Here is a 70,097-nt window from a genome sequence, read left to right on the forward strand (position 1 = left end):
TAAACTTACCATCGTTAGCATTTTTACTAGAAGGAAAGATTCGCACAGCTGGGATTTTATTGCTGAAGTGTATATCATTCTGCCTGTTTTTCTGTGATAACAGTTAAGTGCCAAACTAGCATATAAGCCATTTGTTCCTCCAATAGAAATACAATGCTTTATTTCAATCCACTGGTTAATATTTTTAATGGATGAATTTAAAAAAAATGTGGGTTTCTATTGGAAAATTTGACAACATGTAAATAGTCTCATGCAAATATTATTCACAATCATTTAATATGTTGAAGTAGGATTACATAATTTTCTTGATTTCTAAGTTAATGATTCTATGAGTTGATTGAGTGTTAAAGATTATGAATCGTAAGTGTGCAGATAACTCCTTGTAACCTTGTATATTGCTTAAAACAAGCATAGACAATTTAGCATTTTGTTACAAAAAAATGTGTACAAGGAGATTTAAAGATGTTTTTATATTTATAAAATTCAAACATTTCAAAATTTTCCAAAGCGTGATAATTTTATTAAAGGAGAAATTTATAAATGTTACAAGAGCAAAAACTTGTTAAATAAATATCACACAGAGAAAGTAAGCAACTCCATACAAAAGTTATAAACAAATATAAATGCATACTTGTAAATAACATAGTAAGGTAATATTTTTTTTATGATAACTTGGTCCACTGAAATCGAAATATGTTAATCAAAGAATTTTATAGCAGTCTTCTCTATAATTTGCAAAAAAAATCTAGTAGTACATGGAATATTTTAAATGCTAAATAAGGCATTAATCTAAAAAACATACAAATAACAATCTACTTTATTTAACTTCTATTCAGTAATCAATATTTGTTTCATTATAGAAACAAGTTTTAAATGCAAAATAAAATGTTACTGATTAATTGTGGGCAATTTAAACATAAAAATGTAACTTTTCAACATAAACGCTTTCAACATGTAAAATTAAATGAAACTTATATATCACCCAAATCAGAATCATACAATAGTAATTTTTTTCTTATCAGATATGAACAATCAAAATTAAAACAGTACACTGGACATCATTTTGGAACTGTGTAAAATGCCCTTATCAAAATGCAAAACATAAATTTACCTACATATTTGATTTAAAGAACTACATTCATTTAAGCATTCATGTCAACAATTTTTTACAGTAGGAGTGAAATTCTTACAATACACAAGAAAATTTCTGATGATAAAAAGATTAGTTTGCTACAGTTCCTCCCCCCCCTCCAATATCTCTCTTCAGTCAACAATGCAATATGGTATTAAGATTAAGTATATCAAATTTTTAAAGATAAAAATATCCAAAAAGTATTAAAATGAAAAATGTTTTCAACATTAACTAGTTAATTATCACATACCATTTTTTAATAAAATGGTTGATATACAATTAAAAAAATAACTGGAATTCAGAATACTCTAACTTATAATTCCTGCATTTTAATATAAATACATAAAAGGTTAAATACAAAAAAAATTACACTACAATTACAATTTAAAAAAAAAATGCACAACCTATTAAAAACTTCAATAGCTCTCATAACATTATCTTAGAAACATCTTTTGGCAATGGTTAATTTGCATCAATATGCTTTATAAACACTTTAGACTGAAATCTGGTACTTGGCAAAAAGCAAAATTTTGATTAAAAGTTCTCGATCACTACAGCTTTATACGGTAATATTTGACTTTTAAAAAATTTGGCATTATGCTAAGTACAAGATTCTGAACTTAATTCCATCATCTCATTTCTTTGAGCGATGTGCAGTTGGATGCATACTTTTTGGAATGCTGATGTTTGACAGTTCTGTGACAGATTTTATTTTTTTTCTCGTCGCAGGAATCGGAGGTTTCCACACCTGAATCTTCTTGCACGTCATTTTGTTTCTGAAACAAAAGCATCTCATTCTGCACATCGTGCAAATGTTTATCTGCTATGCACTGCACTGCTTCAGGGGGATCACTGACATTTAAGGTTTGTTTCACTGGATGGATACTATCTGTGGCATGAGGATCCATAATTTTCGGTTTCACATCCTTCCAGAAATTAAAGACATCTGTGGATTTTTTATTGCTTTCTTCCATTTTGAGCACTGGGGTTGACAAGTGGTCAATTAATTTGGGCTTGTAAGGTTCTTCAACCATACCAGATTCTTTCCAATGTATTTTATTCAACACCAAATTGGTAAGCAAATGGTAGAAATTGTCAGCTTCATAATAACCTACGGAGAAAAAAAAATATAATTATTAAATTACCTCCATCTTAACTAAAAAAAAAAGAAAAATTAACATTTTTAAGCATAGATTTGGAACAATATGATTTATCAGTTTGGTACAACCTGCTGAAAAAAAATTAAAATGTTATTGATTATTCATGAATTAATGATCAGACTTTAAAACAAACAAATATCAGTTGCTATGGAAAAACAATTATTTATTTTTATGAAAAATGCAAATTTTAATATAAGAATGATCTAATTTGGTTTATCAAAAAGAAAAGTTCACTTTTAAATATATATTCAAACCCTCCACTTTATATTAGTTCGAACACATAAAACTGCTTTTCACTAAAAGAAAATGACCTATCAACTATTGGCAGCTGCAATTAGAACTTTTCTTGTTCGCAGCATTACTTTTTTTTAAAATATAGCTTAGAAATTTGCCAACAGAAATATATTCTACAACATATCAATAATTTCGAATGAAAATATTGCTAAAATTGAAGCCAAAAAATGAAGTTTTCTTTAAGATGTTACATTTAATAAATAATTCAATATTAAAATAATATCAATAATAAAGTAAAAGGAATGAAAAATTGATTAAACAAGCAAATTCAATTTAGGTGGAATTATTATATAATAAAGTGAAACATATCAAAACCAATTATAGAATAAATTTATATTTATGCGATACATTGTGATGATTTGAAGATGAAGTGATTGCAATTGATGAGAGATTAAGATACTGGTTGAAACCTTACCTGGGAACACATTCATATCAATGATTGCATAATGTCCTGTTCTGTTATCAATAACAACATCAATCCCAAGTAGATCCAATCCAAGATATTTATGTAAAACTCTCACAATATTATCCATTTTCTTTTGTTCTGGCCAAACAGTTGGTGTATATGATTCATTGTCATCCAACTGAAAGGTTTAATTAAATATGTAATAATAGGCAAATAAATGCTAAATAAAAAAAAAAAAGTAAAACACATCAACACCGTAAGGAGAAAATTTAAAAATAAACTTACTGACGTCAATTCCGACACTGAGTTTGGTTTTGAAATTTCATTACTATCAAAAAATATTGTTTTCTGGTCTGAAAAGGAAACAAATGCAAGAAAAATAAAAATATAAAAATATGCATGGTACAAAATTGATAAAAGACAACCTATCAAAATATTAAGAAACAAATAAAAATACGAGATTAATTATTATTGGCTGACTCAACTCTGCTCAAAAGAAGAATATCATTGTGTACCAAAATATATGTTTTCTCAATCAAAATAATTGGGTGCTAAAGAATTAAATGACATATAAAACATTCATGAAATAAATGGAAAAATTAAAACTAATAATAACTTGGTTCTTGGATTCATTCATGGATTTGATATAATTAAATATCATAAAAAACTTATGAAAAAAAGCGGCCCAAAAAAATTTAAATAAGATTTTATTTAAGAAATATGAAATATTTACCACAAGCACTGAAATTTTTCAAAGATGGTCGTTCAATCACAAAATACTCCTGTCCAATAATGAACAGTTTATACAGCACTGCATTGTGATTAATGAACTTCTGAACAACACAAGGTGGAGTTATATCATTCAGGCCTTCTTCATTGAAAATGATACACATCTGTTAAAAGAAATATAAGATATAAAAGACAGATATAAAAGACAATTTTCAGATATAAAAGACAATTTTAATGTCTCTATCATTTTTTTTTTCTTTTACAGAGTGACAACAGAATTCAAATGTTGACAGACAGAAATGCTAATTTCTAAAAATATTTTTTTCTACCTAGACCCAGATTTTAAAAAACATTCCCAGTTAGATTGTATCACCACTATTATAAAATTCGAAATATTCAATTTTAACTTGACACTCGGCTTTAACTTAGTTTCAGTAGAAATAAGAAAATTCCTGGAAATTTAAATGCATACTAAAAATGAATAATTGAATAGAAAGTGCATGGGGGGAGATACATGGTAAAACTAGAAGTGTTCCTCCCTTAATACTTTTTTTTTAATTCACATTCAAGGAAATCATATATAATCTATGACCAAAAAAGTATTGTGCCTACACATAATACACAACGTATGTTTTGACAATTCACAAAACTATCTAAATTGATCTTTTTAAATTTATCTGCAAGATATGATTAGCATGAGTAAAGTTCAGACTATTAGGTGAACTCAGTTGTCACTCTACATCACAGTAGGTTTGATACTTATAACCATTAGAAGTAAAAATTGAATTAAAAAATATTTTTATTCGGATAAACTATGAAAACTACAGAAAAATTAAATAATTTTCACCTGGTGGGAGCGAGTAGAACCATGAGCCATAGTTGGTTTACAAACTAAAAGGAGAAAAATTATTAAAACTTATCCATTTTATCCCAAATAGTTAATATTAAAAAGACACTCACCAAAATAGAAAACAAACCACCACTTATTTTTATGGTTAAAATACAATTATTAATGATAAGTTCAAAAACTTCATAGTTAATATCTTGGAAATCAAGAATTTGTTATAATTATTTGGGCAAAATTTGTAACGATTATCAAAAAAAGAACCAGAGAAAAAAATCATATTTACAATACATATCAAATATTGTACTATTACAATATTTTACCTCAGATTTAAAAATTAAATTAGTCAATATTTCATATCCTTAAAATCAAACATATTATGAAAGCAATTTCTTTGTATTAAATATGGCAAAACTATATTAAACTAGAAGATATTACCAGCTGATGGGCTCTTATCGTATCAGCTATGCTTGAGATATGATTTAACATGTCTTGATTTTGTTTTGTCTACCGTTGTGCAATTCTCTTTCTTGCTTAAGATTTATTTCTTTGCAGTTGAAATCCTCTCACCATCCCCTCTTCTCACTGTATATCTTTTTTCTATGCAGACAAAATATCAAATGTTTAAGGTGTATCAGGTTATGAGACTTTGGTCCCCGCATGCGAGGGTTGAAGATGACAGCTTAGAGCTTTTAGGAGTGTGTGATGAAACTAATGGCAGAAGACTTGTTATTGAATAAAAGGAAGTTAAAACAAAAAACGTTTAAATAAAATGTGGCTTGAAAGAATTACAAATGAAAAGTATTCATATTGGGACTTAAATTATTCTTAAATAAAAAATGACAAGGAAAAATATGACTTGCCTCTATCTTTGAATCCTAAGTTAATGGCTTTAAGATATAAGAAAAAAATTGCATATAATGGTGATGTTGGCACAATAGGAAATTGCAGAAAGGTATAAACCAATAGGTTTGTTCTCGAATTTTGAAAATATACCTTTTGAACAGAATTTAAGGCCTGAAATAATAATGTCTTCCCAACATAATTTTTTCAAAACACTTTTTATTTAAAAGTTTATTTTTTTATTTTTTTTTCCATTCTACATTTTTTTTATTTCAAATATATTTCTTTTATTGTTATTCTTATCCCATTTGCCATCTTGTAATTTGTAGTTCTATTTTCTTGTTCTCAAACTTCTTGCAATTAGATTTTGTACAACGTTTGATAGAAACCTACAAATCTGATGTGACCACATACCAAATTTCATTTATCTAGACCAATACGTTTTCGAGTTATTATATTTACAGACATAATGACCATAAACATAATTCCAAAAAAGTGTTTTTCAGATTCAGTGAGATCTAAAACATGTAAATTCATCTTGAGGTTGATTTTTTTGCAATTACTATATTTTTTCTTTCTATAATTCATATACAAGAAAATAAAGAGCAAAGCTAATTTCTATTAAACATTTTTATATTCTAGATTAAACAAACTGTTCTTAATTAAAAGAAGTAAACATCAGCTTATAGTGATCTGGAAAAATAATGAGACTACACAATAATATATACACAATTGCAATTTGATAAAACTATTAGAAAATAATTTGAGCCTTTATACTTATGTCTGTTCATAAAGCACCTCTATCCAACCTGGAGGGAACAAATTAGAGCAAAATTTTCTGAAGAAATAGAAGTATACATATCTTTTAAAATATATTTGTGTTTAAAACTGAACAAAACCTTAGATAATGCAGAAAATAGTAACTGACAGATCAGCTGGTAGAGGAGAGAATTTATTGTGACATAATACAGTAAAGTAAAGTCTAAACTTGAGATTGCCATAGATGAAATGTCATGCCTCAGATGGTCACATGGATAATATTTAACATGGTAGAATAGTATGTCCAAATGTGATTGAGCAAAGATGGGAGTATCTTAAGTAGCAGTAATTACACATACATAAGTTACATTTATCATTGTATAAATTGCTTCAAATTTTATATTAATTAAGGTAATACTCCAAAAAACATCTTACCAAGAGGAAAATCAACTCCAGCTGACTTCATCTTAGTCAAATTTTCTTGAACATTCATACTTGTTAATTCAACAAATGCAGGAATAAAAATATCACCTAAACAAATAATTTTTATTAATTGATGAAAAAAATTGAAAGTACAAAATAAAAGTGACAGTAGCACATCCATATTTTTCATTCCTAATTATAACTATGCAAATATAGAAAAGAAACAAAAGTTACAACCTTGCATACAGCAAATTGGCAAATCATGTCAATACAATTAGAATTTTGTTTTCAATTTAACTTCAGGGCTGAAATTAGTTTAGCAGTTAAGTATGTTCCTTCACATTGGCAAGGATGCCAAGTAGGCAAAGTCAAAAATCAAGATTGTTAATATGACAAACTGTAAAGCAACAACAGCAGTAATAACTTACTAATGTTTTTTTATTACAATTATTAACTTTATCAAATTAAGATAAAAATAATATATATATATATATATATATATATATATATATATATATATATATATGATGAAACAAAATTCTGTAAAGTGGAAATATTTTAACTTCTTGGCAATACAACTTCGGAATTGCCGTCTTTTCTAGAAATTTGAGAGTTTTAAGAGACCAAATAAAAATTCTATTGCAATCATTGATAAAGGAATTTCTGTTATGCTTTTATTTAATAAAACTGTGCATGATGGTCTGTATTTCTGACCTTGACGATCAGAAAACAGTGCCAAACACTAACAAGAATTTCAGCTTAAGTGTAAGTTCCTCCTAATATTTTTCAGTACTATAAGAGTGAGAATGGCCGTTGTTAAGAAAAATATTTGAAAAATAGTTAATAAATTTTACTTGAAATCCAATACAGAATCAGACAGAAAGACAAATGCAGCCTACATAAATAAGAACCAAACAGGAATATTTAAAAAAATGTTGCATTTATTCAAGCACAGGATGCTACTACATGAAAAAGTGAGAGAAGCATCACGTTCACATTACAGGAATCACAGTCACATTTTATTCGGCCATTATAACAAATGGGCGAACAAGACCATCCATCTTTTTCACCAATTTAATTAAATAAGATTTATGTTAGAAAATAATTAGCTGCATATTTATGGAGATCAAAATAGATTATATTGAGAACAATGACAATGAATGCTTTGCCAAGAATTAAAAATTGAATGAGTAAACTAATACTTTTTCAAGAGTAAAAATTTTTTCATTCATATTTTTTTGGCACTTTTTAGTAAAGTGCAATGCAGAAAATTGGCTTTAGTACCTCAAATATATAAAAGACATAAAAGCATAATGAAATTGCAGTTTTATGAATATTCTTTAAAATTTGTAATGATTAATACTACCCTCCCTTTTATTTTAGAGCCTCAAGAATATACCTAAATAATAGCCATTCTATATAATATGTAAATACTTTTTTAAAGTTAAACAGCTAACTTATTAAAGTTCTTTAAAAAAAATTCTATTCTAAAAAAGTTCTATTTAAAAAAATTCCACACTATAAAAACAAAATTAAAAATGTTACATTAATTTGAATGAGATAAAACAATTTTTGAATAATTTTTTTGAATTTTAATATTTCCTTTTAAGACCTTATTTACTAGAAAACTGTATGCTCTGACTGATTCTTCAATTTAAATTTCTATGAAATTTAATTGTTAAAAGAATGATTTTTTTCCCTTTTTTGCTAAAACCAATTTATATTAGTGTAAGTATTTTCAGTTATTCAAAACTCATTTAGAATTTTATTTCTAGAACAATGTTTTTGAAATCATAAAAAGAGTAAGCCTTCTCTTAAGAAAAGAAACTAGTCATACCTTCATCACAAATTTCACTTTCATTCACTATCCGGTACTGCTCATAACGACCCAATACCTTTTCAACATTTTCAAGCGGATCAATAACCGCCATTGTAGGGTGAGCATCAATGTAATCCTGAAATTACATACATATATGTAATGAAATCTCTTAACCTATTTACAATCCTAAAAAATTCCTATTTATTAAATCAGTTCATATTGTTTTCCAAAATTTTCTTTTATTTCTTGATTTAAATCCCCCATTTTATTTAGTTATTTCTAACATGTCCACTAAAAAAGTCTCAAGTTACAAGTCAAGAGATAAAAAAAATACCAGAGTATTCCTTCCAATGATACCCTTTCCTAAACAGACAAGTGTAAACGGAATTCTTAAAAGAACCTCTGGTAAAAGTACTAAGGGAAAAAACTTCACTTGCTTTCACTTTTGTCCCCACGTAGAAATTATACTCTCCTGTGGAAAAATAAATTTCCACAGAAGCCTGACTGCCCCAAAATGAATAATATATATACACTGATGTAAGAAATTAAGAGAATTTGCATATTTTATCAAATTGCATGAAAAGAACTGAACTGAAGAAAAAAAACACTGCTTCTAGATAAAAATGCAAATATTGTACAGCAAATACGTAAGCGTACACATGTGTATAGGTGGAATCAGCAGAAAACCAGGCTTTATAAGCATGTGGAGGGAAGACGAATTTTGTTCGCTAGCAAGCATCAGCGAATTTCTTGGTGTTATTTCGCAGCAATCGGTGAAATTCACATTGGAACAGTAAAAATGAGTAACCGCCAACATTTAGATGATGGAATGAGGTAGCGAATTGTGGAGGAAGGCCAATCACAAGTCCAGATATGCAGAGAGTTTCATTTAACGCCCAGCATCATGTGCAACCTATGGAAAAAATCCCATTATTTCCAGTATGACATCACGCTGCAAGGCGTGTATAGCTAGCTGTAAGAGGGGACCATACCTCTTATTAACCCATTTCTTTTGTGTATTCTGCAACCGCTGTTTCAGACCTTCAGACTTCCATGAGTGTTAAGCACAAACATGTGTGTCTATTATATCTGTTTAGTGTTTATTTTGTTTGAATTGTATCAACCTATGTTCACATCAAATTTTATTAAAATCTGTCCAGTAGTTCTGGAGATCGTAGATCAAATATGAAAATTCTCTTAATTTCTTACACCAGTGTATATATACACACACACACACAAAATAAACTTTACAAGAAATAAGCTTTTAATTATATGCTACTCAACATGTTACTTACTAATTTTGTTACATCAGGCAAAAATATAAATTTTCTATTTAATATTATAAAATATAATAATTAGAAAATTAATAACTTGCAAATAAAAAAAATATTTTTAATTTATTTATAATAAACTTAAATTAGCAGGAAGGAAAAAAAAAGTAAACTTATATTTTTACAGATTCTTCAGGTTACATAATACATATTTTAAACAATGCAAATAGTAATGTCAATTTTTAGACACATGACTTAACAAATATATATTAAACATACAATTAAAAATTCAAAAAGACGAAAATTTTTCTCTCGCATTTCATGTAATAATTCATTTATTAAATTTGCTATATAATTTTTCCTCTGAAAATTAAGCATGAAACAAAGAGAACGTTTTTCTTCTAATTTATTTTAAATATATAATCAAACTGTAAAAAAAAGGGACCCTTTCTTTAAAAAGTACTTTAGATTCATATGTAAAGTAAAATTGTATGAAAATTGTGTACCTGAATTGCTTCACACACAGCTTTTGCTTGTGGATCACCCTTTTTAGCTTGCACAAGAATATCTGACATTTTGTGGACAATAGCTGAAAATGGCCCTTGCTCATCAAAACTTCGATTCATATCCAGCTTTAAAATGAATAAAATAAAATTAGAGCACAAAAATATTTATTTTACATTGTTTTATATCATAAAAATAATATGAAACACATAATTTTATAAATATGTATTTGTTGGAATGTATATATATTGACTATTTTAAATTCATGTACAAAATAATGATATTAATATAAAGCCTTCTGCAAGTAAAACTTTGTAGTAAAATTTAGAACACAGGTTTGGTTTTTTTTTTTTTTTTTTTTTTTTTTTTTTGCAAATGAACCATTTTATTTTTATGTATTAACAAAAAAAAAAAAAAAAATTCAGGCGTATCTGGTGAAATTATTGCTGAAGAAAGATATTTCTTCTATTAAATATCATTTAAATAAATATTTGTTGAAAAATTTGTTTATATATGATATTTAATAATATACAATATTTATAGAAATATTTCATAACATGAGTTTCCCTTTTCAAGCATCAAAACTATAAGGAGTAATTTTTCTTGCACCAACTGTATTTTCTGTAAGTTAACAGCATAACCCTATCACGGATCAGTTGAATTATACATAACTTTCTGTTTTATAAATTAAAAAGTGAATACTGGACAGAACTGAAAAATGAATGCAGTATTTAGAAAAATAATTTATTTTAAAACATTCAGTTAAAAACTTTCTGGTAAAAATATTTCAATATATTTATAAAAAATACTTTTTTTAACTCATATATATAGAGATTTTGTATTATATCATATAGAACAATATTAAAAATATTTCTCACCTTAACAAGTTCAAGCCCGGCTGCTCTGTAAAATAAAATGGAAAGGTAGTTAGAATCAAAAACAAATCCACAAAAATTTTAATTAATTAAAGTATTTTTAATTTCTTTTAAGTAGTGTAATCAAAAACAAGTAAAACTTTTTTTTAATAATTATATTGAATATTTGACAGTGTATTTGTATTACTTAAACAAATAAAATAAATTATCATCCACCAAGCAAATTCCTAATTTTAGTAAATAAGTAAAATATTATTTAAGGATAACTTCATTTTATATCACCAATAAAATTACAACATAGTGTATAATGTGAATTCTTTTAAAGATAAAACATCACACTAAAGAGCCAATTGAATAGCTTAAAAAAAATTACTCAATTTTATTCTAATGCAAATCTAAAATTTGTGATATCAATTTTTTCCAATCATAAATCTTAATTATTTTTCAAAGAAAACTTTAGTTCACATTTTGTTGTAAAATTACAATAGTAAGAACAATTTTTCAATTGATTTTTATTCTTGATCTAATTCTTTTCATAAGAAATTTCTGAAATATGCAATTAACTATAATTATGTCTTTCTCTCTCTCTCTCTCACTCTATATATATATATATATATATATATATATATATATATATATATACTCACACACATAGAATTCATCCTTAATTATCATTTTTTTTTAAATTTATGTTTGCTAATATGTACAACCTCAAACAGGGGGCAATAAGAATCAATATTAAAATTATCTTCTGCATAAGCCTGAGCATCAGAATGCACTGGGTTGTCAAAGAGAAACACTTGATAACTGGTTGTGATTCTATAAGGATGCTTTGATATTGTGTTCTCAGAGAGCAAAGTACTAGGGTATGGTTGCTTAGCTAACCTAGTTATTTAAGCTTTTGTGCAAACGAATTTCAATACTCCTTCTATTATTTTTTCTAGTAAATCTTTTCTGCTTTAACTTCAAATATTCACCTACACTCAAGAGACAAAACATTATGACCACCTGTCAATAACGAGTTGGCCCACCTTTGGCGCGCAACACAGCTTTAACCCACCTTGGCATGGATGCCACAAGTCCTTGGTAGATGGCCGGAGACAGATTGTACCAAATGTGTAAGCAACGGTCACGCAAATCCGAGATATTGCGAATTGGTGGTCTTTGAACTCTGAGCTGCCGTCCCATGTCATCCCAAAGGTGTTCTATCGGATTAAGATCCGGTGAGTTAGGCGGCCAGAACATTAACTGGAATTCAGCATCATGTTCCTGGAACCACTCCAGCGCAATTTTAGCCTTGTGACACGGGGCGTCGTCCTGTTGGAACATTTTATTTCCAGCTGGAAAAACAGAGGCCATGTAAGGGTGCACCTGGTCCGCAATGATGTTCAGATACTCTGTAGCATTCATGGTATGCTCTACCACAACCACGGGTCCCAAAGACGCCCAAGACAACGTCCCCCCAAAGCATAATACCGCCACCACTGGCCTGTGTATGACCTACTGTACATTGAGGGAGCAACTGTTCGCCTAGAAGACGGCGTATCCTGACACGGCCATCGGCGTGATGCATGACAAACCGTGATTCATCTGACCAGGCAACTCTCTCCCACTGATCCATGGATCAGTCACGATGTTCCCGGACCCAGCGCAGGAGCAGTTGGCGACGACGCTTGGTCAGCAAAGGCACACGAGTGGGACGTTTGCTGTGTAGCTCCATATCTAGCAGTGTCCGCTGAACAGTGTGCTCCGATACTATTCTACTTGGCTCTGCATTGTATTGGGCTGTCAACTGAGCCATTGTCTGGCTCCGGTTTTGCTTCACCATGCGAGACAGTCTCCGACGACCTTTTTCTTTGATAGCGTGTGGACGTCCAACACCATGTCGTCTACTGCTGCTTTCACCGTCATTCATCCACTTTGTGTAAGTACTAACAATTGTAGATCGCGCACAACCCACGAGTCGTGAAGTTTCGGAAATACTTGTTCCGAGCCTTCGAGCCATTACAATCTGCCCTCTATCAAAGTCGCTTAGATCCGCAGCCTTCCCCATCACGCAGAGAAGTGAAAGAGTGATTCTTCAGATGACAATCATTGATTGATGGAGTACCCGTCCGAAATGTGCTACCTCCAAACCTTGCAAATGAGTAAACTTGGCTTTATATAAACTACCCTGAGCTGTGAACCTCAGCTGGTTACGGTGGAAAAAGAAGAGCTGAACAGAGTCCTCTGGAGAAAAATTCACATGACAGGTGAGGGAGAGAGGGTGTGATATCTTAGCCAATAGGAAAGCAGCTGTGAGGGGAGTAGGAGAGGGTGATGCAGGAAGGTTTTCAGATTTTGGTGAGGGTCAGGTAGTGGGTTTACTATTGTTTCAGTGCAGCGAATCAGAAGCTTGCTAGTTTCAGGTGGGTGGGAGAGCTGCGACTTATTCCAGAAGAGCATTAAGGAGGATGAGTTTTCGTGCTTCTTTTGACTTTGTTCCCTTTAATTTTGCTGCTGCAGTTAGGAGTCCGGAGAATTCTTGTAAAAGTTTTCTAATTTCTTTGCAGGCTTCAATTAATTCTTTCATCTCTAAGATGCTGGTTAGAAGGCTGTGGGCTTCTGAAAGTGGGGTAGATTCAGTTGACTGTTGTTGATGTTGGGCCTCTGACTTGATGTGGGTGGATTCTGGGTTGATTCTGTAACTCTTGTGGGGATAATTTTTCAATTCTTAAGGGTGTCAGCATATGATTTTCTATATCCTGCGGCTGGGGCTGTTGATGGGTAGGCAGGGCATTCTTTCCAGGAGGCCAGATGTCCGGTTTTCGTGCAATTAATGTATTTAGGCTCTGGAGATTTTTCTTTCTGTGGGCACTCTGCAGTTGTGTGGTTGCCATTACATTTAATACAGCGCGGATTGCACCTGCAATTCAGTGATTCTTCATTCTCCAGCAGCAGTTAAATACCACTTCCACCTGATCACGTGCCTTCCACGTCATCCAGGCGAGTTCAATGCAAAATGTAGGGGTGGTCATAATGTTTTGGCTCGAGTGTATATATAATGGCAGTTTTTTTTAAGTCTTCAATAAATGGTTTTTACTTCCTCAATGTATATATTTCACTGAAACCCCAAAATTAATCACTGAACATTTGAAATAAACCCTACACTTATACATGATCACCAATAAGATGAAAAATAAATACAAATAAAAAAAACTGATGCAAATACAAAATTTGGAATCATATAGCTAATTTTGAAATGGATAACCTATAAATAATAAGATTCCAGTCATGCTAATAGAACATTTTATAAATATTGATAAAGACATTAATTTAAAGCTCCTTCTTTTGAGAAACTGAATTCATTAACTTCTAAATTTTCTATATTCCATAGTTTCCTGAAATAAGGTAGAATTATTCATAAGCAATCAAAAGTTATTCTAAGCAATCAAAGCATATAAAATTAAAAAAATAACACCAGTTGATCGACAAAAAAATTCGACATGATAAACTGGATAACAGATGGGAAATTAATCCTTCCAACTTTTTCAAAACCTCTACAGATAAATTAAAAAATATATACAAATTTTTAAAAAAAATCAATAAATTTAAAATTTATAGTCCTTACATTTTATAATCTTTTCAATTTTGATACAATTAAGCCAATTTAATAATTTATCAAAACTGTTAGCTCCTATTAAGTATTTCAACTATTACAATAATTTTGAAATAATATTCTAAATATTGTATCAAGTTGCAGTAACAATTATTCTACAATGTCATAAAATGCATACAGTGTCACCTCACAATACAATTCTTTATTTCTTACATTATATAATATCTGATATGCAGTCATAACTTATGCATATTTTTTTAGATTTATATTCCAACAGATCTGAAGGAAATTCACAATTTAAAATATCTTAATTATATAAAAGACAACTTACAGATAATTAAAAAATAATAAACTATGAAATTGCTCCCATGCGATTAATATTCCTTGTTTATAAAAAAATAAACATGATCAGTGACAAATATGAAAATTTTGAGCTGTAACAAGGGATAGAAAAATAACAGCCATAGATGATGTTTTACTAGGCAAAATGCCAAGGTCCTTCATGCAAAAATGGAGAATGATTTACAACAGATTGTACAAAAAGTAGGTTCAGAAGAAAGTGGGACACATTAAAGTAGAATCTTCAAAATATTATAAATTTATAATTGAATAATTTCCTTTTCTAAGATGGTTACTGATGATAACTTTTAAAACCACTAAATAATACTAAAATTTTTAGATGAGATTTGATAGTCTAATATGCAACTTTTTACAAGCTAAGACTAAAAAAAAGACAGAATAAAAATCTTTTTATTAATGGCAAAAGGAAAACTCATTCATTTGTAATAGTTGTTTCAAGAAAGAAATTTGATAAGAAAAGTTGAATTTCAAATATTTTATAACTTATATAGTAATATATATAGTTTACAAAGTAGTATTTTCACAAGTGAATATTCCACTACCTGCAAATATATTCTAAAGAGATGAAAGAATAATGAGGCATCTGCATCAATAAAAGATCTTATGGCAAAATAATATAATTATTCTGACAAAGAAATAAGTATTTAAGTTTCAGAGACATTAAATATACAACTGTTGGCATCTAGCTTCACAGTACAAAAATCTAAATTTAATTTCTTAATAACCACTTAATATGATTAAACAAATAGGAAGGTATTTAAATTGTTAATAACAATCTTAAAATTTCCAACAAAAAGATATTATATATATATATATATACACAAGAAAAACATGTATCAAAATATAAAAGGTTTAAAATAACATATTTTGAAATGCATTTTCAAAATACTTAAATATTAAATATAATATATATTTAGAATTAGAAGGAACAAAGCACGGTATAAAAATGAAAGAAAAGGAATAAAAAAAATCATCAGGTTTAAAAAACAGTTTTTTTATTTAATACATAGAAAGTTTTCATTGACATAACAATAGATAAGTAATATGGACAGTAAATTCATAGCTTACAACTTTCTTTTATCTTTTATGTAGTTATCATGATATAAGATTATCGATAAAAACAAAAAAAATATTATATCTAAAAGTAAACTGAGAACAGGACGAGATAAATCAATATTTGCTTCTCCTGGAGTGAATGATCTGACAGGAGGAAAGAAAAGTGTTATTAATACACTCTGTATTTCCTCCTGTATATAGATAGAATATCAAGAGGCAGTTAGTGATAAATTTTTATTTTATAGAAATTTTTTAGGATATTTTTAGCTGCTTTTTAATTAACATTTTTTGTTCAGCCCTTAAAATAAATAATATTTTCCAAAATAAACATTACTGTCTTTTGATTGTGTATATATAAATATATATATATATATATATATATTGGTATATATATAAATATATACCAATGTTTTTATATATTGGTATATATATATATATAAATATATTGGTATTTATGTAAATTATACCTTCAATAAATTGGAATTATTTGTTTTAAAACTGTTAGCAAAGATTACACTTATTAAAATTTTTGTATTATATGATTTTAAAGTTCTAATATTCTTTCAATATATAACAAAAAATATTGCATTTAATAAGTCATAATATAATTTATATATGTATAATTATAAATTTCTACCAACTTTAAGTAATAACAATTCTTAAAAACTTATATATAATATACTAAAATATATATTAGAAATTGCTGTGAATAAAATTATTAATAAAAAAAAATTAAATATTCACTTTTCCTGGTAGCCAATATTTTCAATGAACTAATTTATGACAATAATATTTCTGTTTTTCCAACAATACACTATTTAAAATTCTCGAAATATTTTAATAATTAAACTATACTACAAATCTATGGCAATATTATTATGTACAAGCATGCAAACTCCTTAATAACTTGCATTTAATTTTTCTTGCTGCTCTATATTTAGGATTCTAATTATAATTGATGTTTGCTGATGTACATTCAATTTGCTTGATTACTTCATTTTTTTAAGGAACAGCACATGAAAACTTCAAAATAATTAAATATCAAATAAAACTAAACCAAAGAAAATAAAACAACAAAAAATTAAGCTATACGCCATAGGATATTTGTTATTCGACAATAAAAAGATATCCGGAAATTTTAACAATTTCGGGATACACATATTTTATTATACATTATATATTATTACATATATATACATATATATATTATTTATACATATTTTAATTCACCTGATATTAAATAAAAAAACATATATATACATATATATTATTAATATATATTTTAATTCACCTGATATTAAATAAAAAAAATCCAATACACTTGGAGCTTATATTTTTTTTATATAAAATATAAAAAACCTACAAAATTCTCTTTTCTTAATATGAATTGGCATATAAAGATTTTAGCATATGGCAGTTTCTTTATTTGAAGTGCGCGCAATTTTCAGTACACATAGGAGCTATTTTACATAAAATTCGTTCAAATCAAAACAGCCAAATAGATGTTATGTCATTTGATGACGGCATTTAAATTAATTAAATTTATTACTTTACCGGCACACAGCAGTTAATTCTTCCGCATTCAATTTCCGGCTTTTCTTTTCGCTCCACCAATATCCCACACGACGAAGAGGAGAATCACTCATTTTTGAATATTATTGAGACAATATAAAAAATTAATGTTACCGGTTATAAATTTTTTACATCAATAATAAGAATAAATACAAAAGAATCAAAGTGATGTTTTCTAAATTTTAATTTTATACAGATTACTACGTCTTTTCCTGCTGCGGAATGATCTACAAATAAGAATGCATAACATAGATTAAAGACATCCTAATCTATGTATTTAACGAATTGTTTAAAAATAATGAAAAGAAAATTTGAATTCCAAAATAATATATTCGTATTCAATCCATAATTTATCTCGGAGCGAATATAACACAGACTGACATCCACCCTCCTCCAGAAAGAATGAAAACAAAGTGAAACCGTTGCCAAATCCAGTATATTACATCACTGTTATTTTATTTATTCGTTCGTTTCGTCACCTCCAAGCAATTCTTAGTAATTTCTTTCGCAATAAAATAATTCTAAGGGTGAGTCAGACATTCAGGTGAAGGCTTTTGTAAGATGACCTGTCCTACGCAAATACTTAGACATGATTATTTCATTAAATTATCGCTGAAAACCTGTTATTTAAGAATTCAAAAAGATGGAGATAAAGCGAAACGAAACTTGAAACTTGAAAACCAATCTATGAAAAAATATTTTTGACTAAAATAATTGAATCAATCTGATTCAACTTAATTAAATATCTGATTTGAGATATTTAATGAAGTTTCGCATGCTTCATATCAAGTTTCTTAAATTAAAATTATAACGTAGTTTTCATGACTTCAACTTTTGCCAATGAAAATATGGTGCCGTCACCATGGCCACGAAATTCGGATTACAAACCAAAACTAAATCAGATGACTCAATTTCAGATTTAGGTTAGAATTTATTTTAATTTTTATCATTTCGTGAACATTAGTATTTATTTATGAATTTGTATTTCTTCTGCAATTCCTAATACATTTTTTCCTTTTCTTTTGTTTCTAATGAATGTGTAGAAAAGTCAAATGCATAGGAGTATTCCGTAACATATTTTTAATATACGTAATAGTTTTATCTAACAATTCTTATAATCGCTTTCAAAGAGGTTTGCTTTTTTAAAATAAAATAGTGCTCTTTAAGAATTTTTTGAGTATCTGATTATTCAAATGCATTATTTAAGTTAATGTTTCTGATCCACGTACTATTTAAACTAATTTAAGTTTCAACTTTTTTATGTGTGTGTATGTGTTGATATTTTCAGCACATATGTGGTAATATTTCGTTTTCAATAAAAATATGTGAAAGTATTTTTTTGTGATGCTATAAGACTAACTTACTAAAGAATCTCTTATGATTACTCATAGTTTAATCCTAATTTAAGATATAGTATATTTTGTTAAATGACAGACTATAAGACAAGATATGAAGAAGCGAGAGATCATCTTTCAGCAATAATAAGAGCTAACATGTATCAAAGAATGAGGAGAGAGAAGATCATTAGCATGAATCATGAGCTTATATATATATACATATAATAGCAAATAGAACCTGTTGGGATTTAATCAAATGCAAATAAAATATTTGGAAGATAAAGATATTGTCATAAAGGTGCTGGAAAAGATCGTTTCTGATGATATAACTATAAATGCTAGGAGCTAATGGATGCTAATTCAGCAACCATTAGAGTGGTTCATTTTCATACTTCACTTCAATTAACAGTCAATTAGATATTGATTTAAATATTTACATAGAAGAATGATGGGAGCAGCTTGAAAATTTGGTACAATTGCATAACAAATCTAGAAAATTGGATAAACATTTTTATAATTGTAAGAAAGTACTGTTTTAAATTTTGAAGCAATTGAATAAATAGAAATCGACATAAGTAACAGTAAACTAGTCTTAATGACCAATAGTACTTTCTAAATATTGGTAGATGAACCCAGATAGAAGAATGTGTTCCAAAGATAGTTGTTAGGGATCCCACTTCTCTGTTAATGGCTGGCATGTGTAAACTGTTTTGTGTTTGTTCATTTTCCTAACTAGTTGTAAAGATAAAAAGACACTTATACATTGCATTTTCACAACATATATGTCTATCTGGTTCAGAATTAAAAGATATCAGTCTGTGAAATAAGATCCTCTGCATATTTTGTAGTTTATTAAAATAATGAAATGAAATCACATGGCCTTAAAGAAGTCATTAGGCATTTAATTGAATGAACCACATTCTTCTGTCCACCAGAGAATTTGCTGTTGGTAAGGATAATAACACAGGCAGTAAAATTAAGTTTCAGGAAGATACTAATAATAAGAATATGAAATATGTAATATGTACCATTGTTTTAATTCTTTTGATAGATTGGATAATATAAATTATCGCTCTGTCTGTTGATGGGAAGCTTGATAAAAGAGATTGTTTCAACAGTTCTACAAAATGAATTTCAGCTGAGCTTAATTTTTAATATTTTCTGTACCACATCTTAACTATTTAAAGATGTGTCAAAGTAGTTACAGAATCTGCAAAAAAAGTATATAAGAAGGAAACAGAAATTGCTACATTAGATTAACCTTACTCTCAAGATCTAAAATGCCAAAATCTGATAAAAAGACTGCATTTTTGACATAAATTTTATTGAACATATCCTAATTGATTGTATAGGATTTGGAATTTGAATTTGAATTTCTTACTCATAATGAATGAATTCTAGATATCTTCATTAAAAATTGTAAAATTGGCCAGGATTCTTATTGAAATATAATGTAAAAAAATCACTCATATTAATAATTTATATAGAAAGATGGCCTTTTATATGTTTACATGTAAACTGGTAAAAATATCATTTTTTCTCCCAAATTCTAAAACTCTAAGCATTTAATTAGAACTCAAAAATGCAATGCATGATACCACATTCAATCATTTTGCATTAAGATAATTCAAAGGAATTAGAAGATTTTAGAAACTCTAAAATAATCTATATTATTTTAAAGTGAAGATAATTTTTTAAAATTTATTTCTTGCATCTTTTTCTCATTTCTCCCAAAGTTTTAGGCCTTTTACATGAAATGAAGATTCATAGTATAAACGTTTTTCTATCTTTTTCCATTAGTTAGAGTGCAAAAACAGTTTTTCCTATTAGAATTTAATATAATAAATGCGACCTTTTGCAATACTTAATTATATTGCTAAATATCTGTACATAAAGCATCAATTTGAAAAAGGCATTTTTTTTTTCGAAATTATTAACTTAATTCTGAAATTTAGCAAATATATATTTGAGACTTAAAAAAGAATATTTGGTGGTAAGTAAAAAATATAATTAATATATTTATTTTGTCCAATTATTTGTTTATTTTTTATTATCATTAAAAAATATAATAAATATTTTACTTTTTCCAATTATTTTTTTCCATAATATATTTATTAATGAGAGATTTAATTTTCAAATTCCTCTCATCATGATATTTCAACAGAATTTTCTTGCCTGTAATGACCATTAGATATTAATGTACTTTCATTCCTTAACTTTTTTTTTTCTAAAAAACTTAGTATTTTTTTAAAGTTTAAAAATAAAAGCAAATATTTCAATGTAACACTTTGCAAAAAGAAAAAAAGGTCAATTAATATTGTCTGTTTTATTTTTTAGCAAATGTTCATCAAAGGCCTTTCAAGCCTTTGAGCACTGTTATTAGTGATGCAGGAATTTATGCATATTGTGCAATATGTGCAATGTCATTACATGATCTTTATAAAGAAGATTCTAACAGGTAATTGAACTTTTAAGCACTTTTCAATTTCAGATAATAATACTTTAAAGATTTTGCATATGTCAATAATTATTTTAAATTAAAAAATTAATAAATATAATTTAGTGTCAATGATTCAGAATTTCAGAATGAGTATAAAAAAAGTGAAAATTAATTGTTTTATTAAATTAAATTAGTTTTTTTTTAATTATTTAGAAGACATAAAAAATAAATGCACTCGGAAAAGAAATGCAAAACGAGAAATAAATATTTTTATATTAATTTATTTTGTAAGAAAATTTCAGTTTCTTCTATAAAATGATTTTGTTTCATCTAAGTTTATGTAATATTATATTCTGAAAATTTAATGAATTTAGTGAATAATGTGTTTTGAATAGAATTTTTAAAATATTTAATTTTTTTTGTATTTTTATTTATAACTTTTGGATATTTAACAAATTTCCAAACTTTTCAGAGCTTTTAGGGAGCAATGCTTATCAAGATTGATAATTCATGTTGGTCTTCCGGAGCAGGTATGTTTCTTTTTAATTGCTTTTATGTGTTTTAAAAATATATTGCATGAAAGACTGTTGAGGAATATATTCTTATTATGCCACTCCTTATAATTCATACAATAAAGTATTTTTTATTATATAATTTATATTTGTTTATAAATTTATTTCTCAGTCAATGTGAAATCATAATTTGCTTATTTAAAATTATTATTCATCACTCTGCAGGATATTTAATTCAGCAATCTGTTTATATTTAGTATATTTTATTAAAAAAAAATCATATCTGTGTATACTAAATTAAAAATATTATATTTATAAACCTGCTATTTTATTGGAAATGACTGAAATTTATTTAATTACTCTTGACTTTGTTGCCGATATAATAACCAAACAAACTGAAAAAGTAGTTTTTTGGGTGATTTTATTACTTACTGTCCAAATATGTTACCAAATAAATATGGGAAGAGTGTATGTGAAAGTTTTAACACTGGTTTGTGTGTATAAATAAATGTATATATAAATAAATGTGTGTAATAAAATGTGTATAAATAAATGTGTGTATAAATAAATAAAAGGCTGTCAAAGTATGAGGAAAACTTTAAGTTAATCAGTATTAAAAAGGAACTTTAAATTAATTGTCAAATATTATGATTGTTTAACTAGACTTTGAAGTAATTTTTTAAAAGTGGAAATTTTGGAAAAAAGATTCTTTTTTTTTTTTTTTTTTTTTTTTAATTTAAAGAAAAAGGCAAGTTGAATTTTTGAAATTTTAGTGAAGTGTGTCACATAGATGTTAAGCATAAGAATAACCAGAAGGATATGGTGTGTAATTCGTTCAGGTTTAAGAATTATACAAGACAGCTTAAAATTCATGGAATGCAATATAATAAATTATTTTTATAATGTCTTTCAAATTTAAGTAGTAGCTCTTAAAAAGTTGCACAAGACATATAAAAAAACTAATTGTAATTCTTTGCAAATTACAACCCTAATTTTGGACATTGCCCCTTTCTAAGTTATAATAAAAAAAACCAGCTTTTAATTTGGTGTTTACTTTCCATGATTTTGCATTTATTGTTCCATACTTTTCTGTATTATCTTCTGAAAATATTCATCAAATCTCTCATCGTATTTTATCAGTTTAAAAAAATATTTCAAGACTACGATACTGCCCACCTTTTTTATGTTTTCAATTATTGCTTTCTTATTTTATGATATATTTAATTAATTGGTTATTTATTGATAAGGCTTTCTGTTAAGATGTATAATTATTTCTATATTGCAAATATATTTTTTACAGAATTTAAATACATTGCTGATCTTCTATAAAAAAATATGTTTGCTGATTTTGCTTATAGGTAAGAAGTGCTATGTATGCATTCCTTAGTGGAGAAGGGAGTGAGATAGAGCCTTTGATTTGTGCTTTAAAGAAAGAACCTGCTTTGAATGGAAATTGCTTGAGAATTCTAGAAGATCTGATTCTCTTTGCTGTAGAAGGAGGTAAATTTTAATTTTGAATTTATGTTAGCTTACATTCTTTACATTTTTATTTGAAGTATATCATAATAATAAGAATGTATTTGGGAGTTTCAGAATATGCATATAGTTAAATGCTTTTATTAATTTTTCCAATCATGCTCTTAAATATAGGATTGTTGACTGGTAAGTAAATTGTTTTTAATCTTTTTCAGATATACTTATTCTATGATAAAACTTTGCATTCAAACTAAATATCCGTAATTAAATGCATGTTTTCTCTCTATATTCATTGAAAAATATAATCCACGTTTAAAACTCCCACATATTGTAAATTCATAACATACAAATAAAAACTATAAAAAAAAAGATAATTTCAAACATTGCTTGAAAACCATTGTATTATTTGAAATATATATATATATATATATACATAGAATGTTAGAATTTATTTTCCCAGCATGCACTTTCAATCATGCCTTTATTCTTTTTATCATTCTTAAACTTATACATTCTCAATAAGTTTTAACCATTTGTTTAGAATTTTTTTTAAATGTTTAAAAGGGATTTACTTATGAAGTGCATTTATCATTTGATTTAGATAAACTTTTCATAAGTTTGAAGATTTAGTTTGAAAATTTTTATTCAGGTGTCTATGATGCTCGTATGAGGATATTGATTCTACATGTTGCATTGTTATTACGAGTTGCCTTACCATTAGTTGAAATATATGAAGAATCTGTTGTTGACATGCTTTCAAGAGAAGTTCAAGAAATATCAGAGTATGTATTACGAATCAATTACTTAAAAATTTGCTTGAAGAGCCTTTTCTAATGGTTAATTATTTAGTTATATTCATCATTTATTTCTTAATTAAATAGGGAAGAACAGAAAGCAAATCAAAGGAGAAAGCGAAATAAGAAAATTAAGCGGTATTTATTAGTAGGAATGGCAACTATAGGTGGTGGAGCTGTTTTAGGTTTGTGTGACATATATATATTTTCAGTTTTACTTAGAATTTACTTTTAATAAACTATTGTATTTTTTATAGGTTTACTAACTTTATTAGAAAGTGAATCCCAGTTTTATTCTAAGCATACTTTTTCTTTTTATTGTCAAATTTTAATTTATGTCTTAAAAATAATTCTGTTAGTAAAAGGAATGAAATATAGAAGCTGGAATAAGACTTAAATGCAAAATAAACTCTGATAATTAAATTTTAATTTATGTTCAGACAATACAATTTGTTTTCTTCAAAATCAGGATTCCTATATCTTTGTTTCATGCTTTCTTATCATATATATTTTAACTGTTTAATATTTCTTTAAAATTGTTTTTAAAAAATGCAAGATTTCAACAGTCAGAATTTTTGAAAAATAAAATTAGTTTTTGATTGTGATTTGTAGTTTCTGATATATTAATATTTAGTTTGAATGAATTATAAATAAAAAATATTTATTATATTCATATAGATAGAACTGATAGCTATTGTGGAACGTATTTACTGTTTTTGTTTGTTTGTGATTGTGGTTAATAGTATATAGGCATGTTTATTAATTAGAAACCACAAAATTATCTCCTAAAATAAAATTGTTGTAAATTAACTATGTAGCACATTTTAACTCCGATGTATAAATTAACAAAAATCTCATTTTTATATTTTATTCTGTATTTTATATTCACATCTTTTTAATCATTGACACAATCGCATTTAGCCAAATTTTAATTAATTTAGTCTATTCTATCCTATATAAGATTTAAATTTTTTGTGATTCTTTTTTGTTAGCACCACTTTAATTTTAATCAAAGAAATTAATTTTTATTTAATAAAGATGTCTTTAAGTGAAAACCTTATTTCAACATTCCTATAGGTTTAACTGGAGGACTAGCTGCTCCATTCATGGCTGCCGGTGCAGGAGCAATCATAGGTGGAGCAGGTGCTGCTGCATTAGGTTCTGCTGCTGGTGTTGCAGTTATTGGCTCTCTGTTTGGTGTAGCTGGAGCTGGATTGACTGGTAAAATAAAACTATTTGATAACTTTGAATGTAAAATATCATTACCACCATTTTTATATTGTACATTTAAATTTTCTATCTTCTTATCTCTATATCTTGTTTTCTAAATTTACAAAATATAGAGTATCTTATAATATATGTACACATGTTAATACCTGAGAAGTATAAATGTTATAAAATTCTGATTAAGTTGTATAAAAAGACATAAAAATGAATTTTTTTCCCTTGAATTGGGATTGGCTGTTTTAAAATTGAGTGTTTGAGTAAGAAGACTCTGAAGATGGAATTTGGGGCAAATATAACATGATAATTAGATTTTTTTTGGTGATTATCCTTGTGGTTCAGCTTTTTTTCCACTCCAAACTTTTAATAGATTTCCGTGATAAATTTTCTTTATTTTAAGAGTAAACTGTCTATACCATTATTTGAAATCAAGTAAATACAAAGCATTGCTTGTCAATGAATTGTGAAGTAGTTAAAATGTGTATTTACTTTATCAAAAAATACATTCAATGACACTTTAAATAACCTCTCAATTTTTAACATAATGTTCCCCCCTGGGGGCACCTCAGATATGGGAATAGGAAGCTTCCATTATGGTAGTTAGTTCTCCCCATCCAGTGGTGATAAAAATGGTATGGAGTTGGTTACCACCTATTGATGATGGAACATGCCTTTTTATGGGAGGGGTTGTACTGTATCTAGTGATGGCCCTTACGACTGAATCATAGTTCCTGCCTGTGCTGTTGCAATGTTCTGGTCATTCAGATTTTTCCATATGCCACATGACAGGTTGAAATAATTGTTTGTGATTATGGCATATATTTCTAAATTGCAACATGCATGATGAAAGAGTGTTGAAAAATGTTTTCAAGCCAAAATGCTGGATCTGCAATTATTAAATTTGGCATTATTTTCTTTTAAAGTGATAGGTGCTAACTAAGTAAATGTTTTTCAACATTTAAATTTCCATAATTGTTTAATTAAAAAAACATTTTTGAATATATTTTATAATAATTTTTAGTTGTTTTAGTATTAATATTCATATGCACTTCATTTTTGTGTGCACATTATTAATATTACATAATTAAATTAAATTTTAAAAATGAAATAACTATCAAGGAAGAAGCCTAAAATGTTATCATGCCCAAACATATTTTAGAAGCTCAAACATCCTGTTTCTTAATTATTATTTTTGAAGGTATACAGCTGAAAAGAAAGAAGTTTTATGTTATTTTTTTAATTGTGCACCCTGAAAAAGAAAACATTTACTTGTTGATTTTTCATGCTATCTTCAATTTCATCATGCAATGAATTAAGAATTAAAGGATGAGTAAGTTGAAATCAAAAACAATATAAACTATTGGCTCAGTGTTTTTTTTATTTTTTTTTATTTTTTTTTTTTTATTGAGAAAATTTTTTAAAATATCAGTCAGTGTAAGAATTACAACCTCATCATCAAAAGTGTTTTACATTTTATAAAATTTAAAAAGTATCTTTAATTTACTCTCTCCATATATATAGGCTGTAATATTCCAAAGGCATTTATTACTGATATTTTAGGTTACAAAATGCAGAAACGTGTTGGTGACATTGAAGAATTCGCTTTTGACACATTAACTGAAGGCAAACAACTGCATATCACTTTAGCTATATCTGGATGGTTATCTGAAGAAGGAAAAGGTAAACATGCTGAAATTACTATTTTTTTACTACTATGAATATAATTTTCAATATATAGGATATATTGGTATAATTTTGATTAAAAGCATCTCCAAACTGATGAAGACTAATCAATCATCATTATGCTCTGTTAAATATTGCTTAAGAAAATAATATAAAGCTTATGAAAATGCTGTTATTCACTCATAAAATGATAAATGAAAATTTCATTCATAATCAATGAAAAACTAAGTACTAGATTTAAATCAACTTATTCTTTAGAGAAAAAAGGAATATGTTTTAATGTTTTTTGGACTGAGCTGCAATTAATTTTTTTTAAATAAAAAGTTGTGTACCATTATAACTTAAAATGTTAAGTTGATAATATATATAAAAAAAGATGCATATAGCTTTATCCAAAATCAAATTATTTAAGTCAGTTTTAGAAGGAAAAAAAATTGGAAAAATAATATTGTGAATAAAATCTGAGGAACTTCACCACATGAAAATGATTTAATTCTTCATTGGAGTACATAATACTATATTATTCCTAAGTAATTATATATGATATTTTAATATCTAGTTTAATCTAAATTAATTTCTTAAAATTTTTGCCTAATTCGGCCCATGATGGGGACATTCTAAAATGTTCTCTTGTTTCCCGATACAATTCCACATATGAAGCTGTGTAAAAATTACTGCACAATTAATTCTACATATGAAGTGAAAATGATCTCTCCGTTGCCCTTGTCAAAGTTCAACACATATATTCAATCGCCACATTGCCGAAAATCCCATGTTAGATAAGACTAGTGATCATTTATTTCGCCCCATTTCCTTATTTCTGCTTTTGTGCTGGACTGTGGCGGACGTGCATCGTCCGCATCTCTGTTTGTACATAAATTGCCTTCCCGAGATAGATATTAAAGAGAATTAAAAAATCCAAAGCGTCTTCTATGTTTTTGAACCTGCATTCTGCTTCTACCAAATAAGCATATATATATATGTTATGAACCTTTATGTATAATTCAGTGTATGGTTTCCTTTTTTTGTGCCAATATTAAATTTTTTATAATTTTCTGTACTTTATGTTTGTTAAATGTATTCATGAATTAAGATTATTTCTCAGCTTGATGTCTTTTTAATTTCGGAGGTTTATGTAATCATCTGAATTTCCTATTTTTTTAATCAATTTGATTTCCATTTAATGTAGATGAATTGAATTTTAATATATTCTGCACAAATGTGTTTATAATTATAATCAGTAATTTACAATTACAATCAAGTATTTTTGATTATAATTTTAATTTTGTTAATTTTTATCTTAATATCTTCCTTTAACAGAAGCATTTCAAGAGCCATGGTATAGCCTAATGCATTCTAGAGAACAGTACTGTTTAAGATATGAATCTACATACCTCTTACAGTTAGGACGGGCTATGGATTATTTATTTAGCTTTGCATTAACCATGGCTGCACAAGAAGCTTTGAAATATACAATTTTATCAGGTATATGTTCCTTGCTTTTGGTTTATCTTTAATTTTTATTCTATTATCATTTATATTACTACCAAAGAGATTAAATTTAACTGCATCTAAATTTCTAGAAATTATTTAGTTATTCTTTTTTTGTGTGTTTGTAGGTCTTATTGCTGCCATTACTTGGCCGGCAACTCTGATCACTGTTGCTGGTGTTATTGACAATCCTTGGGGAGTCTGTATCAGACGATCTGCCGAAGTTGGACGACATCTAGCTGAAGTTCTTCTTGAAAGGCAACATGTATTTTATGATACATTTAATTTTTTCTCCTTATCTTCATTGTATTTTATTTATTCGTATCATTTTTCTCTCTAATTATCAAATGGAAATGAAATATTGATATTGATCTGAACTTTTTCAAAGTATTATATTTTATATTAATCAGGGATTTCTTAATTAACTTCATCATTATAATTAATTCATCAGGAGAATTAAGGAATGTGGTTTTATCTTTGATTTGGTGAGAAATTTAAAATTTTGAAGAAAAGGTTGGATAGTGTTTGCTTTTGGGACAGACATTTTTCTTTATTTTATTTTTTATTTAAGATATTTTAGACATTTTTTTGGCAGGAAGGTATTACTTTACATTTTAAGGTTCTTCTTTAGGGGTTTTTAAGGTATTTTTTAAAATTAGGCGATAATTAAAAGATAATATAAATATGATATTAATGTATTGTTGTTAATGTTTTTTCGCATTTCATGAATTATTATTAAATCTGAATAATTGACAGTCATACTAATGTAAAAATATTCTTTTCTCTGCTGAATTCAATTTTCTTTCAAACTTTGATTGCTCTTATAAAAATAAGAAATATATCTTAGTCGGTACTTTTGAATTTTTTTTCCCCTTAAATGAACTGTGACAGTTTGAAAAGCTATAGAACTATAAAATAACTATTGAAATTTTAATTTATAATTAGTAGAATATATTTTTATATGAAAGAAGAAAAAAAAATCTAAATTTGTTAATAAAATTAAAACCAAATTGAATATGCTATGAGATGTTACTAATGAATGTTACAATGAAGTGTTATTTATTAATTAATATTTTTACTATGATTCTTGAAAGATTAACTCATTGGTGTGATAAAATAGATATGTGTTATTTGAATCTAAATTAATTTTTTGCTATTTATTATGTTGAATTTACAAATAGTGCTTCAGCTTATTATGTTAATTTTTAAACAATATTCTATTTATTAAATTTTTATATTTAATTTTTTTTAGGGCAAAAGACCAGTGACATTAATTGGATTCAGTTTGGGTGCACGTGTCATATTCCATTGTTTAAAAGAAATGGCAAGAAGAAAAGGTATAGGTGTTTTCAAATATTATTCAGTAGCTGAATTTTGTTAGGATTGTTTCATATAATTTTTGCCATCATTATTGAGTATTGTTTAAAAAATATCAGAACTCCAAAATTTTTCTCAGATGAATTTTATCTCAGTAATTCAGTTAATAAATGAAATTACTTTTATGCATTAATTTGTTTCCCTTTTTCAAATCCTTATCATTGATGCTTCAAATTTTCTATATACATACCTAAAATTTACTTTTTATATAAATATTAGTTTTTTTTAATAACCAATTAATTAGGTCCTTCACTTTTACAAAATTCTTTACTGATATTTTTCATGCCTCCAATATTCTAAGCATGTTTTGCATTATTTGATTGTTGTCTTATTTTGAATCACTAAATTCTAACTTGATGAATTATTGTATATATTTTTATTTCTTCATATAACTTTATCTTACTGCTGTAAAAAAATTATATGATTAAATTTCTGTATAATTGATTTTCCAACTATATCCAATTATATCAGTCAATGACAACATTCGAAATATATATATGTGTGAAATTTTAATTGTTAAGATAGCAAGTGCCATAATTTTTTTTTCCTTCAATATTCTAGGATCTATGTGCTGTAATTTGAAATTTCACAATACAGTTTTGTTGCATAGTTAGTGCTTTATGTATATCAAATTTGTTGAGTTTGAATTAGACCGGAAGCTCCAATTTTTTATTTATTTATTTATTAAAGCATTCAGTAAAATGGCAAATAAGAATCAATTAGACCCCTCCCCCCATTTGTAGATAGATATATTGTCCAATGCAGTATCTTCAGTTTTATTCTGTATTATTCTTCATGAATACTTTTTTTTCATGCATGCTGAAATCTTTTTGCTGTTAATCTGATAGCATAGTTTATATAATCTTTTTTGTATTTATTCAATTCATATTATAAGATAAAAATTATATGCTTAAAAATTTTTCATTTATTATTTTCTAATTTATATTTTTATTTTATAATTTTTTAAGAATGAATTTATTTGAGTTCATTCAAGATAATTTTAAAAAACAAATGGTAAATATTTAAACTACATTTTGTTTTTATTCTTATTTTCAATTCAAATTTAAACAATATTAGTAAAAGGCCATTTCTCATTCAGATTGTGAAGGCATAATTGAAGATGCCATAATGTTAGGTGCCCCAGTAACTGCTCATCCTCAAAGCTGGCAAGAATTGGCCAAGGTTGTGAATGGTCGCATTGTAAATGGATATTGCAGGTTTGTAATTTTTTTTTTTTTTTGTTATTTAAAGATTAAGGGAGGGAGGGAACAGATACAAGGTATCTACTTTAATGATGATCAAAAATGCTGATCTACTTTTATCTACTTTAATGCTGATTTTGAAAAGAAAATTACAATCTTATATCGACCCTAATCCTTTTAGTTATATTTGTAACCTATCCTGAGCACTTTTACATTTAAAGAAAATCTTGCCTCTAAAATTGAGTGATTCTTGTTGTATTGAATATCACTATTTTAGACTATTTAATGGTCATTTTAAGAAAATTATTAGTCATTGCAAAATGCTTCCTCGGGTTGGTTGTTGATTGGCCTAAACTAATGAAATTTGTAGCTTCATATTTGAAAAATTTTACTCATAGAAAAGTAATTTTTTTTTTAATTTAAAATTTTGGTGTGTGTTAATGTTTAACTAAATATGAACTTAGAAGGGACCAGGAAGAAGCTGTATAAAAATTCAAATTTAACTTTTTTTTTCTTTTGTTTTTTACCCCGAATTGCCGTACAAACAACATAAATGTAATTCTTTATATAACTTAGAACACCTTTTTAACTAGAAACTCTTCTAGAACAAATTTATAATGATTTTGAGATTAGCTATTACGTTATGATTACAGTGGATATTCTATAATTGAATCCTAGAACATATAAAATTAAAATATAATTTTATGTTCTATTTATTATCTCAACATCTAAATTTTTCTTGTTTAAGAATGTGGTCTTGGTTATGGGAATTTTCTGAAATGATATTTGGGCTTAATAAGAAGCATCAAATCGACTAGAAAGAAGATGTTTGAGACTAAACTGTACCAATAATGCCTATTGCTTTATTTTAAATACAAAATTAGAGTTGATATTTTCAAATTTTATATAATTAATTTCATAAGAAATAAGAAGAGTCAGTGCAAATTTTTACATAAAACTTCCAGGATTGCCAACCATTAGCATTAAAGTGTACTCTAAGCTTTGACCATATAATATAGAGAATGAAATAACTTCTTTAATAATATATAACATATAGTGTTCTTTTATATGCATACCATCTTCACTTGCTTGTATAGAATATATTATGCTTAGTATTCATAATAGTGATTTTGCATGAAAGTTCTCAATGCCAAATTGATTGTTCATTTATGATGTTTATTTTTTTTTTTTTTAAAGACTGAATATATAAGGCCACAAGAATTATAAAAATGAAAAAAAATATTCAATTCTTTTACCTAAATAGTTTCAAACAAAAATTTTATTTAAAAAAATCATATATAAGTTGTTAAGTTGCTCAAATATGATCTATTTTATGGCAGCACTTCTTCCAGACTACAAAATATTGCCTGAGTTTTTAAAGGGATCAAAATATCAACTATCCCTTCCTTTTGTATCTACCTGTGACACCGTCTCCTTAATCCCACCTGTCAATTGTCTTACTGCTCTAAATTAGAATGGGAATAACTGAGGATGTCCTATACAAGAACCCATTTTTTGATTAACTGTGCTGTGCAGAAAAAAAAAGAAAAAAGAATACTACTGTGATTTGAGTGCATAAAGGAATTAACAATGTATTGGAATTGCAGAGTAGGTGCTACTATAAATAATTTTTAATAATGAAATTATAAGACATGAATGTGAAATTGACAAGAAAGAAACTTTCTAAGAGTAACATATTAACCAAAATTTAATTGCATGCATAACAGGAATTTCCAAATCATGGGCTGCAGTCAGTTTAGGTGGATCATGACAAGATCTCAAATGTATATATATCTTTTAACAATTTGCAAAAATATGATAAAGATCTCATAAGATTATACATAAGAAATATTTTTTGTGAAATTTTATTTAAAAATTCATGTTATTTTTATCACAAAAGTTCTTTTCGGATCCATAAAAACTCTTTCGGAAAGTGTGTGCTGTTTGTCTCTGACAAAACTGAATGCACTGAGGATGAAATATATTATTATAGATTTAGTTTCTAAAAAGTTGTAATCACTTTTTAAATGTTTTGAAACCCTGTTCTATCATTTAAAAACTTATTAATATCTCTATTTATTATATAAAAGACCTATATTTATTTAGTAGCAGAATTCATTTAATGTCTTTAAGTATTTTAATATTAAACTGTTTATTGAAATAAATGAGTGGAATTTTATTTTAAATTCAGTATTGTGCATTTTATATTTATTGTGTAATGCATTATAAACTCATTTTGTTATAACATTATACAGTTATTTAAAGTTTTTTTTCTTAATCTATAGAGGTGATTGGTTGCTGAAATTCTTGTATAGAACTTCATCTGTAACTATGAAAATAGCTGGCTTGCAAGCAATTAGATGGTATGACCGTAGAATGTGCAATGTTGATTTAAGCAGTGTGGTAAGAAATCAGAATTTTCTTATTTTACATTTTTAAAGGAATTAAATTAAATTAAATAAATAAAGGAATTAAAATTGTTTGTTAGTTTTGACGTCTTTATAATCTTCTATATTTATGATATCATGATGTCAAAATTTGAAATACTTATAATCAAAATTTTTCAAATCAGGTTAATTTATTAGAATTGAACTGATCAATTGATTAATTTAATATGTTTTTGGCAGTTATTTTCTAAGTAAATCAGGAATATCTAAATTTTAAAAATTATTTTTTGATCATTTGGCTATTTGAATTCAACAATACCTTTTCTGTAATTATGTTTTTAATAAAGTAAATAGATCAGAAATTGCAGCTATTTTTCTAAAACTAAATGACAACTTTTATACTTTTGAAAATTTATCTATTATTACATTTTTTATATGAAAAATATTGTTTCAGATTTTTTTATTCTAAGATATTGTTTTTTTTATTCTACTTGAAACTTTGTGTCATGTGAATATTTATTCATTACGATGAATGCAATTTCAAGCAAAAAATGCATTTGAAATTTTAGTACTTAATTATTTATACAGCCCCCTGAGTTTACTTAGCGATTTTTAAATTATATCAAAATCCTTTATAATAATGCAACCATCTTGCAATGCAATTAAGCATTGCAATTCTGGGAGTGAGCATAAAAATACACTTTTATTAAAAATTTGATTTTTATTATTGATAGGGATCTGTTTTGTCATTTTACATAATGTATTATATACCCATTGCATCTTTTTTAATATTATATGACCTTCACCTTGCTTCTTTTTTTATTGACTTTATTTTTTTGTAATACTTGATTACATATTATTTTTAACTATACAATTTGCATTAGTGTTGTTCTTAACTTTTTGAACCTTGCTAGCTGTTTACATTTTTTTTATATGTAGTTTAGAATTTTATAATTCTTTATTCTTTGCAGTTCCTTTTTTATGTGTATTTTAATTTGTTTTGTGGCTTGTGTACCTTTTGATTAATGTACTAATGGAATCAACTCTGTAGTGTGCGTATTTCAGATATCGTGTTCAGAATTCAGAATATGTGAAATTTTGATTTCCTCTTGAAAATTTTACAATTAAAGCATTTTTTTTTAGAAACTCTAATTTGTAAATGTTAGTCTTACATTTTTTTCTTTTTTTGCATAACTCTAATTTGTTTAGGTATCAGGTCATATGGATTATGCCAACAAAATGGATATCATCTTGAAAGCTGTTGGAGTCCGCACAACAGATGAAGTAATCGATGAATTCAAATTGAGAAAATCTCGTTCTGATCTACCCCATTCTGATCAAAGAACATCAGCTTCACGCCAAAGATATAGACAGCGATCGAAATCGGATAGTGCCATTAATTTTGTATGTGATGCTCCACCTGTTCCATGTTGCACTGTGAGCAGAGATCGGTCCCAATCTCTTGATAGTGCATTGAGTCGATCTAGCACAAATTCCATGATGTTAAATCCATCTGGTCTAAAGACACCAGATTCCAGATTATCGCCATCATTATTTTCCAAGCCAAGTTCCAGAGAATTCACTACTCTTCAAGAAGATACTCCACAAGATCTTGATTTAGTTGTTCCTGATGATTGGGAATGGAATGCTTGGGAAGAGAAGTGTAATTGAGAAAGAAATTGATATTTGATTAAAGGAAAAATAACATTGTAATTTTTATTATTTGATGGATTTCTTAAAATTAATTTGATTAAATTTAGATTTGGAATTTTTTAAATAAGATTTTAATGAGCAATTATATTTTGATATTTTCTATGATGGGTGTTTAGTTGGAATTGAATGAAGGGATTAAATGTAAAAAACATGAATTACATGAAATTGCTTTTCCAAGGACCATATTATTATTTATTATTTTTCATTTAACATACTTAATTTTGTAATCTCTAAAATTCTACTGCACTTTAAGATGTTAACATTTTTGGATTTAAATAGTGCTTTTTTTTATATTTCTATATGTGTGTTTTTGAATTTTTGTTATTTAATGAGTTGGCTGTTTCTAGCACTCTTTTTCTCACTACACATTTATATCCGTATGAATTGATATTTATTATGTCTGAAATTTTGCATTAAATGTTTCAAGAAGGCTTTAAGATTTATATTAATAATTATAAACCACATTAAAGTGCCAACTTATGAAAAATTAACTGTTGATGTAAATTTGATGTTGTTTGTTAGTTGGTATAATGTTTATTAAATCTGAAGTCACTTTGTTGAAATATATCATTAATTACATAATTATTATAAATCTCTAAATATTTGATGCCTATAGAAAGGTATTTCCAACCATTTTACTAATGAATTTATAGCATACTAAATGTCTTTCTAACCAATTTAATAATTAAATTGAATATAATATTGTATTTAAAATGTTTTGAATTTATATTCCTTTTAATTGATTAGCATATTTATCTATTATTTATTTTACCATTGCAGTTTTTTTGTGTGTGTCTAATATGTTTTTCCTATAAATCTAGACTATTAATGTTTATTTATCTATGAAAGCTTTCCTATTTTCATATGTATGCATGTACAAGGAGATATTAAGTATTAAGAAAAAAATTTGTGATATTTCTTTAATGCTTTTTGCAGTTTTTAACTCAAGGCCCTACTACTTTTGTAAAAGTTGTTGTTAATTTTATTTTATTTTTCTAAGCTTAGATTATATTTTCTTATAAAGTTTTAGATTATTTTTATGTTAATGATTTTTGTTTTTAATTTTTACGTTTATTCAGAAAATTTGTTTGCATATCTAAAATTAATAAGATTTAGATTAATTTTAAGGTGTTTAAGTTTTTAAGGTGTATGGGCTTTTTAAAATTTCTTCAGTTTTTCTATTGTATCAAAGTTGTTGAAAGTTTGATTTGAGCTGTCTGATTAAAAAAAAATTATTTATGGGAAAAAATTAATTGCTCTCAAAAGAATTTTTATAAATATGTTAAAAAATATGAGGCACACTGCAAATTTACTTAGTGGTAACTAAAGAGAAATCATAATAACATTGTAATATATTATCTCTTGTTATCAACCTAGTAAGTAAAATCGTTACTCTTTATTCTGTGCTAATAATGGAGCAAAATAAGTATGTATATGTTTGATAAATCTGGAATCATTTGTCCTTGAGCTATCAGATTTGATGAAAATGTGCATCCTGGAATGATTCTTTTTTCATTTTAACTAGAGTTTCAATTAATGAAAAATTAAACAAAATCTTTAAATTTTCTTTAATAACTTTTCATAACTTTAGAAAGTATTATAAAGCAAAAATTTTATATCACCTTAAAATGAAAAAGCAATTTGTGAAATCAGCTGTCATAAAGTTTTTTGACCAATTTTAACTACTTTAAAAAAAAATTTTTAAGTATATTTTACTAAAATATTTCAAGTTATAAAGATTTGGTTCATTTCTTTGTGTATTGAGTAGCTTTCTATTTGAAGCATGCTTTTAATAAATGTTTTTAAATTCTTTAATTTTTTAAAAATATTTTTTGCTTTTCCTGTAATTTGATTGGAACATAAAAATATGTAGTCGAAATTTTGCTTTCTTATTGCAGTATATTTACATAGTTTTGAATCTTAAAAATTTTTACTAAGAAACCCTTAGAAATATCATTGAAAACTGGAAATATATTCTGTAGTACACACAGAACTTCAATGGTGAATTATTCTTTTTCTTTATTTAATCACTTCCAGGGTTAAAACTAAGTGAAATTTTTTAAAATTTAAAGTGGAATGGAAGTAAAAGAAAAGGCATAACATAGTAAACATTATTGTGCTTCAAAAATGTTATAAGGTGCAATTTTAAGTTTAAAAATGCATTACTGAGAAACCATTAAGATTAAATTACTTATAAAAATTTAATTGATGTTTTCAATAACCATCATTTGTGTTAAATGAACTGTTCACCAAAAGTAGCTAGTTGTAAATAAAATCATCTCAAATTATAAATGAGTTCACCAATGATCATCTAAAGATTTTGTTTTAAGTAATTACTATGTCTGACAGATGAAATATTGAAGCACATTATGATTTATGCAAGAAAATGAAAATATTTCTACCTCATTACTTACAAAACAGGAGGAAAAAAGGACTAGGAGAAAATAACATTCAGGTAAATAATGCCTTTTATGCAATTTCTCATTACATTAATTGATCTAAATCATTTTGATAACTTTATACAATTTTATTATTTCAAGCTTTGAGGGATTTCCTTAATTTTTTAAGCATCTTATGCCTAAGTTATCATTTTGTAAACATTTGTATTTTCATAAACATTTGTGTTATGCTTGTTAAGTTTTTGTCACTTATAGTGTTCCTTTTCTTACTACCTTTCTTTAATTTCAAAAAAAAAAAAAAAATACATAAGTTTCATGAAATATATTTTTTATAAATACTATTATGCTATATATCTAGTAAAGTTTTAATCTATGTATGATGACAATGAAGAAAATGCAAACAAATTTTTTGAATGTATATATTAAAATATTATGTATTTCTAGTCAAACCTTTTCCCCAAAAATATTAATTATTTAGCCCTGCTTTTTTTTTGTTGCTTTGTTTGATTATTTTACATTTGTTTCTATAATCAGTTAGTACATTCTGCAAAGGAGTTTACTCTGAAAAATATAATCTAATGAATATAATTGTAAACCACCATCCACAGTAACAGTAATGGAATAAAAACGAATTATTATATATGCTTTTGAAGATTAAATGATCTTTATTAAAAACCTTTTTAAGATTTGCTTTCAAAAGCTATAAAGAAATGCTTAAATTGAGCATTTGCTTTAGTGATTATATGAATTTGTAATTATTTTATTATTATGAATAATAATAATGGTTTCTTGGTTAAAAATGTAATGCTGTTTTGAAGAAGCATTTTCATATTCCTGTGTTCATATTACTGTAAATAATGTCATTTTAATGGAATTATTCGCAGTATTATTATCATAGTCATATATATTGTAGAACAAAAATTGTTAAATAAAAATAGAATCCAATTAAGAACTTGTTTTGTTACATAGAAAACTGTAGTTCAAATATATTTTAGTTTAAAAGTTATTTAAAAATCACTATTATTTGAATTATAAGGATTGCTTTGCTATGATATGCCTACTTGTACAAATTAAAGTATCTATTTTCAACTTTTATCCAAATCATCGTTGGTTCAGTCATATACTATGAAATATTTCTGAATATAGTCCAAGGATTTTCACTTGGTAGTAACTGAATTACTGTAGTAACTGAAATGTATTTAAAAGTTCTGTTAATTTTTGTGGCCTCTTAATTTACTAATTATTTCTTAACTCACCTGCCATTTGAGCAAACTTAAAATAATTCTCTGATTTAAGATGATTTAAACATAAAAGTAGACTAATTTCATAATCTTTTGAACTGAAACTGTTAAAATAATTTGCTTAGTTGTTTGATTTCAGAATATTTGCATATTATTTATATGTTGATTTTAAGATTTTTCTCTCCTTTTATTAAGGAAAAGGAAGCTATACAATCAATTCATTCTGAATTTCCCTGAAGCGTCTTGTGTTGTGGACTCTTGATATGTTGATACAATTCCTTCTTTCTTCACTTTTGTTAGACAAAATAATAATGAAATTTATTGCTTTACTAATTATTTAGATATATATTTCCAATAGTTTGTGCCATTTAAAAAAACAGTTGAATTTTATTTTTCAAAATCTATTCTACTTATTTACTATCAATTTCTTCAATTTTTTCCTTTTATATTCATTGACATGAAAGATAGGAATTCAGAGCCAATTTTAATGAATCCTGAATTTGCTCTTTATTTTATTAGTGAAATTTTGAAATATTTTTCAATAAATCATACAAAATTTTTTCTTGGAGATAACATTGAAATTGATAATCTATTTGGTATTAAAATGTGGATAATTGGATGGAGATAATTGGTAAAAATTTAATTGGTATTAATATGTAATCTAATTGGTATTAACATTTCAATTCTGTTAATAGATCCCTAGTCATCTATCTCCAAATAAGAATGCTGATGTTACTTTGTGCTGTGTTGATAAAGAATTGTTAAGAAGCCCTGTGTTGGCACTAGCATTTGACAAATTTTTTCTAATATTTGCCATGTTTTTATATAGGATCTTGATTGAGGAGTTTTATTTATTTTAAACTTAGTCATTGAGAGTCCATTACATTATGTTTCAGTGAACTATTCTGGGCTTCCTATATTTCAAAATAAACAAAATATATTTTTATCTAAACTGCTGAACACCAATATTTTTTACTTGTATGGTATATTCCCCATGATCAATATTATAATTAATGCTATTATAAATACTGCTAGTTTTATATTGTATAGAAAACATATTTTCTTATGTCAAAAATGATTGTATAAATCCTGTCATGAGATAATCAAAAATATTTATACTAGGAAAAATGACAATCATGTTACTTCATATGTTGTTTGATTTTCTTTAAATTTATTATTATCTAGATAATCTGTTGAATTATTCACTCAATTTTGAAAATATAAATCATATGATCTCAAAGGGATTCAATAATTTGTTTTATATTTATAAAATATATTAAACGTAAACAGGAAATAGTTTGTATGGTATTTTATTTTCATTTAGAAATAGAAAAATTTATGTACTAGGCAGCTAGTTTAACTGTAAAGCTTATTGTTTATTACAATACAAAATTTTATTTATATAATAATTCATTTATAATTTCATTTATAAATTATTATTTATATAATATTTTTTTTCTAAGTAATTATTGCTTTTTTTTTCTTATTATTATCAGTAAATGCAAAATAATGCAATTTCATTTCTTTATTAAAATGTAGTTTATGCGTATTTAATGTTTGTTTGAAAATCTATAAGAAATTTAAAATACATAATCTATATTATATAGAAACATTATGTGATATTAATATGGATATTGTTGATTTTTTACCTATCTTGCTGTATTTTTTTGTTATTGTTGTGATATGAGTTTCCTCATTATATAGATTGTCATTTAAAAAATTGTGATATATGTTAAATTAAATTATTTGTAAATATTGTTATTGATGTGTTAAAAATGGAGTAGACATGATATTACGTATTATTTCTGTAAATTATATACAAACTGATGTTTAGATTTGAATTATCTTGTTAAATATGTTTATAGATATAAATATTACATGTTATTATATATATAGGTCTTTCATAAAATATCAAATGCTTAGTATATGTTCCATTTATATGTGTTAATTAAATATTATTAAAAAATATATCTTGGAATGCAAAACCAATGTATTTAATGTTTTAAAGCTTTTTATTTTATGTCAGATTTTGAAGAATTTCCCCCTTTAGACATGTTTGTTCAATTGTATTGATAGGCATTTTTCTGTGTATTTTTTCTCCTTTTAAATAACACATTCCAGAAAGTGAATTTATATGAAAGAAGCTATTATATGTTAAAAGTATTTTGCATCGTAGGGAATATTGTTAATTCATTATTAGGAAATCATTGCTTAGTGTCATGCTATTGAACCTATTCTATGGATGTAAATAATTCTTATCAAATGAATTTAACTACATCAGAATTGATTTTTTTAAATTAATTTGTTTGTATTTAAAAATTGTGCTTTTAAAAGTTTTGTCAGCCTTAGAAGAATTGAATTGATTTTGTTAAATAGAAATCCAGTTATATTATGTATTGAAAAAATTTCATTAACTCATGTCTGAAATTTAGAATCTATACAAGCATAATTTTTCGGTATTGTTGTTTTTATTAATAATAAAATTGCAAAACAAGTACAAAATACTGATGTTAAAAAAATGAATGAGCTTTAAAGAGACCATATCTTAGTTTAGTTTGATGCAAAATGAAGCAAGTTTATGTGATACATATTCTAAAGTTTATTCTATTTAATTTCATAAACTTTTTTTTATTTAACTTATTTAAAATATTACATACAATTTGGATGCTTCTATACTTGTACACAAACATTCTGTAAAAAAAAAATGTGTTTAACAATTAATTATTTTTAGTTCCAGGATATTATATATAAGCAATTGTAAACATTTCATCTATCTAGTTAATTAACTACTCTATTATCCAATTTTGAAGCATCCAGAATCCTAAAATTATAATTGTGTTTTCAAATAATTAATTTAGTTTGCTGTTACCTTAAATTCTTATTGATGGATATGAAAAATGTTTGTTTTGTGTCTGCTTAATTTTCTTATAAGTGAGAAAATAAAGACCTTCAGAAATTGTTATGAGAGAAAAATAAGAGTAGTATTCTGTAGTTGTTATGTAATTAATTGTATCAAAATCAACTTTGGAATTATCCATTTGTTTTGTTTAAACACTTCTCAGCTAGTAAAGTTATGTACCTTTATTTGAAATTGCATGCATGCGTGGTAACATCAATATGTCACCAGGACATTTAAAATTATCATAATTTTAAATAAAAATATAATCTTTTTATAATTATTTTTGGTACCAAAATATTTATATAATTTTTCTTAAAATTTATCATGGAATTGATTATTATTTTACAATTAAAGGGTAATAGATTAGAATAATGATTTCTAAACTCAAAATTGGTTGATTATGCATGTAATGGCATACACATAAACAAATGAATTCAAACTGCTTTATAATAAATATGTATATATGCTAGAAAAAATGCCGATATTCAGCAGTGATGTTAATGGTGAATGTTTAGAAATTTAGATGATATATTTTGAATGACACTCATGGTTATATTTACATAGATATTTTATGTAAAATGAAATGTTGAATAGCTTAGCCGTTATTTATAATCATATGAAATTATGATATGAATAATTAATGAATAATTTATCCACTATTTATAATAATCTGAAATAATGTTGTAAAGAATGAATAATTTATCCATTAATTATGTCATTCAAAATGATTGTCTGTTTAGACGAATGAAAATGTTACGAAATTCTTAGGTGAAAAAGAAAACTAAATGCATATCAGAATGTGCTTCCATTACAGATATATGTACTATTTTATTGTGTGAATTACGTTAAATTATTTTGATTATAGAAAATAAAATGCAATTTTGCAAGTTTGTATACTGTTTTTATACTGAATAAATCATTTGTTTTTATTTAAAAACGAAATAATAATTATTTTATGGAAAATGTAAAAAAATGATTTTTTCCCCCTTAATTAGAATTTTATTTATTTTTTTCTTTTTATGTTGTATTATTTAATTTTACCCTCTCCATGTGATTTGATATGATTAGCGTTTTGAGATATGGGTTAATTTCAGTTACTTTATCTCTTACTTGTCCAAGTACTATTTTTTAAGTTTTTAAAATTCCTTTTTGGAAAGAAGAATTTTAAGGGGAAAAAATAGAAAAAGATGAGGAAATTATTTAATATTGTATACGACGAAAAATTTCATGTTAAATGAATTTCTTTTTTGCTTTATCCGAGAAGTTAAAAATCCAATTGAAAATTCGAATGAAAAACTAAAATAAATTTCTCAAGACATCTCCATGTTTTTCTGAAAATATATTTTCCTTTTTTTTTTTTTTTCTTACAAAAACTGCAGAGGAAGAAGGGGTTAAGTTATACTGAAATAGCCTCTTCAGTTGTATAGGTTTTGACTCAGAAACGGGTCACATCGAGGTCCATTTTTCGCTTTATTGTGTACTAAATGCTGTCGAATTTTTGACACTGTTTGCTTAAAAGCATGAAAGTTTGATTAAGGTTTTGAATTCTTCCTCCGTTTCTGTTTCGCTTTGCTTGCTTTTTTTGAATAATGAGATCGTTTTATGATGTTCTCCGAACTAGTCTGTTTTCGGCAATTTCGGAGTGTTCTTAAATTCAATGAATTCGATGAAAATAATTTTATTAATGACTTTTAGAGTTTCTTGTGTCAAACCAGCAGTAGTGTCCTCCTTGAAACTTTCTTGCATATTCTTTAGTAAAAATGTTATCCCACAGAATGCCTTGCATAGCATTTGTGTACAATAGTTACCGAAATATAAACCTTTGGCGTGAATTTAGCACTTTTACTGAATATATAGTGTCATCCTTGGCTACATATTTGGTGATTAATCCCTGGCATGCAGTTAATAGTCTCAGAAAATCGAATTTTTGTTTCAGAAACGTTTTTCCCAACCGATTGAAATAAAAATTTCACACAAAACTACATTGCAGTTACAAAAATCACATACTAAATTTGATATATTTAACTCATTGCGCCCTTGAGTTATCGCGTTTACATGTTTCTGAAAGTACAGACGGTCGATCTGTTGTTGAATTTGATAGTTGCCTACAAAATCTGATAGTTGTCTACTCTATAGATGTTGAATCTATAGAGTAGATTTAACATCTATAGTTGTCTACTCTATATCTCTATAGTTGTCTAATCTATAGATATTTTTTTGAATTTTATATATCTTGCGCTGTTTGTTTTGTAGTTGTCGTGTTAACTTATATTGAAACAGCCGGATGGACAGACTTCCTCGGAACGGATTTGGCTCAAAATCTCATAGAAATCTACTATTATGTTGTGAAGGCCGTATATCAAATTTTATCCGTCTAACTCAAAGCGCTTTCGAGTTATCTTAGTCGCAGACAGACGGACATTTTCCAAAAATGTGTCTTTCAAACTCAAGTAGGTCTAAATCATGGAGATTCGTCGAATTTTTTGACGATTACTATACTTTCTCTATACTATGTATACGAGAAAGTAAAAACGAATTAGGTGTTTGGAATGAATATCTGAGGATTTTAGAGCTTTTCGAGATAGATAAATTGTCGATTTTACTATAATTATTTTGGTTAATTAGCGAAAGGAATAATTACATGCAGGATTTCAAAGAACTCACCACTGAAGATGCTTTTGTCTATTGAAATATATCTTGAAGCAGTTTCCAGTATTTGTAGTGATATTTCCTGTGCCAATTGAAAATTTGTTGGCCTTGAATGCATCTGTCGCTGTAATTATTGTATCTGTCCAATTCTGAAATTTATAATTTTTGATAAAAGTTTTGAATATCTAGCAATGCTGGTCATAGGAGGCGCGGATCTTGTTTCGAAACGATATGAATGGTCTTAGTTTCCAATAAATTTGCATTATAGTTCCACATCAACCCCCCCCCCCCACCACCACACACACACACATATAATTTCTAGTGAATTTTTAAAAAATTACAAACCATAGACTTTAAAAAGAAAAGAAACATGTGAACTGAAAATTTGCTTGGCTCATTTATTTATATAATTTTTAAAAAATAGAATCAAATATTTTTATTACTTCATTCTCAGTGTAATTTGTGTACAGAATTTTTTTCGAATTTTTCTTTTAATTATATGCAAATAAATTTGAATTGGCAAAAAAAAAAAAAAAAAATGAGTTACCTAGAAGTTTAATCAAACCAGGATCTAATATTAGGTTATAAAAAAAGGTTTTATATCTTAATATCTACCAGATTTTGTTTGAAAAGAATTTTAAAGATTCTAAACACTTTGAACTAAGAAGAAGAAGAAAAAAGAATGGATAACTTTTTAAAACAGTTTTGAGTCTTTTACAAAGTCGCCTGTGCCGCGTATCCAGCCTTAGTTGCGCCACAGAATTGAATAAAAAACAAACTGAAGTGGGGCCTCTTAGGAGCGGGGCCCGATTGGGAGTTATCGGTCCAAACAGCATAAGGACAGCAACTTCTCTGGTATCTGGCATGTTTCTGGAAAGAAAAGGAACAGAATCGAGGGAGGAAATATTTTGTTAGCCCTGAAAGAGTTCAAATTTTGGGATGAGAAAACTTGAATGTATATTAAGTTTGTTGTAGCGATTTTTTTAAAAACTTTTTTAAGAATGTTTGAAGACAAGTAGATCGTTTGAGCCTTACCCTTGAAGACGTTAGGAGGTATTTATATATAGCCAGCCAGTTGAAGGACCGAGTGCTAAATTTTTAACTAGGTAATATTCGGTAAACACTGTAAAACGCAGATACAGAAGTGTTTTCTCCATCTCTTATAGATGGTTGAAAATAGGCGAATTTAGGTTGTTCGGTTGTGCAGAAGAGGTTATAACGTTATGCAATAAACGGCTTACAAAACAGAAAAATCTGTCTTATTTACATTGCGAAGGCATATATCTGTATTTCGGTTTATTTTCAATTCTTTAATTTATTAATTTAATTAAATAGATGAAGTAGCATCCCCAGTTGTTGCAATAGGATTTGAATGCATTTAATTTTTTCATAACCAATTTTTTTTTAAGCCGCTTAAATTTAAATTTGAATATATATATATATATATATAGATAGACGAAGAATTTAAATACTTTGTTCCTACGGAATTTTAACGTTTATTATTTCAAGATAATATTCGGGAGACTGGTCGAGAAATTAATTGTTTCGTGTTTGCGTATACAGAGTTTTGTAAAAGACAAATTAGAAAAAAATGGCATAAAAATACAATCTTAAAAGATATGTGACAAAAATAACTAATAAACACTTAGAACTAGACGAATGAAATTACGGTATACGGTCTTTGCAGCCAATTTGCAGAGTTCTATCAAAATTTGAGCAAAATTCGTTAGGAAGTCCGCCTGTCCGACTGTTCGAATATAAGTTAAAACGTTAACTGCAAAACGAATTGAACTAGATTGATAAAATGATTTACACAGATTTAAAATCTGTAGCGTAAGCACCTGTCAAAGTTTGAGCCAAATCAACCTACGGTTGACTGTCTGTCGGCTTGTACTTTCAAAGACATGTAAACACGATAATTAAAAAAAGCAGTGACTTATGTGGTATGGGATTTTGTAACTACAATTGCAGTTTTGTGTCACATTTTTGTTCAGTCGGTTGAGAAAAACGTGTTTAAAACACAAATTCGATTTTTGGATATTGTTAACGCATGCCAGAGATTAATCGCCAAATAACTCGCCAAGAATGACATGATAGATACAGCAATGGTAAATGCACGCCAAAAATTAATATTTCATAACTATTATAAGGAGTTCTCTGGCATGACGTTTATTAGAGAGTATGCGAGAAAGTTTGGGTAGACAACTCCCCCTGGTTAGATTCAGTGTTTCTTAATTCGAATTTTTTTTTTTTATAATGTCTCGTGATCTTCGCATTATTCAATTCATACTTTATACCTGGTTAAAAAATACATTTATTATTCAAAGAATACTTTTAATCCTTCAGAACAGTCTCTGTCCTTCGATAATTAAAATTTACGGCTTATTTTATCTTAATTGTGTATCAGATACGTGCTCAGACTACCAAATAAAGAATCGAGTTTAGAATTTGTTCCATTGTTCTTGCATCAAATGGATCTGATGTTATCAATGGATGAATGGAAATAATAAAAGGAAACATGTCAATGAAAGTGAAATTAGTTATTGGAAATGATTAAAAAGAATTAAATATGCAACTCACTGTCATTGACAGAAAAAGTTAAGACCCGTGCTTAACAGCTAGCAGTTCTGGTGCAAGGTTAAATGACTCATTTTTTCACTTTCTCGTATACGTAGTACAGAGAAAGTATTGTAATCAGTCAAAAAATTCGAACTCGCGATCTTGACCAATCCCCAGGTTTTAGACCACCCTGAGTTTGAAAAACATATTTTTGGAAAGTGTCTGTCCGTCTATCTGTTTGTCTGTCTGTAACAAAGATAACTCAAAAACGCTTTGAGCTAGAAGGAGGAAATTTGGCATACAGGCTTAAAATCAAATTTGTAGGTCTTCTAATTTTGAACAAAACACGTTCAGATGACGTCTGTTTGTCCGGCTGTTCGAATATAAGTTAGCACGATTTAAAACAAAGAGAGCTAAATTGATAAAATTCGGTAAACAGATTAACATATTTAGTATAGACGCTTACCGAATTTTGAGCGAAATCAAACAAGGGGGTGATTGTATGTTGGTCTGTACTTTCAGAAACATGCGTGCGTTTTAACTCAAAAACGCAATGACGTAATATTTTTACAGGATTCTGAGCCTTTTACTTCTACAATTCCATCATCACCAATTAGCGGAGATGCAGCTAAATATGCAAAATTTGAGTTCACGAATAAACCGCAATATTGGACTTTCAAATTCTTTTACAAAAGTTTACTAAATTTGTTTCCAGGAGTGCGGTATATTCACTGAAACAAGTGTGAATTGTGAAGGCCCAGATGACCAAGCTGTGATGGTAAACAAAATAATAATAAAAAAAAACCGAAAAGCAGAAAGAAAATAATACTGAGGGGGAGATTGTAAGCCTTAGTGAAGACCAGATAATAAACGTCACAATCAATCAGTGGGTAAAGGGGGGGGGGTTATAGCGTATTCCTCCGAGAATGGGAGGAGTTAAAAGAGCATTGGGGGGGGGAGAGTGTAAATTATTTTTCCAATTTTAGGTCTAAAGTACTGTTTTTACACATTTTTTTTTAAAATTTAAACATGCATCGGAAAGAAGATATCAAAACTGATGCTTTTATCTTGCTATTTTTATTTTATTTACGATAAAAAATTGTATAGAATTGTTTAAATGTGCGGAAGTTGAAGTTTTGTGACTTTTAATAAATATTTAAAAATACTTTGAGAAGTCCGAGAAAAAATTGCTTTGGTGGAATCCTGTGTTTTTATTCCTTCTACCGATTGCAGTTGACTTCATAAAAAAGAAACAGCAATAGCAAACTTAAAAGACTTAAAATATTTCTCCATATGGTAACATTACGTTTGAAAATTGTAGGTGGCGTGTATACGGCACCCTTAAATGTATCAAATTTGATGCTTGATTTTGCAATTTTAAGTATAGTTTTATATCAAGTTTTTGTTTCAGTTGAGAAAAGTGCGCCTAAAATCTATCTTTGATTTTTGGATCCTTTTGATCGCATGCCAGAGATTTTTCACCAAAACAACAACCAAGGATCACATTAGATTCAGTAAAAAATACTAAACTCGCGCCAAAAGTTAATATTTCGTAACTATTGTACGCCAATGCCGTGCAAGGCATTCACTGGGAAATCACCTTTATTAGAGAGAATGCGAGAAAGTTTTGGAGAAACCACTCTCCCTGGCTATTGAAACTGCTTCGTCATTCAAGATACCAAAATGAACGAAATGTCATTTGAAAAAGATTCATTTTTCAGATGTTTTAAGCAGAATTAATCCAAGATAGTTACATATTAATATAATATAGCCGCCTTCGGCCACCTACTATTTGTTCAACATATTAATAACGTTAATTTATCAATATCAATCAAATTTGATGAACTACATATTATCATACCAAATGACAGTGCTATTTTAAATTATGATGATGATGTCGTGTCCGCGTTACCACGGGAAGGGGGTGCAGTAGCTTCTGAGGGTAAATACCCCTGATCACCCGAGGGCAGAAGTCTGACTTCTAGCTCATATGAAGATGAAACTCACACATTCGCTTGCACAACCCCTTTTTACAGGGGGGGGGGGCACATTCACACACCTCACAGATAGAACACAGGGCAAAGAAAAAACCATGCCCGAACCCGGACTCGAACCCAGGACGCCCAGGTCAAGGGGAAGACGCGCTACCCCTATGCCAAGACTCCGGCTATTTTAAATTATACTTGCACGCTAACAGATAGCATTCTCATCGGCTAACTAAGCACGTAAAGTGGCAAAAAGAATAGGAGTAAAATAAAAGAAATCGATTCCATTGTTGAGACTGGAAGTATGTCAAGGTTTTATTTTGCGATGTATCTCGAAAATGGAGGACAGAGAAATTGGACGAGACTAATGATGACGTGCCCAGAAGTCATGAGCTTCCAAGTAAAACAAAAGCAGGAGAAATTGGTAAGACGGTGGTCGGAGCAACCACAAACCCACATAAAATGTACAAAAATATAGTATTTTTGAAATTCATTTCGAAAAGGAAGGGGGGAGGGTTTCGAAAAGGCTACTATTAAATGCAACCATTTGATATTAATTCCAAGATTCTTGGAAAGCGCTGATTGTAAATAAGGTGTCCGTGTGAGTTTACTTGTTAGTCGCCTTTGGCTATCATATGGTTCGTCGGATTAATGTTCGCTATAAGTTCCAATTACATGTTCTATATAATGTGGTCTTTTAATAGCTTCTTCAACAAAATATTTTTAAGCTTCAAATTTTGATAATCATGCTGTTATAAAAGCCTTATGCTGTTCTGTTCATTGTATTATGCATCTCTCTAATTTTATGTGATAATTTGTAAAATTTGAACCTTAAATCAAAGTAAAAGTGATTAAATTTCGATTGATACAAAAATCTTTTTGTTGAAAACAAGCATGTTTTTTTTTAAATATATGAGTATGAAAAACAGAATCGTTCGGCATTGAAGCCTTAAGTACTCTTCAGATGAATTTTATAATTTATGGATATCTGAATGGATTATTCATATATCCATAAATAATAATTCAGATACCCATAAATAATTCAGATATCCAATAAGAATTTTTTTATTCATCATAAAATTCAGTGTTTAATTGTACTTTTAAAAGTATTTAAATGATGTAAAGAATAATATTTTATTTTGTTTCTGTCAATCAGTTATTTGTACATTGTTTTGTTCAGTCTGTTGCACAATCTTTTGGACCCAAGGAATCATTTTCTGCAAAATATTCCTAACAGTTCAATTTTTAAAGTTTTGAAAATCTATTTTCTGCTTCCAAATCTGACCGAGTTATGTAGCTTTGAATATGACTATTTTAGTACAATCAACAATTTTTCTAATTTTAGGCAAATCAGCCTTTGGTAAGCTCTAAGTGCCAATTGGCGGCAATTTTTTTTTTGGTAATTGGGATTTTTTCTGGGGGAGGGATGGTCAGTGGAGTGATTTATAATCTCACATTTATATAAAATAGTAATATTCAAATTTTCATACCGCATTCAGTTTCAGTCGCAAAGAATGGGCCTTTCTTTTTTTATTTAAAATGTTAGTGTTTCAAGAATATTTCACTAAATATGACTCACAGGACTGAAGGTCTCTATAAAAATATAAAATTCGTAATTCGTCATGACATTCCTCGAACTTAAACTGCATAAAATAATATTCTTTACTTCAGTTAGATCATTTGGCTTATTAGATGTACGCGCCTAATATTTACTCTTTAGAAATTAGGTATTTGTGTCAATTAGAGTGGATTACTGACTGAGTTTGTTTACCCTAAATACTACAAAAGTATTGAAATAATAATACAGATATTTTGAAAGTTCACTGAAAATTTTTTCTCTTACTTATTTTTCAAGCTGATATCACGTTTATATTTAATTCATTTTAACGTGTTGAAAATTGCAATTTTCTAGGTTCAGTTTGCTGTAAGAGTTAACTTAATCTTTTAAGTTAGCACCTGTCAACGTGATGACAAAATGTTGATAAAAGCTTACATCTAATATGCACTCATAAACTCATATGCACTCATAGTGCAAGTTAAATTTTATTTCCATTTTGTGCGAAATAAACTGTAGAAAAATATACTTAAAATATTTTTTAAATTAATTAAAAATAGTAACTTAATTTAAATGTTAAAAAAGTTAGTATATTACAATAATATTTATTTATTTTTTATTAAACATTGTTTTATTTTATTTTTTTGACGATGTGAAATTAATTTTTGTATTGTAATATTCCCGGAAGTTATCGTCGATAAGCGTCAAAAGTCAGATTAATTTTTAATGATTAAAATTCCAATTAGAATTTCAAAAAATCATCCCGATTTGCATATTTTCATTCTGTAATTACATAGGTGCCAAGTTTGGCATTGCTCCAATCTAACGATCTAGCTTGCAGAGCGTCAATATGCAGAAACATAGAATCATCTTATTTTAAGTAAAGACTATAATTATTATATTTTAACTATAATTTTATAACGAGAAATTTACAGCAATCATAGAAAATTATTTTAAATAAGGATTTTTTCTATAAGATAGACAGACTTCTTTTACAAAATTTCCTTGAGAATTTATTTATAAATTGAAGTGAGAAAGGAGAAGTGATAAACACTTTTTTTTAATTTGATATTGCATTTTTTGATAACATTTTGAAATTAACAACTATAGAAAATCTCGGTTACATTTATGATATTACATAAAATTTCTTTCGTGCTACTCTTAAAAGCTTTTTTCTCTTGAAAAAGAAACCATAAAAGGAATCAATATATAATTTTGAATCAAATTAATACTGTCACTCACATACGTGTAGAAAAAATAACTGATTGAAAAAGTATCTAATGGGGAGGGAATCAAAGTCAAAGAATGACGAAGAATACCGGAAATGACTCCTCCTTCTTCGTCTCACCCCTTAGTGAGACAGAATCGTCGAAAAATGGTCGTTTCAGGATATTGAAACGAACAGTACTTGAAATTAATTTAAATCAATGCTTAATTGGGGGAGAGGAAGGGATATCTTTTTCGGAGGTTTTAAATAAAATTCCAAATTTGGAAATAGCAATTAAGAAGCTTTTATCGCCTGATAAAATAGAAGCTTAAAGAAAAGAAAATATGATTATTCCTGTTGATTTCAAAATTCAATCTTTTACGAAGCAAAATTCATCATTACAATAAAAATTGAAAAGTTATAAAATAAAAAATAAAAAAATCAGCCGTATATTTATGGCATTGTTAAATAATTAAGATAACATATGGCTATATACTTAAATATCAAAATTTCCTTTTATTCGCTAATATATATATATATATATATACTAGCCGCCTTTGGCGACCAGCCGGTTCGCCAATCTTAATGTTCGTTAAAATTTTAATAATTAAATATTTTATGCAATTTCTACTTTAATAGCTTCTTCATCAAAATATTTTAAAACTTCAAATTTCGATAGTCATATAATTCACTCATAATATTATAAACGCCTTCAGTCATAACGTAATATGTATCTCTCTAATTTTCTGTTAGTTTCGGTAGAATTTATACTATAAATTAAAGTGGAAAGGATTAATCTGCAATTAATATAATAATATTTTTTACTGAAACAAAGCATTTTTTCGTAATATTATTACTGAAAACAGTCACTGAGCGTTTAAACTTTATGGGCACTAAAGAATATCTTTCCTAATTTATGTAATATTTCAAGAATTTGTCAACAAAATTTTCTTAGATTCATTATGAGCAGATCGATTAATTAACAATGTTTAAATTTAAATGCATCAAACACTAAGAAAATAAAACGAATCGTTTAAAATAATCGGTTGAAAACAGGTTAAAAAAAACTAAAAAAACTATGTACTTAAAACTATAAGCGTATACAAAAAATATATAACTAACATAGATACAATTTAATTACAAAAACATGCAACTAACCTAAAAATAATCTAAATCATCCGTTGATAATGGTTGTCATGTCAACAATCAGAACACAATGCGCATACGTGAATTTTCAACGCCAGTTACGGTAACGCAAATGCGTGTGTTTTTCTACGCCAGTTGGGGTAACGCAAATGCGTGAATTTTTCTACGCCAGTTGGGGTAACGCTATGCAGATTAAAATTTTTTAATTTCCTTTATTCTGTTTTATTTTAATTCAAAAGTACTTAAGAATGAATCTGAAAGATCGATTAATGAACAATGTTTAATTTTAAATGCATCAAACATTAAGAAAATAAATAGAATCGTTTCAAATAATCAGCCGAAAAATCTTAAGCCTAGCCTCATGACTGTTGGAAAAAAAAACTGAAGCCGTACTTGTTACGTAAGCATGTTGCCCCGCCTCTCACTTGTAACGCCCTCTAGCGGTATATGTAAAAAACCAGCAGTCTTTGTAACATCATCGACGTAGCAGCACGCCGAAAGACAAAGCTCAAGCCAACTCCCGAAAGCCGAGAAACAATAAATTCTTTAAAAAACCAAAAAAGGTCCGCCATCATTGTTGAACTTCTTCAGTACTCATTTGGCGGTGGGGAAAATGAAAAGATTTTTTTGGCTGGAAAGTTAGTTTTTAATTATTAATTAAAATTCTAATTAAAATTTTTAAAAAAAGGCTATTTTATCTTTTAAGTTATATCAAACTGCACACGGTGTGCAAATTTGATTAAAATCGGTTAATTAGTTTAGGAGTCCATCGCGAACAAACAACGTGACACGTAATTTATATATATATATATATATATATATATATATATATATATATATATATATATATATATATATATATATATATATATATATATATGTGTGTGTGTGTGTGTGTATGTGTGTGTGTGTGTGTGTGTGTACAGTTAAGACAATTATTTAAAGTATTTATTCAGAATGTCACTGATTAAATGAAAAATCATTTTTTTAAAACAATATTTAATCATTATCAATAAAATTTATAATTTTATACATTTAGAAACATTAAAAATTTTTAAAAACGGATACTTTATATTTTGGAAATAACATATCTTCAATCTATGCAAAAAAAAAAAAAAAAAAAAAAAAAACATAATCATGCATGTCAACTAAATGCATTAAATAATACACAGTAAAATCAGATTTTTTACATAAAAATACACAGAAAGATACACAGAATACATTATGATCACCCTCCCCCAGGATCAAAACCACTCCGTGTGTGCTGCTGATGTTGAAGTACATAAAGCGATTATGCATTGCCTTTCCAAAAATAGCGCGATTAGCGAAAGAATGGGAAAAGCAGCTGATTTATCAAACTTCGATAAAGGTCAAATGGTTACGGCTCGGCCATTGAGGACATCGATATCAGAAACACCGCGTTTAGTGGGCTGTTCACGTGCAGTTGTGAGTACATATCGAAAGTGGTGTATGGATGGTGAAACTACAAGTAACCGGCCACCGGTGTTTAATTTCTTCTTCCACCACTCTAATTTCTTTGTGTTCGACACATTCTGTTATGTGCTAGACTGAACCTATATCCCCACATATACATGTGTTGTCCTGCATCCTGCCGAATGTGTAAAAGAATTCAGGAAATTTTCCATGTCTCTATATAATTTGCTCTATCATTGAGTGAAATATTCTTTTTAAATTTTTGGCTCCGATATGAATTTATATGTTATGCGTCCTTTTTTCGATATGATCCATCTATCATACCACTGCATAGTCATCTCTCTTCTAATTTCCTTCTTTAACATTTGGAATAACTTTGGAATTTTGGACTACAATATCTATTTGGTATTTCTGTGCAGCCTTTATATATATATATATATATATATATATATATATATATATATATATATATATATCCATCAGCTCTCTCGTTCCGCATATTTCAATGTGAGCCTTAATCCAGTTTAATCTAATCCATTTGTTAGCTTTAGCTTCTCTCAAGTTTTCTTTAATTTTGGTGTTCGTGAATTGTATTGCCTGAAGAGCTGACATAGAGTCTGAGAATACAGAGCATCTGTGCCAGTCTTCCAACCCCTCACAATAAAAACTGACATTTTTATTGCTAAGACTTCGGCTTGGTAATTTGTAGCAAGATTGGAAATACGAATCTGTTTTTTATCTATTTCCCTATCGTGAAAATATACTACCATCGCCGCACCCGACTTTTTACCATCTTTGGATTCATCAGTGATCCTCTACAGTATCTACAATAAAATCAGGACTCACTATTGAATGATTCATCTTCAACCACCACGACTGACTTCCCTGCCGTGGAAATATACTACTACTGCCTCACGAGTCCTTTTACCATCTTTGGATTCATCAGTGATCCTCTACAGTATCTACAATAAAATCAGGACTCACTATTGAATGATTCATCTTCAACCACCACGACTGACTTCCCTGCCGTGGAAATATACTACTACTGCCTCACGAGTCCTTTTACCATCTTTGGATTCATCAGTGATCCTCTACAGTATCTACAATAAAATCAGGACTCACTATTGAATGATTCATCTTCAACCTCCACGACTGACTTCCCTGCCGTGGAAATATACTACTACTGCCTCACGAGTCCTTTTACCATCTTTGGATTCATCAGTGATCCTCTACAGTATCTACAATAAAATCAGGACTCTCTAATGAATGATCCATCTTCAATTACCACGACTGACTTATGTTTCCAATTTTAAAATTAGAAAATGCATACATTTGTATCACCATCGGTTTTGGCTAACATTTGGAATGGTTCTTTTATATACTTTTTGAAAGAAAAGATTATGCCGCCCTCCTGGCTTAGGGGTAGCGTGTCTTCCCCGTGATTTGGGCGTCCCCGGTTAAATCATAGTGGTTTGGGCAAAGTTGTTCTCTACTCTGTGTTCTATCTGTGAGACGTGTGAAAGAGCCCCCCCCCCCCGCTATAAAAAGAGCCGTACAAGCGAATATGTGAGAGCCATCTTCATATTAGCTAAAGTCAGACTTCTGCCCAGGGATCCTTACCCACAGAAGCTACTGCGCCCCTCAATCCCCGATCTCTTATTTTGTTTGAATTGGAGTTAAAACCAAAGGGAATAAGCAACAATAACAACATGAAAAGAATATAGCCAAATATATTAGAAATAACAATCAACGCTAAGCTAGATTAAATCATTCGCCGATTGTAGTTCCATTCGCTCACGTTGATACTCGCATTCTTTATGTCGGAAAGTAAAAGAAAATATCATCATTTTAAAAACATTTGCTTACTACGTCATTGATTAGTTATCTATAAGCAAATTATTATATTTTTTTTCCATGACAACTGAATTGAAACTTCATATTTTTTTCTCTATTTTGCATAACACTGATAATCGTTTCAAAATATTTAATCTCTTTATTGTTCTGTGGAACAATTGGAGAATGATATCGGTAGTTCATTTGATAATTGAAATCTAAAAAAAAAAAAAAAAAAAAAATATGGAAGATTCGTGTTGCTTTGGACCTCTTGAAATACGTCAATTCATTTCTGATTTTCAAAATGACCTTTATTTGAATAGTGAAGAAATGATAAGTCGCTCATACAAACTCAGGGGTGTTGCAAACATATGTTTTGTTAAATTCGATAAAACTTATCGGTCAGTGATTCTAATTCAAATTAAATTTAAAAATAACACCTTCTTATCATGATTATATTATACATACAATGGCTCCAACAATTGAGATTACACCCTTTTCTTACTTGATAAATCCGACTTTAAATATAAATAACATATTACTGAGAAGAGAAAACATGTTTTTATTTTTACCCATAACAAATGGTTTAATTTAGAGTAAAAATAAAGAAAAATCAACGAAAAACGTCTATAATGAAATGTTTCAGAAGCATTTTAAATAAACATATGCTGATTTTTCCCTCAAAAAAATTGAGAATACACCAATGAAATTTTTGTAATATTTGTCATGGAAAAAATGTATCAATATATAGTTGTATGTCTTTTGGCTTTTATAATGGTCTCTAAACATCGTGATACCAATTCGACCAATTTTTAGTAGTATCTGAAGATATTTTATCCCATTCTTCTTGCAACACTTGCTTTAAATGGGTTTTGTTTCTAATTTTGTATTTTCGAACCACTATTTTGAGTGTGGCCCACAGGTATTCAATGGTATTGATATCGGGGTACTGTAGTGGTGAGTGTAACTGCTATTTACAATGAAAAAGGCACCATATTTTGTCGTTACGTGCATTCTGTTTGTAGTCGCTGTCCTGCTGGAAAATGAAATTTCCATTTAACCCATATTTTTAGCACTTTCCTTTAGACTGCTACGACCATATGCTTCATCCAAATTGCTGCAGTAATTTTTCAAGTCATAGGCAGAAGTGTAAGTGCTGAAACTGTGCGGAATATAATTAGACAATTTGGATATAAAAGCTGAATTGTTAGAGAGAAACCATTCATCAGCTTGCAATTTCAGAAAAAACGTTTGGAGTTTGCAAAAACTCCTGAACTGAAAACAAATAACTTTTGGAAGAAAGTTATATTTAATGATGAAAGTCAATTCAACATTTTTGGGCAGTGACAGTCGTCGCACCGTATCGAGAAAGTCTAATACGGCTTTGGATCCAAAAAATTTACGTCCTACAGTTAAACATGGTGGTGACTGCGTCATGATTTGGGGTTGTATGGCTTCATCTGGGGTAGATAATTTAGTTCTTATAGATGGCATTATAAAACCATATGGGATTACTTGGATATACTCCGCAGCAATCTAAAGAAAAGTGCTAAAAATTTGGATTCAGCTGGAGATTTCATTTGTCAGCAGGACAACGACCTCAAACAAACTGCTTGTAACGTCAAAATGCAGGGTCTTTTTCATTGTAAATAGCAGTTACATACACTAACACTATCCACCGACATCAATGTCATTGAATATATGTGGGCCACTTTCGATACCTGTGGTCCGAAAACCTAAAATTAGAAACAAAAGAAGAAGAATGGGGTAAAAAATCTTATACCACCAAAAATTTATCGAATCGGTACCACGACAATTAGAGGTCATTATAAAAGTCAAAAGACATGCAACTATATATTGATACATTTTTTCTATGACAGATATCACAAAAATTTCATTGGAGTATTCTCAATTTTTTGAGGCAAAAATCTGCGTATGTTTATTTAAAATGCTTCTGAAACATTTAATTATAAAAAATTTTCGTTGATTGTTTTTTATTTTTACTTTAAAATAAACCATCTGTTATGTGTAAAAATACAAACACGTTTTCACTTCTCAGTAATGTGTTATTTATGATGAAAGTCGGATTTATCAAGTAAAAGTAAGGTGCACTCTCAATTGTTTGAGTCACTGTACCTATACAGGCCACATTGGATTTTCATCGGTATTTTTTCTTTACCCTTTAAGTCCAAAACATGTTACAGGATTAAATTTTGATGTCAATGGCAGGTACCAGATATCAAATTTTATTCATCTATTTTATAATGTTTTCTATTTATCGTATTATCATTTCACGAATAGAAAAGCAGGTTTACCTATTCTTTGAGTCCCACGAGGGAGCACCTTGTAATTTAGCTTCCTCCATGATGGTTGGTTCTCGCCACCTTTGTGAATGAATACACTAAAAGTTGAAGGTCTGGCTCCTCCCATCCAGTATGGGACGTATTTCCTTAGAGAAGATTTGTATCGTGGCTGATGATGGCCCTTAGGACTCAACCACAGTTCCCGCCAGTGTTGCTGTTACGGCGGTCCAGTCATTCAGTTATTTTATCGGTGTGCCTTCGGGTGGTTCGGAGAGTCAGTGATATGACTTACCGTTATGTCGTCTATGCCAACTTCTACGTGTTCACCGGAGATTCCACTACAGCCGTCCGATACGGGTAACGGCTCGATATTTACGGGCAATAACGCCTGCCCGAATAGAGCACGATTGGTGTGGAATTATTTGGAGAGTGACACCTTCCACAAATGGCGTGGCATGCTAGATCACCAGACCTGAATCCCATAGAGGATGTGTGGGACATGTTAGGAAGACGGATTACTAGTGGCAATATGCAGTCAGACACCCTCCATCCTCTAACAAGCCTGATTACTGGAATGAGCTTTGCTGCCACAGCAAGCGATAAATAACATTATGTCAACATGCCCGCCGTTATCAAGCATGGATATCAGTTAGAGTTTATCATACCCGTTACCAAGGTGGGCTGTCACGCCTTCACGATTGTGATATATGCAGTTTTGTTTCTCTTTGCTTCGTTGTTTGATATGTAGTCAAGTAATACCCTTCGGGCGCACCTCGAAATGAGGATGAGATGCTTCCGGCATGGTGGAATCCGGCATTGGATCTCGCCACCCTGGAGGGTAAACGAAAACTCCCCCCCCCCCACATCGATGACGGGACGTACTGTTTTAGAGAAGGGTTGTACCGTGGCTGGGATGACTCTTAGGAGTCAACCACAGTTCTCGCCAGTGTTGTTTTGCGGCGGTTCGGTCATTCAGTATTATTTATCCGTGTGCCTTCGGGCGTATCGGAGAATCAGTGATCTCCAGTCAAGTAATGTCACGTCTACGTTGTGTACAACTTTCACGCATATCCATTAAATAGTTTTTGTCTTATTCCGATTTTTGCATTTGTTGCTTATTTTTAGAGCAGGGTTGTAGTATAGAATAGATAACAGCCGTTCCAAATGAGCAAAAATCTTTACAGATAGTCTTCATTTCTTACTACTTTTAGTCTAACATAGTAAGTAGCCAAATATTAATATTGAGATTCGCGCATCTAATTTTTCAGAATCCCTTTTAAATCGAAAAGTTTTCCTTACCTGATGTATATTAAACAATTCATTGCCAATCATGAGTATTTTTGTGCAAATACCGCAAGTACGAATATGTTCGCAGCACTTTAATTAAAAATAAAAGAATTTGAACAGAAGTTAATAAGGCCATAATTCTTATAACATCGAATTTGAACTAAGCAAAGAAGTCGTTAACTGAGTCTAAGATAGAAATATATTCTCACTTGGATGCATTATATTTGAAACTTGTGTACTTTTACATGTTTTATTGGAGCTAAACAATAATTGAAAGTTCGTCACATAATAAGCTTGTGGTAGCTTTTAAAGAAGACATTTATTTCAATAAATAAAATTAATTCTAGTAGTAAGAACCTTCTAACATTACCTTGCAAATGCTTACCTTGTTAATAATTGAAAGATTTTCTTCAAAAAGGATGTAACTCCAACCTAGGGGAATTTGGAGTTACATGTACTATCATGTGATAAAATAAAAACTTGTTCGTTTGGTGCCAGAAAAATGTAGCTCCAATCGTTACTCGAGCGATGGAGCTGTTTGTCTCATTAGTTTGTTGCGATGTAGAGGTAGCTCATGGTGCTACCGCCATTTCTCCATACCGATCGGGCCTTCGGGAACATTGAAAAGCGTACAAGGAAAGTAGAAAGATTTTCTACCGTGTGAGTATACTGGTATCATAGCGGAGACAAGTGAAAAGTTTGCTGTTACTAAATTTACGTAAGGAATGCCTTTCTTCGTTGACCTATTAAAAGGTTTCTTCCTGAAAACTGATAACATCACTTCTAATGGTAACAAAAGGGAAAAGTATTTTAGAACGAAATATAGGGTTTTTACTTATGAAAAATCCCACATTAATACAGGAAACATATTATGTAGAGAAAGTGTTGGAATACTCTGTAACAAGACAGTAAGAAGATTCTACATTCAAAACATTACTCCATTAATGCTAAACAAGATTCAGCTATCTTACACCCACTCCCACTTATAAGCCCAAAATGGAAAGATGTAATGGAACTAATTCGTAAATACGCCCCACAAAATGATATGTCATTCTACGATGGCCTACAACCTGACAATGCAGCAGATCCCGACGTTACACAGGGGGAATGAGATGATTAATGAAAATATAATTTTTTTTGGTTTTTTTGAAGCCAAGTTGTATGTATATTTTGTTAATTTACTTTAAATAATTAATAATATTATAGTAAACTGCATTTTTATCTTGACATATTTTTTATAGATGTAGACAGACTATCTATTGGTTGCAAGAAAAAGGTAACTCCAACATTGCAACAAGCGCCACGTCATCTGGAATATTTTTGTGTGAAAATATTGTCATGATATGTAGGAACAATTAATAAGATTGATCAAAAGGAAAATCTTCACACAATTTAAATTTACAATTTTCAAACATTTTTTACCTCCTTCCGCAAACTTGAATAATTGAAGCTACCTCCTTTTTGCAGCAAACCCTTCAATTAGTGGCCGGCATTTTGGGATGATATCTCAAGTCTCAAGTAGGATAGTTTCCATTTTATTTTAAATAGTATTTTGCTGGTTTTCTTTGGAATTTCTCTGGCTGTTTTACAGTTATATGTGAAAAGTCGTCTAGGGGGAGGGTTTTGAAAGCATCTTCATTTTTAGCTCTAGCATTGAGTTGATATAAATGTTATATAAAGTGGCAGTCACAATCGAACAATAAGGAGAACTTTTGTCATCATTTTTAGTGATAGTTACAATGTCATTAACAAAAAAAAACGTACTGTTTTCAAGGAAACAAAATATAAAATTTTTGTAGAAACTCGGAATATGTTTATTAAAAATGTCAAATAAAATCATAAGTTCATATAGGCAAATGTCGATCTCATATCAAGTGAACTGAGGGTGATTTGATCAATTTTGATTTTTGATTTGATCTTTTCAATAAGTGCTTTTATCCTAACTTAAGTTATTACTTTCTCGTATTCGTAGTATAGAGAAAGTATAGTAATCGCCAAAAAAAGCGAATTCGAGATTTTGACTAATACCCAAGTTTTTGACCTCCCCTAGTGTGAAAAATACATTTTTGGAAAATGCATGTCTATCTGTCTGATTGTGACAAAATTGCTAGATGGTTGAAATTTGGTATATGATACTTATACCAAATTTGCAGATATATATTAAACTTTGAGTAATATCTGTTAAGAGGAATTTTGTCTGTCTGGCTGTTCGAATATAAGGTAATATGAGTAGATAGATAAGATCTATCTACTCATTTTGGTTTGGTTTGGTTATATTAACGTCCCATTTGAAGCAACACTAGCGCTATTTTGGGACGGACCTCGTAATTTTGAACCACGGTCAGATGACGAGGACGACACCTGAGCTGGCACCCCCCTCTCCACACCACACCAGCGGAAGTACGTTTGGTCCTGACGGATTTAACGTGCAACAGAACCCCTTACACGACGGTTCTTCGATGGAATCGGGTCACGAACCTGAAACCCTACGGTTCTGAAGCCGAGACCTTACCACCAGACCACCGCGGCCCATCTATCTACTCGTCTACTGGTGTGTACAGGTCTATCTACAGGTGTCTACACCACAGATGTTAAATCTATAGTGTAGACGCCTGTCAAATTTTGAACCAAATCCAACAAAGGGCTGATTATCTGTTGTTCTGTACTTTCAGAAACATGTAAAGGCGATAATACAAAAATGAAATGACTGAAATTATATCAAATTTGATATGGAATTTTGTGATTACAAGTACAGTTCTGTGTCATATCTTTGTTTTAATCTGTTGAGAAAAATGTCTAAAGAACCAATTCGATTTTCGGACACTATTAATGGCAAGCCATGGATTCATCACCAAAAAACACTCGCCAAGGATCATACAAGTATCAACAAAAATGTTGCCGGCGTCCTGGCATAGGGGTAGCGTCCCGGGTTCGAGTCCTGGTTTGGGCATGGTTGTTCTTCCTGTTCTATCTGTGAGATGTGTGAATGTGCCCTCCTGTTAAAAGGTGTTGTGCAAGCGAATGAGTAATGCGTGAGTAGTCAAGTCGTACTCTTGGCCCAAGTTGGCTCTACGATAAAAACAAGAGGCGCTCCCCTTTAGGCTTAAATTGGCTGTCTTTGAACAGCGGGCTTGTCCGTGGCAAGTGCCATAAGAAACAACAACAAAATGCTGACTTTACACCAAATGTTTATATTCCATAACTATTGTACGCCAATACCATATAAGACGTTCTATGGCATGCTAGTTGATGTAAGAGATATTCCAGATAGTTTTGAGTACCCCCTCCCTCCCGCTTTCATTGATTAAGGAGAATAATAGCGTTAACGCAACGTTCTTTTCCGAAATCTAAATTGAAATAGTCTCTTAATTAGTCTACCTGAGTTGGTAAAAGATAGACTAGATGGGATTAGGAGTTTACGTATGTAAGAATGTTTTCCATTTTTCAGAAGAACAAAATAATCTGGGATTCCTTAAAAGGTCCGTGAAATAATTAAATTTAAAGCTTAGGTTAAAAACTTGAATTAAAAATTCTCCACACGTGATTCAAAAAATAAAATCCAAATTTTATTGTTAGTTTGATTTAGGCCTAGGACTGTTGCTTATGAAGATATTTAGAAACAATATCAACTTCAACTAATGTTAATGGTATAACTCAATTAGAGATGTGTCTGTGACACAATTTTTGAAATGCGTAGTCTCTTAGGAAAAAAAAAAAGTTTATTTAATATTTGGTTTTGTCTTTTACAGAGTTAATATCATTCGCATTAACTGGGACATAATAATTTATAGTTCATTAAAAACAAGTAGAAAAATAAAATTGCAACTATCATTGCAAATTTTCCAATATATTTTCTAGGATTTTCAGTTAGTCTGCAAAGTACATTTTTAATAAGAACTCGCTTTTTTCTGTAGATGTCCCAAACTCCAGTGATTCAGTTTTGTGATGGAGCGCCCGATCTCCATGGATCACAATCCCCGACACCTAATCTTTAATTAATTAAAACCTTGTGGCAATTGAATTTAACGTTATGATCGTGAGTGATAATAATTATTTAAATATTAGTGATATGCTAGAAAGTAATATGTTTATTAACATTTATCATAATATAATCATACACACCTTCATTCATTCATGCAACTATATTCATGCTCTCTTTTACACAACAATAGATGCAACCTAATAACATGAATGACTTCCTGTAGGAAGTTGCAGTGTTGGTTAAAAGTCTTATTTACTGAAACTTTACGTTTTAGTTTGAGATCTTTGGTCCAAAAGTTGAAAAGTTGATTTTTCTGGGCTTCTTCTTTAAATGATATAAAAGAAGCACTTCTGGTAACATCACCTATTTACTTTATTACAAAATATCACATGTTTCACCACAAAATTGTTCGATATAACGAATACTGTACATTGTCTTGGATATCGTAACAACTAAGCCTTTTGTGATAATAAGTAATCTTTTGATAAAAAAAAAAAAGTTATTTCTGTGTTTTGAGTAACTGATTTCTGTCAAAGTCTGTTGAAGTAAATAAAAATGCCATCAAAAACATGACTTGTAAAAAAACCAAGTCTCGCAACTCAGTTCTTTTATCGTAAAAAGTTGTGAGATCCATGTAATACCAAGTCAGTCAATTTATTCAGTCCCTACTTAAGGGTCCTTCTGTCTTAAGTTATTACGTAATTAGCTAACCTAATAACATCTTATAGTGATCATATCAATATTAAAAATCTTTTATGGTTTAAATAAATAGATTGATTTGGCAATCGCACTAAATAATCTAATTTAATATTATATGTTAATGTAATCTAATTTAATGTAAAGATACATTGTGTTTTCATACGATGGCCAAGTCAATCTATTTATTTAAACCATAAAAGATTTTTAATATTGATATGGTCACTATAAGATGTTGTTAGGTTAGCTAATTACGTAATAACTTAAGACAGAAGGACCCTTAAGTAGGGACTGAATAAATTGACTGACTTGGTATTACATGGATCTCACAACTTTTTACGATAAAAGAACTGAGTTGCGAGACTTGGTTTTTCTTTACAAGTTATGTTTTTGATGGCATCTCATTTCTTTTTGTAGATAGATCTTTTCTTATTTCTGTATATAGTCTTCCTCTTTTTCTTTTCTGGTTATTATTTATACATATACTGATACACTGAGTCATTCATTGCAAATGTAACTTTGTAATCTGGGGGCATGGCATCCTATATATTATATATATTTATATGGGATTGCAAAGTTATTTATGCAGTTGGTGTATCTAGATCAGTTTGCTCTTCTTTTACCAGATTGATTCTCTGAAAGTCACCCATTGCGTTTGTAGCTTCCACAGCTTCAAATTGAATTATTTCAAATTAGATATTGTTACAAACCTGTAATTTTGCTCCCCAGCGAGAATAGTGTCATCATAAGAAAGACCGTTTTACATTAATCTGTATTGGATGCTGTCGGATGCCTAGCCAGTGATCCCAGAACTTGGCGACGAATTTGCAGACAAAATAGATAATGCTCGAAACTTCGAGAAATTTATCGATCCGTCCATTATTACACGCATATTTTAGTTTTTCCTTGATTTATACACTAAACACTAATTGTATTCTAAATTTAAAGCTTCTATGTCTGCTAGAAGTGTCTTAGAGTTTCGATGATCGGTCAGTCAGTCAGTCAGTGACAAAATTCACAAACTTTGACTAGTTATAATTCTTAAACTACTGGTTCAAATTTAATGAAATTTGAAATATACCGTGTTTATATAATGTCTGCTTGGTTACTGAAAATTCAGGCTTCTAGTTTTATTCACAACAAAGTTATAGGAGGTCGAAAATGGCCTGAACTGCTTCGAGAAAAGGATGGTACGGCGTGCCGCTTGTTTTTGCTCGACTTGGCGGGGGCACTGTCGTGGCCCCAGATATTTTGTAAAATTTTACAAAAAAGATTTCCCTGGCTGTATTTTGTTATCACGTGAGAACATGATGTATTGTTTTGGGGTTTTTGAAGCCTCAAAATGCACGGGCAGAAAATTGGCGATTTATCGCTTTTGAGGCATTGTTTTTTTTTTGTTTTGTTTTTTTTTTTTGCTTTTAGGTTTATTAAAAAATGATAAAGAAGGTTGTCACTTATCGTCAACAAAAAGTTATAACTTGGTGCACATTTCCGCCATGTAACCGATTCTCCTGTCTGGCCAATAAAGGGTAGGATAGAAAGAAGAAGCCCAGAAACCCAAAGAAGCGTCCCCTTTGCCAACTTACATAGAAATGTCCAATTAGTCATAGATACAATTCTCTCCCTAATTCAGATTATACAGGATTCCCTTACGTATCATTTCTGTTATTACTATAAATTTGAGAAACTACCTACACGTGACAATTTTCACTGTAGAAGCTGCTCCACGCCGATATTTTAATTACGCAGATAACAAACCATATTCGCAGACCTACTGACAAGAACCAATACATCATAAAGATTCGTGAATCCTTGGAAATAAAAATTATATATCTCGACAAAGTATACGTTTGTATTTTTATTTCTTTGTTCCTGCTTTTCCTTTGGAAATTCTCTGCTGGTGAAGAGCGGAATTCCGACTAAAGAGATTGATATTCAAAACTGAAAATTCGAAATCATATGTGTTTGATCTTCGTCTTTTGAGCAAATATTTCTGTTAGAAGAGAACAAACTTTGTGTTTCAGAATTAAAAGACTTCGGGTGGCTGAACAAGAAGATGATTATTTCAGCGAGTATTTTAATAAAATGCTAACTGGATTATTTTTGTTTGAAAATACATTATTCATTACGGACAATCGAAAGAGATTAGCTAGGCATGACTACGCGTACTTGTGCAAGGTTGTTTTGCATTCGCAGTTGAAATAGCGTTGCTGTTGTATAATAAAGTTGCCAGGATTCAATAGATGGAATAATATTTAAACCGTTGAAAAAAAATCACAATGTGGTCATAGTTCATAATTTAAACATAATTTTTGATATTTGATTTTAATGATTTTTTCCTTGTATACGAAATATCAGAAACAAAAGTACAGTAATCGTCAAAAAAAAAAAAAATTCAAAATCGTGATTCCGATAAATCTCTGCGTTTCTAGAAAATGCGTTTTTGGACTTCAATCTCACTGTGTGTGGGCGCGATAGCTAAAAAATGGTTTGAATTAGATGGATGGAATTTGGTAAGTAGTTTCTACAAATTTGTAAATTTCTTTAAAATTTAAACAGAATCCACTTGTAGGAAATTTTCCTTCCTAGCTGTCTGGATATATTTTACCATGGTAATTACAAAACGGAGAGAGGAATTTGGATAAAATTTAGAACACAGATTTGACATCTATATATGTATCAATTTTGAAACCAAATCCGTCCAGAAGATGATCATCTGTCGGTTTGTCTTTCACAGGCATATAAATGCGATCACTTAAAAACGCAATGGCATATATATGGTCTTTGGCATGTAATTTTGTGACTACAATTGTATCTCTATGCCAAATTTAATTCTTAGTCGGTTAAAAAAGGATTCAAAAACACACATTCGGTTTTCTGATACATTTGTATTAACAATATCTCAGCGATTAATCACCTAAAATCGTAATTTCATAGGTTCTATCTTAACTATTGTTCGCCAATAGTAACAATAAATTTACAAAAGAATTGTAAATTTAATTGTAAAATTGTTCGCCAATGGTCGCACAAATAAATTTATTAAAGAATATGCGAGAAAGTTTCGGGAAAACCACTCCTGCTGATTTGTTCATAGTGTTCATCTCAGAAATACAAATTTTTTAAGGGAGAAAGAAATACGGAATCAGAAATACAAATTTTTTAGGATAATTTTTTTCTTTGATGATTTGTAATGCATTTTCTTAATTATGCATAATTAAAAAAAAGATTTAATTTATTGGAAAATCATCAACATCAGAAAATTGCTACTATTTCCCCTATCACAAATACAAAATTTTACATAGATATTTTAAAAATTAAATAAAATAGAATCGCGTAAACAGATTTTGGTAAAATGTTTTGACTTAATTCGAAAATTTCCTATCTAAAGCCAAAAGGAATGAAAAAATAAATAATAAAGATCTCGTGCGATTTGTTAGAACTTCTAAAAATGTCTTTTCTGTTGCCAAAAATATTATCGATTCTTAATTTTTCTTTAATTTTATTCTGTTAATTTGTTGTTATTTTTCCATTCTTGTATCCTATGTTAAATTTAAATTCATTTACATTAATTTCATTTTAATAATTTGATGTCTTTTATTTTTGTGTCCTATATTAATTTGAATTATCACAATTCATTTTATGCTTTATGGGCTTTATATTGTTCTCTGTTATGTGTATTCTGGTATTTGATATGAATTTTCTTTTCTTTAGTATGTTTTTAACTTCATTTCTGCTAATTTTATTTTGTAGTTATACTGAGTAAGACATTCAAATCTATATTTTTTTATAATCTTCTTCCTCCCTTCTTCCTCTAAGAACGAATGAATCAATCCCTTCTTATCTTATTAGACAATCGGGGCAATAACCAATTTCTGAGTTCACTTTTTTTTTCAAACAATTAGGCATAAAAAAACAAACAAATTAAATGAAGCAGCATTTCATTACTATTGTCTTAAGAACAACAAAAAGAACGCCTGGTTTTAATTATAAACTCAACTTACAGGTTTTTATGTAACCTTATTTCAAGAAATCAATACCATTGTTCCATTTTTTTTTCTTTCTTTTTTGAAGATACTTACTCGAAGTTGTTTATGGAATGAAATTTCTTTTAGAATCTTATAAATGAGCAGAGCCCAAAACTTCCGATAATGAAGTGTTTTGGAACAAATAACTTTATATAGAAAGGGAATAAAAACAAGTTAATCTTTTCATTCTCATGTTTTAGAATTTTTCTTCTTCTCAACTTGTGCTTATAAAGGGCACGTTTGCAGTTTTCAGAATCTTTATTTCACAAACTCATATGGTTTGTGAAACAAAATAACCAATTAAATGCACGCAAACGATTTTTAATAAATGCATGCAAACGATTTTGAGTTTTTTGCTAGTCTATTTACCTTAGAAGTCTTGATTTATAATATCACAACCGACACAAAGGAATGCAGTTAACAGTAAACAGTTTTAAGTATATAACAATGACGTCGTATTTCCCTTATATTTAAAATAGGCTGTGCAAATATTAACATTTATTTTAGTAGTCATATTACCTTGAAATCATAATCGACAGAACGGAATGCAGCTAATTCTAACCAGTTTGAAGTACACAACAATGACGTCGTATTTTTCCTATATTTAAAATATGTTGTTCAAATATTAACAGAAGATCTCTCTACTTGGAACTTCCTCGTTTCACTAACGAATTGCCTTTTTTTCGCTATTGTGTTTTGTATCCCTGTCTGATAAAAGCAGGGGGGAAAAGCATTTTTTAATTATATTATCTATTTGTTCTTTTACATGTACATTGTTCATATGACCAAAGAAAACGCATTTAAAAGCTTTTTTGCTGCAATGATGGATTTTCAGGAAAAGAATAATATGCAAAACTTATTTATTCATTTCTCCACTTCTTATAATGTTTAAATCGATATTTCTGATATTTTTTTTCATATATATATATATATATATATATATATATATATATATATATATATATATATATATATATATATATTGCTTTTAATTTTGTAGAAAACATCCTAAGATACATTAAATTATGGCACAAAATCGATCACAACAAGTAAGACTACCACGTTCTACACATAATCACAAATTTTCATGTTTTGAAATAAGGAACGGGATCTTTTGAAAGATGAGATACAAATATTAAAGTATTATGAACGGAAAAGTGACTTTTACATCATTCTAAAAGTTTTTAAGAATAATTAGCATACAATTTTTATTTTCTCGTATACGAAATATAGAGAAAGTATTGCAGTCGTCAAAAGACTCGAATTCGAGATTTTGACAAATCTCCACATTTTAGAACTTTCTGAATTCAAAAAACTATGTACTGTCTATCTGTGATAAAGAAAACTCAAAAATGAGCTAAACAAATGAAATTTGGTATATGATCTTAAACCAAATTTGTAGACTTTTATTAAATTTTGAGCAGAATCCGTTCTGAGGAAGATTGTCTGTCTGGCTGCCCGAATAAAAATAACACGATAGTTACAAAACAAAGAGAGTTATGTAGATAAAATTTGGTATATAGATTTAATATTTTTACTGTAGACATCTCTCAAATTTCGTGTCAAATCTAATAACGAGCTGATCCTCTGTCGGTCTATTCTTTCAGAAGCATGAA

The 70,097-nt window shown here is 28.7% G+C and overlaps 2 protein-coding genes across 2 annotated transcripts; one reads left to right on the forward strand and one right to left on the reverse strand.

Moving 5' to 3' along the window:
* Positions 1 to 620: 620 nt before the first annotated feature.
* On the reverse strand, positions 621 to 18,058 carry LOC129975216 (inositol-tetrakisphosphate 1-kinase-like). The gene is made up of 10 exons (XM_056088209.1): positions 17,628 to 18,058; positions 11,063 to 11,087; positions 10,187 to 10,312; positions 8,428 to 8,545; positions 6,603 to 6,698; positions 4,569 to 4,612; positions 3,726 to 3,885; positions 3,278 to 3,345; positions 3,002 to 3,170; positions 621 to 2,243 (listed from the first exon to the last, which is right to left on the reverse strand). Exons 1-10 carry the CDS (start codon positions 17,717 to 17,719, stop codon positions 1,762 to 1,764), a joined length of 1,380 nt encoding a protein of 459 aa, XP_055944184.1. The 5' UTR covers positions 17,720 to 18,058; the 3' UTR covers positions 621 to 1,761.
* A 416-nt stretch (positions 18,059 to 18,474) lies between these two features.
* Positions 18,475 to 35,973, forward strand: LOC129975750 (transmembrane and coiled-coil domain-containing protein 4-like). Its single transcript, XM_056088942.1, has 14 exons — positions 18,475 to 18,568; positions 21,320 to 21,440; positions 21,895 to 21,952; positions 23,293 to 23,434; positions 24,060 to 24,192; positions 24,292 to 24,389; positions 25,282 to 25,425; positions 26,989 to 27,108; positions 28,432 to 28,596; positions 28,731 to 28,867; positions 29,855 to 29,939; positions 31,079 to 31,196; positions 33,467 to 33,584; positions 34,778 to 35,973. Exons 1-14 carry the CDS (start codon positions 18,508 to 18,510, stop codon positions 35,237 to 35,239), a joined length of 1,962 nt encoding a protein of 653 aa, XP_055944917.1. The 5' UTR covers positions 18,475 to 18,507; the 3' UTR covers positions 35,240 to 35,973.
* The last annotated feature ends 34,124 nt before the right edge of the window (positions 35,974 to 70,097 follow it).

Source organism: Argiope bruennichi, chromosome 7 (assembly GCF_947563725.1).
Source record: "Argiope bruennichi chromosome 7, qqArgBrue1.1, whole genome shotgun sequence".
Classification (NCBI taxonomy): Eukaryota; Metazoa; Arthropoda; class Arachnida; order Araneae; family Araneidae; genus Argiope; species Argiope bruennichi.

Bases quoted from the DNA above. Each gene is read 5' to 3' on its own strand.
- LOC129975216 (XM_056088209.1), bottom strand. From the start codon at position 17,719: ATGAGTGATTCTCCTCTTCGTCGTGTGGGATATTGGTGGAGCGAAAAG. The intron at 8,546-10,186 runs GTACACAATTTT...ATGTAATTTCAG, and splicing joins CTGTGTGTGAAGCAATTCAG to GATTACATTGATGCTCACCC. The intron at 4,613-6,602 runs GTAAGATGTTTT...TTCTCCTTTTAG, and splicing joins TGGAGTTGATTTTCCTCTTG to TTTGTAAACCAACTATGGCT.
- LOC129975750 (XM_056088942.1), top strand. From the start codon at position 18,508: ATGGCCACGAAATTCGGATTACAAACCAAAACTAAATCAGATGACTCA. The intron at 18,569-21,319 runs GTTAGAATTTAT...TTTATTTTTTAG, and splicing joins TGACTCAATTTCAGATTTAG to CAAATGTTCATCAAAGGCCT. The intron at 28,597-28,730 runs GTATATGTTCCT...GTGTGTTTGTAG, and splicing joins GAAATATACAATTTTATCAG to GTCTTATTGCTGCCATTACT.